This window comes from Excalfactoria chinensis, chromosome 30, assembly GCF_039878825.1.
Source record: "Excalfactoria chinensis isolate bCotChi1 chromosome 30, bCotChi1.hap2, whole genome shotgun sequence".
Taxonomy (NCBI): Eukaryota; Metazoa; Chordata; class Aves; order Galliformes; family Phasianidae; genus Excalfactoria; species Excalfactoria chinensis.
The window spans coordinates 628,580-696,918 of NC_092854.1; the positions used below are offsets into that span (position 1 = coordinate 628,580).

The window sequence follows — 68,339 nt, forward strand, 5'->3', positions numbered from 1 at the left end:
CACCATCACCGGGCTCTGTTATCTGCCGGGTGGCAGATAAGAAGAAGAGGGGCAGCACCAAGCGGGCCAAGCGACCTGTGCCTGCTGGCACCCCCCAGAAAGGGGAGAGTTCCCAGCAGGAGCAGCCTACCAGCAGCGCTCCAGCCAAGAAAAGGAAGCTGCCTCCACGCAAGGAAACAAAAGAAAGAAAAGGCTGCAAACGTCCAAATCAAGTGAAGCTGCCTGGGGTCAGTGCAGGAGCCAGCAGCAGCGGGCAAGAGGGCACTGCCAGCGAGCTGCGCAAGCACCTGTGTGAGTCCATCCAGGCCGTGCACCCGCTGGGGCAGAGAGTGACTGCGGTGGGGCCAGTGCACCAGCCACCCTCTGTGCAGCCCCAACCCACACCCAGCGCCAGCCCTGCTGCCCTCCAGCCCCAAGACAAGGCAGTGCCGGCACCTCCAGTAGTGCCGGCACAGGAGGATGCAGCCAAGAAGATGGCACCGAGCTGCCTGCGCCGACCACCACGGAGGAGCTCACCGCTGCAGAGGGATCCACTGCCACAGCTGCACCAGCAGCAGCCTCGGCCACAGCGCCCCGCGGACTTTGTGCCCTGCGTGGGGCCCCGGGTGGGAGGTGGTGCAGTACCCACAGCGCTGGAGGAGTCGCTGCCCATCACAGCCGAGCAGCAGCCCGAGAGGGAGCGCATGAAGAGGCTGGCCCAGGAGGAGCGGCAGCGGGCGGCCCAGCAGATGAAGATCGGCCCCGTGCAGTTCCTGGTGCAGCGGGAGATAGACATGGCCATAGCTGACGAGTACGGCTACCCGTAACCCTGCGCTCCTCGCCGGCCCCGCAGCACCAGGCAGCAGCGGCAGCTTTCCTGGGGTACGAACAATGGCCCCATCCCTCCCCTCCAGAACAGAGCCGTCCTCCAAAGTCATCACTGGGGATGAGACACTGTCTGGGAACTCAATTGTTGTGGGATTGCAATTTTAGGAATATTGCTGTTTCCGTTACTCGTTGTTCTCTGTGATGTTTTATTAAATGATTTGTGTACCCTTTGCTGTATCCTTATGCCTGCAGTTATTTGTGCCGTGTCACAGCCCCTCAGACTCCGGCAGCGGCAGCAGGGGCAGCTCTCATGGAGGGGGGAAACAGGGGCAGCTGGGCCTGCTGTGCAGATGGACAGACAGGCATCAAGATACCTCACATGGCATCGTGGCTCCTCTGCCTTGTTTGGGTCCTGGCAGTTTTGTCTTCAGACAAACAACTTCAGACTCAGCCAAGCCTGGACACCCAGAGCAGCCTTTTCCAGCTTGCAGCAGATTACGAGTGGTGTTCCCCAGGGCTGAATACAGGGGAAATATGGGGGAGTATAGGGGGACCTCTATTGAACACCTTGATCAGGGATCTCAGCCAGGGCATTGAGTGCACCCTCAGTAAGTTCACAGACAGCACCGAGCTGGGAGGGAGTGCTGATCTGCTGGAGGGGAGAAAGGCGCTGCAGAGGGAGCTGGAGAGACTGCATTGATTCTATGGTTGGGCTGCAGTTGGACTGCAGGACCTCGAAGCTCTTCTCCAACCTGAGCAATTCTAGGATTCCACGATCCCATATGCATTCCAAGTCCATCCCATGTCCACAGCCCACCCCATATCTATCCCATTTCCCGATATCCCATCCCATATCATAGTATCATATCATAGTATCATAGTATTGTGCGAGTTGGAAGGGACCTTAAAGATCATCGAGTCCAACTCCCGGGATTCGAGCCCTCTGTGTAGCAGAGCGGCACTTCTACCCCCTGCTCCACAGGGGGGGATTCGAACCCGGGCCCCCTGGTGTTGCAAACGGGAATTCTACCGCTGCGCCACCGGAGGCACACCATCGCATATCCATATCCCCACAGCCCACATCCCAATCCCAAACCTCACAGCCCAATCCCACATCCAACGCCCCAATCCCGCATCCCAATCCCTCATCCTAAATCCCACATCCCAATCCCTATTCCAAATCTCGTTCCCAGTCCCTCATCCCAAACCCATCTCCCACCGGTCAATCCCAATCCCTCATCCCAATCCCAATCCCACATCCCAATTCCACATCCTAAATGTCGCTCCCAATGTGGGAGGTGATGGGGGAGTTGCAGGTGTGAGATAGGGAAGCTGTAGGGTAATATGGGGCTCTAGAGGGCTGTTGGAAGTGTATAGGGGTAAATATTGGGGGATGCGGAGTTATAGGGCTGTTGGGGGGGGTGTAGGGTAATCTGGGGCTATAGGGAGCTGTGGAGGGTGTATAGGAGTAGATATGGGGGGATCTGGGGCTATTGTGGTCTTTTGGGGGATATCAGGGGATATGAGAAAATGGGTAGCTGCGAGAGGAATATGGGGGCTGTCAGGGGCTCTAGGGGAATATGGGGATGCAGGTTGCTGCTGTGGGAATATAGGGGGATATGAGGCTGTGGGGGCTGTAGGGAAGGATGTGGGGCTATACAGGGCTTTAGGGGGGCTGTAGAGTGACTTACAGCTGTGTGGGGGTTATAGGAGGTTGTGGGGCTATAGGAGTGGCTATGGGCTAGAGGAGGCTTTATAGTGGCTATGGGGTTATAGAAAGCTGTGGGGGATTATAGACAGGGTATGAGGGGATATGGGACAAGAGGGGCTGTGCTGATGATATAGGTAGGGGACTATGGGGGAGTATAGGCAGTGGGGAGGAGTGGAGGGGATGGGGGAGTTGAAGGGGCTGTAGGTTAATGTGAGGCTGTGGAGGGACTACAGGGTAATATGGGGCTATGGGGGGTGGGGTATAGAATCATAGAATCATAGAATTACCCAGGTTGGAAAAGACCTTGAAGATCATCAAGTCCAACCGCAGCCCAACCAGTACCCCATCTCTAAAAAAAAAACAAAACCACTCTGCTAAATCATATCCCTGAGTACCACATCCAAACGGCTCTTAAACACATCCAGGGATGGCGATTCAACCACCTCCCTGGGGAGCCTATTCCAGTACCTAACCACCCTTTCTGTAAAGAAGTTCTTCCTAATATCCAACCTGAACTTGCCCTGGCGCAACTTGAGGCCATTTCCCCTTGTCCTGTCACTTGTCACTAGTGAGAAGAGACCTGCCCCACTCTCACTGTAAGAACCTTTCAGGTAACTGGAAGACGACAATAAGGTCTCCCCTCAGCCTCCTCTTCCTCAGACTAAACAGCCCCAGCTTCCTTAGCCTCTCCTCGTAGGGCTGATTCTCCAAGCCCTTCACAAGCCTCGTTGCCCTTATGATCCCTTATAGGATCATATGAGGCTGTGGGGGGCAGTGGGGTGGATGTAAGAGTGGATCTTGGGGTATATGGAGTTGTAGTGGGCTGTGGGGGGATGCCAAGGGATATGAGGAAATGGGTAGGTGTGCAGGGAATATGGGGGACTGTAGGGGACTGTAGGGGGATATGGAGATGTAGGTAGCTGATGTGGGGAATATAGGGGGATGTGGGAATCTAGAGGGCCTATTGGGAGAGATGTGGTGTACAGGGTGCTTTGGGGGGACTATAGAGGGTTCTAGAGCTGGGCAGGGCTTGTGGGAGGATATGTTGTTTTCAACTAATGAGAACACCAGGCTACAGGCCTGAGCTCTTGTTTGGACCACAGGGACGCGGTTAAATGGCTTCCAAAACTGCCCTGTAGCACAAGGGGGATGCAGAGTCTTTAGGGTGGATGGCTGAGAAGACAAGGAAGTGCGAGTGCCCTCTGTGAGAGTGCACTGAGCTCTGCCTGGGGATGGCAGAGCAGCCAGGTCAGAGCTAATGGAAATGGCAAACAGAGGAGACCAACATTGTCTGTTCCAGACTTCCTTATCAGGAAGAGCAAGTGGAAAGTGCCCTCTGCAGACAGATGGGATCCTGATGTTGTCAGGCCCTTGTCCCCTCTGTGGGCCTTATTCACTCCATTATCTGCTGCAGGGACAGCAAAGCAGGGCTTACTCCATCCAGAAGATCTCTGGAGAGCACAGATGGCAGCTTCTTGGCCAAGCTATAGAGGAAGCAAAGAGGAGAGGTGCTCTGCTGGATCTCATACTCACCGGCAAGGAATGGCTGGTGAGGAATGTGAAGGTCAAAGTGGCACCAGGCCATCTGCAAGACACAAGTGGATCTCTTTTTATTTATTTATTTATTCATTTAAAAAGAATTGAAGACAAAGAAAGAAATCAAAGAAAACGTGTAAACCCTTCTCAACATGTAAAATTCTCGTGAGTCCTGTTCCATATTAAGTTGCAAATATGAGTCTTTCAGGGGATTTTGTGACATGGGTTTTTTGTTTTTTGGTTTTTTTTTTGTTTGTTTGTTTGTTTGTTTTCTTCCTGTAATTGCAGTGTTTTCCAGAAATGTGTTTGCAGGACGCAGATGCCTTCAGGTACAGGGACACAGACAGCGGTGCCAGTGCCAATGCCTTGTGAGTAAAGCCTGGCACCTGTCTAACTCATTTCTAGAACAAATATTCCCTTTGAAAGACAAACCTCAATAGACGCAGCTTGGACATGGCATGCAGCAGATCACTGTGTTTTGCTGTTCATTCAATTGCATCACCTTTCCTTCCGTTTGACGGCAAAAAAAAAAAAAAAAAAAAAAAAAAAAAAAAAAAAAAAGAGAGAGAGAGAGAGAATTCTTCCCTTGCCCATGTGCAGCTGGTTCTCTGAGGAAAGCCAGTGGGAGATGGTGCAAAGCAGGTTTAACACTGAGCAGGTGACTGCAGAGAAGAGTGATGTGAGGAAAAGTGACACAAGTCCCATGGGACCAATGTGAGAAGAAATGGGGCGGGGGGGTTGAGGAGCACCTTTGTCCACACTGTAACAGAATAGAACTCACTGGGGGCATCCTGGATTGGTATCAGTTGCACAGTACTGATTTGATGTCTTCTTTAAACCCAACTATAAATAAATAGACAGTAATTGTATTTTGTGTATTTTGGACTCTTGCTCTTTAAGCTCTCGCCAGATACCTCTCCATTTTGCTGAACAAGCTCTGAAATCCTGAAGAAGATAACAGGAAGGCTCAAGGCACAGAAGGCTCTTTAGGTTATAATGGGCCCCAGGGCGCGTTTGATGCTGAGTCCATCAACCTCCAGTGCAGTGAGAAGTTTGCACAAAGTACTCAGTAAGGCAAAGTCAGAATTAACAGTGAAGTTTCTACGAGTATTAATGGGCCCACTGAGAGCCATTACCAAGCAAGCTTCCCAAGGGACTTGTTAGGGAAGATCATTAGAAGCCATGACTATAGGCAGGCAAAGGCACTGGCATGGTGGCTCTGATGCTAAGAAACCCTTCCTTTGCCTTACCAAGCTGACAGGCCAAGCCCTGATCCCCAGACCCTTGGCTGGGAGATCCCGTCCCTCTTGTTGGCTCAAGGCCCTTCCTGGGGCAGTGGGATGGAGATCTGTATGATGTTAAATGAAAGACACGGGAAGAGAAGATCCCAGGCTCTGCATGGGGTGCAAGGATGCTGTGAAGTGCATGTCCCATGTGTGCCCTGTGTCTCATCACAGGATGTGGGATGTGAGAAGGGCCCAGTCTGAACAAGCAGTCAAACCTAATGAAACGCTGAACTTCAGATCTCTCAGTTCCAGTGCCCTCTGCACACTCTCCTGTATTTTGATGTCCTTTCTGTTCTGCGGTGCCCAGAAGTTCACCCAGTGCTCCAGGTGAGGCTGTAGCAATGCAGAGCAGAGAGGGATAATCCTTTCCCTCACCCAGCTGGCAATAACTTGCTTCATGTGCTCCAGGGGACCGTTGGCCTTCCTGGCTTCCTGGGCACACTGCTGACTCACATTCATTTTGATGTTGACCACGACCCCCCCAATCCTTTTCAGTCAGACCTTTTTCCAGTGTCCTGTATCCAGTCATTGTGTATGTCCAGGGTTGCCCCTACCCAGGTGCTGAATCAGGCACTTGTTCATGTTATGGTTTATGCACTTGGTGCTTAGTGCCAACTGGTACCCACTTCTCTGACTTGTCCACATCTCTCTACAAGTCCTCTCCACCCTCAGTGGAGGCAACAGCACCTCCTCATCTGGTATCATCAGCAGCAAACTTGCTCAGAACGTCTTCTAGTTCTGCATGCAAGTCATCCACAAAAACATGAAACATTATTCCAGAGATTTAAGGCAGGTTTGAGTTCTCAAATACAAACTTCTGCTCCCTCCTAGACTCCCAACAGAGAAATGAAGACCACTGGTCCCTGTATCAAACTCCTTTTAGGTGTTTTTTTTTTCTCTGCCTGTTATCAGCATCTTTTCCACCTGAGGAGGCCAAGCAGGCACATGTGCTGTGCCACAGGGAATGCCTCTGAGCTGGCAGCAGGCACTGGGGACAAAACTTTAAGATACGCTATTGGAGCTGGAATTACCGCGGCTGCTGGCACCAGACTTGCCCTCCAATGGATCCTCGCTCAAGGATTTAAAGTGGACTCATTCCAATTACAGGGCCTTGAAAGAGTCCTGTATTGTTATTTTTCGTCACTACCTCCCCGGGTCGGGAGTGGGTAATTTGCACGCCTGCTGCCTTCCTTGGATGTGGTAGCCATTTCTCAGGCTCCCTCTCTGGAATCGAACCCTGATTCCCCATTACCCGTGGTCACCATGGTAGGCACAGACAGTACCATCGAAAGTTGATAGGGCAGACATTCGAATGGGTCGTTGCCGCCGCGGGGGCGTGCGATCGGCTCCAGGTTATCTAGAGTCACCAAAGCCACCGCGCGAGCCCGGGTTGGTTTTGGTCTGATAAATGCACATGTCCCCGGAGGTCGGCGCTCGTCGGCATGTATTAGCTCTAGAATTACCACAGTTATCCAAGGAACGGGAGGGGAGCGACCAAAGGAACCATAACTGATTTAATGAGCCATTCGCAGTTTCACTGTACCGCCCGTGTGTACTTAGACATGCATGGCTTAATCTTTGAGACAAGCATATGCTACTGGCAGGATCAACCAGGTAGCCGCGCCGCGGGGCAACGACCCGACCAGCCCGGACCGCCGATGACCGCTCGACCCTTCGCTTGCTTCCGCGCGCGAGCTCTCTCCATCTCTCTCGCTCTCTGTCCCGACTAGGCTTGGGGCTCGGCTTTAACGCCTCGCCCCCACGCGCTTCCTCTGCCCGGGTCGACGGCGGCGGCTGCCGGGGCGAACGCCTCTCGGCGGGGATGGAGGGCGGCCTTCCGTCGCTCGCTCGCTCGGACGGACCGGCGGCGGGAGAAGCGCGCCCAGATCCCCGAACGCGGCCCCGCGCGCCTCCCCCACGCGGGGAAGGAGCGGGCGCTGCTGCGCAGCTGACTTCGCTTCCGGCGGCGCAGCTCCGGGCTCCCCCCGCGGGAGCCAGACGCGCCGCGCGGCCTCGCGCGGCCGGGGCTGACCCGCCCTCCGGGACCGGCGCACGGACGAGCAGACGGGGCGAGAGGAGAGCCCCGCCGCCAGAGACGCGGACGCGCTAGAGGAGAAGGAGACCTCGAGGCGGGCGTCGCCCCGAGACCGGAGACCCTTGCCCGAGGCGGCACGCTCCGCAGCGGGCGGGGACACGCGGCAGGGAAACCCACGCGCGGGGCCGCGGCGTCCCCGAGGACGGCGGAGGCGAGACAGACCGGTGGACGCCCCCTGCTCTTCCTTCTCGCTTGCTCGCTCCTCGCCTCGCTTCCCGAAGCGGTTTCCCGACTTTGCCACCCCGCCGGCTTGCTGCTTGCAGCCGGCACTTGCCGGGTCCCGGACCGAGGCCGGCGCCGGCGCCTCACACGCGACTGACTGGCTACACCTGCGGCTCGCAGGGCCCCTCGGCCGTCACACAGCCGGATTCGGTCGGGCGAGCTCTCCGCCGCTCTCGGTGCGAGCCGGAGAGCGCCTCGCCTCGCCTGCGACGGGAAGCGAACCGGGGAGGAGGCCGCCCGCGCCTGAACACCGGACGCTGCCGCGGCTTCCCCAGGACGGGGAACGCGCGAGCGCCGGCCCGCCGGGGGCCCTCACTGACGCCACCCGAGTGGCCTCATCGATCGACGGAAGGGGGGAGCGGGGAGGGGCGGGGGTACGGGAAGGAGAAAGGAACGGAGGGGAAGGCACGAGCCCTTCCCCCCGGGCGCGGCGGAAAGACCGCACACATGCAGGTGGGTGTGAGTGGGCAACGTCTGCCGAGAGGTGCTCGCCCTTGCCTGAACACCGGCCCGCCCCACGCCGCCCCGAACGAGCCGGGGAGCGGGATTGAGCCGGCCCGCCGGGAAGCCTCTCCGACGCGCCCGAGGAGCGCCACAGGGGATCTATCAATTGAACGGGGCTCCCGCGTGCGAGTGAGAGTGCAGTGCACGTAAGGATGACGCGGCACCGCCGCCGCCACCAACAACCACCTCCGGGTCCCCCGATTCCTTCGCTCCTGGCGGGACCCCACCGGGGACTCCCCCGGCCCTCCTGCGTAAGACTGCCGGCAGACCGGCCCGTGCCCTTTTCTCTCTTGCCTTCTTTTCTCGGGGATCTTCCCTCCCCTGCGCAGGGAACCGACCGCTCCCGATCGTTCTCTCTTCCCTCTCTCGCTCTCTCTCGCCTTTCATCCCGAAATTTTACTTCTTTTTTTCCAACCTCAGTCCGGTGCCGAGCTGCGACACAGGCAGCGAAGACCCCAACGAGGCCACCGGACCCATCGACCCGAGAGGCGTACGAAAAAGTCGCCGCCGACAACCTCGAGACTCGGCTGGTCAACCGTGCTCGCCTGCACCCGCTCGTTGCCTCCTACCGGAGACGAGTAAGCACTCGCTCCTGCCGACGAAAACCTAAGGCACCCGAAAAAAGTGCTCCAAAAACAATGGCGGAGACTACCGGCGGAGGCGCCGACAGAAATCGAACTTTACCTCGACGTAACTGGAGGTAAAGAATTACAGCGACCCCTTTGGAAGCTCCAGAGCAATAGCGCAGCCCAACAGGACGAGCGGCGAAGGCCCGCCTAAAGCAGGCAGACCTAGCAACTACAATAGAGCCGCACGGACAGCGACCCCTAGCCGCCACCGCCGAGCCCAAGTGCTGCTCGTAGCCGGGTAGACAGTGCCGACTGACTCGAGCCGCATGGGCAGCGACCCCTAGCCGCCTAGAGCAGAGCTGGGGTAGGTGGTCTCAGAGCTGTCCCCTCCTGAGCACAGCTGGTGTCCCTGAGGGGTTGAGGTGCTTCTGCCCACTCAGATCCCGGTGGCACTGAGGTGACCCCAGGATGTGGGGTTACGACTTCCCAGGTAAAGGCTGAGCCCTGGTGGCTTTCAGATGCTCCCACGGTGTATGTACCCCCAGAGCATCGCTTCTCCTCACTCCCCTGAGCCTTTCCCTCGAGCCCCCTCCCTCTGCACTCCCCTTCCCCAGCCCCGTTCTGCCCGGAGGCGTGCAGAGGCGCTGTCGGGATCCTCTGCTTCCAGAGCTGGAATCGTTCAAGGGCACGGATGGGTTCCTCCCACGGCTGAAATCGGGGTGCTGCCCCCATCGCCGGGGAGCACGTCGCCCCCACAGCACGGTTATACCCACAAAGGGGGATTTCCGCACAAGCTGGGTAACCTGTGGGTCAAATTATCTGGTTATTCCATGCTCCATTCGCTTCAAACCTGCCTGGTCTCACTCAAACCCGCATCTCCGTGCTGAGCACGGCAATGTTTGAGCATCTCTTTGGGAGCACAGCGGAGCTCAGCGCTGCTCAGCTCTTCCAGCGCCGTCGGTGGGTGTCGCTGGAGGGAGGGTCTGGGTACAAATATCTCCGGAAGAGGGTTAATAAAGGCGGTGGTTGGGCGATAAAATGCAGAAGGTGCCGACGGGAGGTCACAGCTCGCTGCTCTTGGGCAGGTGGGTACTTTTATTAGGGCTGGGGGAGCTGCCACGAGCAGTGGGGGGGCTCTCACACAGTTCAGCTCTGAGAAGAGCTCAGATGTGCCCCCTCCCCTCACCTGCCGTTCCGCTGCCGCAGCCCCCGTATTGCCCTGCGGTGGTCCCGCTCCGCGTTGCGCTCCGGCGCTCCGCCAGTGGGACGCTGCGCTCCTCGTCCACCCGCTGCCGCTTCCTACAACGAGAGTGGGTGCTGCGGGGAGGGTCGGGGGGGCTCTGAAAGGAGCGGCGGGGCAGGAGGTGGTCTCACCTGTATCTCCGTACCAACAGTGCGGCAATGGTGGCCGCGACCAGCAGCAGGACGACCCCAATCCCCGCACTCAGTTCCCTCTTGGAGTGCTCTGAGAACAAACAGCCCGTCAGCTCTCCTGCTCCTCATGCCGAGGGAACAAGGCTCGGGAGCCGCATTCCCGAGGGGGACAACCTACCCCAGGGAACGAGGAGGCTGTGGTCACCCAGCCTGCGGTGCTGCACGCGGCAGCGTAGCTGTGCCCGTCCCGGGGTGACACCAGCAGGGTGCTGCGGAGCTGGTAGGTGAGGTCAGCATTGGGTAACACCGTGCTGGTGCTCAGCGCCGGGCTCGGGAGCAGCTCCTGACCATCCTGCAGCCAGGTGACAGTGATGAGCCGTGGGTAGAAGCTGGTGACACGGCAAACCAGCAGGAGCTGCTCTGGGCCGGCCGTGTGGGCAAAGACCACGGCGGTGGGGGGCACTGAGGGATGGATATGAGGGGTCTGCAGTGTGGCACCACTCAGCCTCCCCCCCAAAATCGGGAGCTGATGTGGCAATGTTGGGGTCAGCTCACCTTGTCTTTCCAGATCTGCTTTCCCAGCCTGGATGAAAAGCCTCAGAATATCCACACAGGTGTAATTGAGGAGCAATTGGATCACCTCATTGAGAGTGCTGGCATTGGCCAGCAGCTGCACAGCTCTGGCTGACAACTGGTTATGTTGCATCGGCTCCCAAGTGCCTGTATCCAGGCAGAAGTGGATGAAATTCTGGCCCTCGTAAGCAATGTCAAAGAAGGTCCTGATGGTCCTGTTGGACTGGAGCTCACAGCCTATGGAGGACTGGACGACAAAAGGGTCTGGGGGCAAGGGGTAGAGTGGTAGAGTTGATATGTATCACCTTTATGATACGTATCATATGAGCAGGCACTCGGCTTCGTGGCTGCTTAAGGTCTGACTGAGTGCTGTCCCCATGCAAAAAAAACCCTCTAGCTCTCGTATCCAGTGTCAAAAAAAGGGGTCCTGGTGGTCCAAAATGAATGTTTGTGTCCTCCCTCCATGCAGGATGAAGGCATGTTGTCCCAGCACTGTCATCCCCTCAGTGCCATGGGGAAAATCTATGAGTCCCCAAGGGGCTGCTGGGCTCTGGGGAATGCACCCGGTGCTGCTCCAATGTCACCCTGCCCCTCATCCCCCCTCCAAGCCCAACATGTTCCTTCTGGGCTGTTCCCTGCCATGGTGGTGACACAGGGACAGCCCATGCAGGGATGCTGGGGCTGAGCCCTGGCACCCAGTGACACTGAGTCAGCCCCAGGGGAATGAGCACAGAGCATCACTTCCCTTCTCTGGAACTACTCCACAGAGAAGTGGTGATGGCAAAGTGTCCCTGATAGCCCAAATCTGGCACCTGTGGTCTGATTTCCTGCAAGGCCCATCGAGGTGGTGTCCAGCCCTGGAACTGTCCCTCTGTCCCTCCCATCAAGGCCACTAATGTCAGGAAGGACAGTAGAGTGCAGCCAGTGGGCTGGCAAGGGATTTGAGGGTGCCCAAAGTTGCCTCAGGTGACCACAGGTCCCCAGTCTGCCCAGCAGACACACACCATTTATCACAGTCAGCCACAATGTGACCATTTGTCCTTATTATATCAAAGCTTGATCCCCAGCATCCCAGAGGGGACCTTGGAAATGGGGTGGAGAAGGGACACGTACAGGGCATCATGATGTACATCTGCACCAGCCTGCTGAAATCCCTCACGTATGACTTGATGCAGCTTTCAATGAAATCCCAGTCTCCTTTTGGCAAGGATGAGCACAGCCAGGGTCGGTAGTAGTGGATATTCCCAGTGTTGCTGTCCAGAGATCCCATTTCCACGTCCCCCAAGAGCCCCACTGCTCCCACAAGCACGGAGGTGCTGTTTTGGAAGGTGGCAAAATGGAGAAGTTTGAGTGTATAGGAGCCTGCAGGAGATAGGAAGAGAGATGCATGGAAGAGCTGCATGGTGTCTGTATGGTGCAGCTCCACACGGATGCAGTAGGATGATGAAGGGGCTGCTCACTTCTCAAGGCAGCTCTTGCCTCGCTGGTTGGCACTGGTTGGCCCCAGCAGCCAATAGGGTCGGTGTTGAGGTTTTGGGGAGGTCCCTGAGGTGCCCTCTGCAAGGAGTTGGGCTGAGGCTTTCAGGCTATGGGTCTGGAAGGATTCTTTCTGGCCTGTGGTTGAACTTGGGGGGGTTACCACATAGGGACGGCACAAGGGGGTCACTTCCTCTTCTAAGTCTGTCCCTGGAGCCATCCTGCCTGAGGTGACCTTGAGGTCAGCCTCCAAGGAGTCACTTGACTCCCCCCGACCCCATCCTTGTTTTAATTAACCAACGGAACACCCAAGAGTTGCGCCGACCCCGCTGGAGAAGCCGTTTCCGAGGTCTCTACCGCCACCTTGTGGCCAAAGAGGGGAACAGCATCGTGCCGTGTCGGGGGGGGGGGGGGAGGGAAGGAGAAGGCTTGGGCCCCGTAGAGCCCCTTAAGGATCCCAAAGTGACCCATAAGGACACCATAGAGTCCCGTATCACGCGACAGAGTCCCACAGAGACCCCTTGTGACCACATAAAGCCCACAGGGACCCCATGTTGCCCCTTAGCGACCGCATTATGACCCATGCAGTTCCCATATCACCCCAAAGAGATCCATAAGGACCACATATCACCACACACAGCCACCCTAGTGACCTGATAGAGACCGATAGGGACCCCATAGAGACGCATAGGGATCCCAGAGATCCCCCATGACCTGGACAAGTATGTTCCAGCAGTTCTCTAGCACCGATGAATTAAAGATCTTGTGTATACCCAGTCTTCTCCATGAGCCTTACTTTGTCATCCATAATGTCTGTAAGTTCCTGTATGAAGCAGGGAGAAGAAATGGGGAATGAATGGGAGAAGGAATGGGGTTGGAACTGTGTGATCTTTGAGGCCTCTTCCAACCCAAACCATTCTCTGCTCCCAGCTTCACACCTACTGCCTGCCCTTCTCTGTTCCCTGCTCATGCCCTCCAGGCTTTTCCTCCCCTTGCTGAGCAAGGCCATGCCCGGTAGCTACCCTGGATCCTCCTCCGCTCTTTGCCTTCCTCCACACGGATGCTTGCTTCTGGCCAGCACTTCAGCCAATGCCAAGCCTATGCACCTCATCTCTTGGGGAGACAGTAAGGTGGCCTGGAGAGGCCCACAGCTCCTCCCAGGCATGGCTTCTCAGCTTTGCTTCAAACCCAGAACCCAAAGGAGTTCCTTTTACATTCTGGCCCAGATTCTTTTCCTCCCATGCAGCTCCTGTGGCAAGCAGGGGCACAGCTCTTCCCACATTCCTCCATTCCTGCAAGTTTGCTTTTTTCCATTCTTTGCCTTGCTTTGCTTTGCTGTGCTATGGTTAGCTTTCCTACTTGCTTTCTCTATCTTTGTTGCCATCCATTGCTTTTTCTTCCCTTTTTGCCTCCGTGTTTCATTATTTTCCCTTCAACCTTTGTTCCAGGAATGTCCTTATGGCCAAGCCAGGTGTTGTCATGGGTACAGGAAATGCTGCCGGCCATCCTGTAAGCTGGCAGATGATCACCAGCAGGTGTTTAAGTCACCCAGCCCCAGGCATCTCACTGACATCTACCTGATGGCGCTGGAAGGGCTGCACTGCCCACACTGGCCTCCCTTTGCTATTTGCTGCATTGATTCCTTACTTCAGCACATGGCAGACCTCAGTAATGCAAGTGACTGATAAAGCAAGCATCAGCGGTTTGCAATGCGCTGATGTTAGAAAGGCTTCAGGGAGCGGCAGCGCATTCCTGTGTGCAGTGGTGAGGAAAACAGAGCAACAAGAAGATATACATAAAGGTACTAAATTAATTTATTAATGACTTACTCCTAACACTAACATCTAACAGTATAATGGCAAAAGCCCAACTGGATGAAGGGAAATGGAATCAGAAGGAAACCGGCAGTTGGCTGCTCTTTCTTCTCCTCCCCTCCCGTTCCAGGAAAGCAACCACGGCCTTCCAGACTTTGTGTCTTATTCCACGATGAGAGGGGTTGTGTAGAGGGAATGCCGGATCCCAAAAGTGGAGGCAGGCGCCTGGGGCTTGATCAGCGTCACCTGGGAGGGCAGAAAGGAAAGGCAGATCAGCAAGGGCCCTTCTTTGCTGCCCTTGCTCATGCTGTCCTGCACCCCTCCCAATCCCAGACAGTCCCTGGTGCCTCACTGGGAAGGGCTGAGCGCCAGTGCAGAGCTGGTGTGGCTCCCTGCTAGAGCAGAGCTGGCTCAGGGAGGTGTGCTGGCCTTACATGTGCTCTTATGGGCCCCTCATATGCACCTGGGACCTCACAGCTAATTCTCCTATGCTGGAGGTGTGCTGCTTGGAGCCCCTGTGAGCTGCATCCCCCAGAAGAGCTTGTGAAGGACCAGGCGACCCATTGAAGGGAAATGGAGCAGAGGGAGGAAAAGTTGTGTGCTGTGCTGTTCCTCCCTTCTTCTGCTAGAAGGTGGCACGAAGGCAGAGAGCAGGCCTGCTGTCCTGCACTTGGTCCCTGCAGCTATAAGCTGTTTGGCTGGCGGAAGCCGCAGGGGAAGGGGAAGAGGCATGAAGGCTGTGCTTGTGAAGCAGAGGGGAAGAGCTGAGCTGAGGCCTTACCCGGCCTACACTGTAGTCTGCTGGCCCGGGCTTCACTGCTTTGCCCTCTCCATGTTTTGGTCGGGCTGCAATGGTGTATGCAGGTGCCCTGGTCTTGTAGGCATCCACAGCCACTTTGGGGAGCGCCGCAGGACCTGGAGTCTGCAAGAGAGGCATGGCCACACGGGGCTGGGGTCACATTCAAGGCTCTCTCTTTCCCTGGAAGGCTGCATTAAGCAAAGTTGCAGCAGGGTTGGAAGCCCCTGTGGCTCAGGGAGAGCAGCCCAGGTTCGGATGCTAACATGGAAAAGAGGAGCAGCAGAGCTCACCTTGGCAAGGTCCTCATCAAAGCGACCGCGCTGGCTCCTTCCCCTCATGGAGTAGCAGGGGCTGGCCGATGTGTAGGCTGTGTTGGGCCCCATCAGCCTGGGCAGTGTGTAAGTGCCAGGACCTGCAGGAGGAGCAGCAGAGAGTGTGTGCGTGAGGGGATGGAGGAAATGGAAGCAGCAGCGAGGGGCAGCCTGTCCAGCCCACTGGTGGGAAGTGGAGGGACATCTTGCCCCTCTGCCAGTTCCTCCCTCTCCTCTGACACAGGGCCAGTGCCAGCAGCTTCGAGCATGAGCAGCTGGAGACGCTGCTGGCCGAGAGGTGGTGGTCATGTAAGAAAGCTTGTGGCCCGGCACCACATCTTGCAGCGCAGGCCATGCAGCAGGCCCTCTGCTGGTGCTGAGCAGCAGCCCATCCCTGGAGGATGCTCAGGCTGAAGGGTCTGCCTTTGACAGGGTCACGTACCTGGAGGGCGGTCTGTCCGGAGGGGCTCCCGCCGGAAGGCCATGGACTGCACCGGTGGGCACTTGAAGACGTGCCTGTTGGCAGCTTCGGTGCGGTAGTCACCTGGGACAGAGGAGAGGAGGAAGAAAGCTGTGAAGGGCTGGTCTCCTTCTGCAGCCAGAAGGGGTCCTCTGAAGAGCTGCAGAATTGCTGGGGGACACAGGCAGCACGCAGGGACACTTCTCTGTGCCCCGCCACTATGTCCTGCCTTGCTGTCCCTCCTGTCAGCTCCCTGCTCCTTGTACTTTTCAGACATAGTGCCTTGTGCCCTGGGCCCATGGTGCTGGGCAGCTGTCCTTCTCCGAGGGCATTTATCGCTGCTCAGAGCAGCTCATGCTCTCTCAAAAAAGACCTACAGCTCCATCAGGGCATGAGCTGACCCCGGGCAAATGTGCTGCGTGCTCATGTTGTCTGGGAGAAGTGCTGCAGCAGTGCTACTCACTCGGTCCAGGGGTGACGGTGGTCTTTGTCATGGGTCGTCCCCGGAGGTGGGTGCCTGGAACCACGTGCTTGCCATTCCTAGTGATGGCTGGCTCCACAAAGTAGCAGGGACCTGGCCCACAGCTCTCTGCCGCAGGCCGTTTGGTCCCTCTAAACGTGTACGCGGGGGCACGGTTTTTGGTGGGGCTGTGGCCCACGTAACCTAGGAGGAAAAGCAGAAGAGAGCACACCCCTGTGCAGCTGCATGTTTTGAGCTCCTTTGGACCCAGACCAGAAGCAGGCCCCTTTGTCCTCGGGTCACAAGGAGCAGCGCCAGCAGCATTGGCCTTCCTCGGCCAGGCCTGGCTTGCAGCTGTGCCAGAGCCAGGAGGCTCTGACAGAACAGGGCAAGGCTGGGGAGCTGCTTTGCCCCGTGATGTCCCCAATGCGCCTCACAGGGACGGTCGCTGTACCTGTTGTCCCCGGGATGGAGTACTGGGGCCCAGGGCTGGGGAACTGGGCCGAGATGAGGCCACGTGGACGATGAGGTCTCCAGGTCCCCACCCAAGCTCCGTCCATGCTGGCAGGCATGTGCCTCCAAACCTAAAGGCAAGAGCACAGCAGTTACTGATGGGAGTTCCTGAGCAGGAAGGTGTTCACTGCCAGTCCTGCCAGTCTCGTGCTACACGCCCCTCACACACACTGCAGCCAAGCCCGCATCCTGCAGCTGGGCTCTGCAGCCTGAAGTGTGCAGGAGCTCTCCCTCACCTCTCTGAGCCTTGGAGGACGAGCACGATGAGGCTGAGCTGCTCTGCTGCTGGGGCTGCTCTCAGGCACAGGGCACGGCGAGCGGCTGCGGGCAGCACAGCTCACAAATGAGGTGCCTGGAGCCAGTGGCCGGCTGTCCTTGGGGAGGGCCCGGCGTCGTCATGGCAGCGCACTGTGACAGCACACAGGCTCCAGGTGATGCCATCCGTGCTGTGACATCTCCTGGCTGGCCTGGAGCCGCGCCCTCCACGCCTTCTCGGCCTCGCACCCCAACCAGTAAGAAGTCGTAGCTCACACTGCTGACACCTGCAGATGGACCGAGCTCTTAGTTAGATCACACAGCAGAGCTCAGCTTGGTCCTGCTGGCTGTTCAGATTGGTAGTTTTTCTCTTGTTTTGTTTTTAATTGTTGGATTAACACGTGTGAATGGGAACTGCTGTGCAGTCAGGATTGGTCAGTTATGGAAATGTCACATGCCCAGAAGTGTTATGAAAACGTTTGCCCAGGCAGTGAGAGGTCCTGGTGGGACAGAAGGTGCAGCAGAGATGAGAATTTCCTTTAGTGAGGCTGGAAAGGAGGAAAAGAGGAAAGAATGCAGCAAAAAGGGGGATAGATTTATCTCCAAAAAATTCAGTAATCTATGCATAACCTGTCACGTGTGATGTCTGCATATTCCCCTAGAACATGCAACAATTTTCTGCTGCTTGTTGTTTGGAGCTCTCCTATGGCTTGATCAAGTTAGTCTTGATGCCAGCCATGGGTGCACCTTTAGCCATTCTCAGCAGAATGGTAACAGAGGTTGCTGAAAGGGAGAGAGGAAAGGAGGAGCTAAACTGAAGCCAACACTTAGTTGCAAAGAGCTCTGCCTGCATTCCATGTCAGCACCCAGACATGAGCCGTACAGCCCTTGCTCTCAGCACACACACCTCTTCTCTTACCAGCTGCTTGCATCCCTGCGCAGTGCTGCTCAAAGCCCTCCTCCAGCTCTCCCTTCACAAAGCAATACGCAGTCTCTCCCCAGCCATGAGCTCTGGGCTGTTTGATGCCTGTTCCATCAGCGGGACCTGCAGAACAAACCTTGGCTTCAGAGCTTGGAGGGGACAAGCGCTCTGTCCAGGAACATTCACCATCTGAAGCACTTGAAAGCAGCGGCTTCTTGAAAGCCCTGGATCTGTGTGACACACCAGGAGATGCTCAACTCAAGCCGCAGCCCTCTCCACAATGGAAGGGCTCTTCACAACCAGCTGGAGGGGGAGCAAAGACGCACAGAGGTCTGACAGCTCTGAACCAAAGCAGGGCAGCTGCTGCTGCTGCAGGCAGGGCTTCCCGTGCCTGCCCAGCCTGCAGTCAGCAGACAACGTTGGCGGCCGCCTGCTGCTCAGATAGAAGCACAAGTGCTGCTGGAGGAGCAGCGCAAAGCACAGCCTGAATCGCTGCTACCTTGCGCTGAGGAAAGGCTGAGATGCACCACGGCCTCACCTGCTGCCTTCTTGGAAGGGGAGGTTCAGCAGCAGCTCCACTAGTCAGCAAGTTCTCCAGAAACTTCCTTCTTTCTTCCTGAGCAGGAGATTGGATGCTGAAACCTTCTCCACAGTCATTATTAAACAGTACCTGGACCTGAAGCCCCAGGAGAAAACGCAGTTCAGATCCAAGACCACAAAACAGTCATATTCTAGTCCAATACAATTCCAATTCTGATTTAAATTTCGGGACTAGCATTTCACCCACCCTGCTATGGAAGGGGGAAGGGAGGGGGAAAGGGAAAGGGGAAGCGAGGGAGAGCCTTCTAGCCCCACATGCCCCTATAACCCACTCTGTAGCCCCATATCACCCTATAGCCCCATACATCCCCTATAGCCCTGTATCCCACTAGAATCCTCCTACTGCCCACCCACAGCTCCCTAGAGACACATATCCCCCATAATCCTCCTATAACCCACCCAGAGCACCCTACAGGCCCCTTTTAGAACCTTATAGCTCTCCCACAGCCCTATATAATGTCGCAGCCCCCCAGCTCCCTATAACCCCATGATCCCTTGTAGCCCCCCACAGCCCAGCATCAGCCCTGTATCCCCTCCACAGTCCCCTATATCCTCCCCAGAGCCCCTGCTGTCCCATATCCTCCTATACCACGTCAAAAGTTCCAGACAACTTTCTATAACCCCATAACCCTCCTATGGCCACTGTGAAGCGCCCCATAGCCCCATATACTCCTACATCTACCCCTGCAGTCCCCCTAGCTCCCTACAGCCCCATATCCTCCTATAAACCCCGCACTGCTCTATATCCCTCTATAGCCCCCCAAAAGCTCCCTATAGCCCCAGATCTCTCCCAATAGCCCCTCCATACCTCCACACCCCCCTACATTCCCACAACAGCTACCTACATCCCCACATCCCCCAACAGCCCTCATATTCCTCTCAGAGCAACCCAATTCCTCATATCCCCCCACAGCCCACTACAACCACATATCCCCCACTATTCACCCCTAGATCCCTCCCACTGCCCCCCACAGCCCCGTATTACCCTATTCCCCCCCCCCCCCCGTACGTGCATATTACTCTATACCCTCCCTATAGCCCCACGTTACCCCACAGCCCCCTCAGCTCCCCCATCCCCCCCACTGCCCCCTACACCCACAGCCCACCTCAGCCCCGGGAGGCACCGGGAGCAGTTCTGGACGGCTCGGGGGGGACGGCCCGGATGCGGGCAGCGGCGCTGCGGCGGTGGGGGCCCCGAGTCCTTCAGCCGCCCCAAATCCCCGCATCCCACGCCGGAGGGCAGGGCGGGCCGCTTCGGGCCGCGCACGGTTCCTCTCCCCGGCCCCGGCCCGGAGCCGTTCTCCCGCACACCTCCGGCGCCGCCGTGCTCAGCAGCGCTCCCGTCGTGCCGCGGTTCCGCCTCGGGGCTGCCCGGGCAGCCTCAGCCAATCGGAGCCGGCGGTGCTGCCGCTGACCAATGAGAAGTACGATCGGGACGGAACTGCCTCTGACCAAAGAGTGGCCGGGGGCGGGCCGGAGCTGCCCATGACCAATGAGAGAGCGGGGGCGGGGCGGAGCGGCGGCAGGGGCGGGGCTTGGGATGCGTTCGGATTTGACCGGGGACGGGATGGGGGATTGGGATGGGAATCGGGATTGGGATTAGGAATGAGGGATTGGGATTGACAGGTGGGAGGTGGGTTGGAGATGAGGGACTGGGAATGAGATTGGGAATTGGGATTGGGCTGTGAGATTTGGGATTGGCACGTGGGCTGTGGGGATGTGGATATGCGATGGATACGGGATGGGATATCGGAAATGGGATAGATATGGGCTGGGCTCTGGATATGGGATGGACTTGGGATGCATTTGGGATCATGGAATCCTAGAATTGCTCCAGCTGGGGAAGAGCTTCGAGGTCCTGCAGTCCAACTGCAGCCCAACCATCGAATCAATGCGGTCTCTCCAGCTCCTTTCTCCCCTCCAGCAGATCAGCACTCCGTCCCAGCTCGGTGCTGTCTGTGAACTTACTGAGGGTGCACTCGATGCCCTGGCCGAGATCCCTGATCAAGGTGCTCAATAGGAGCGGCCCCGGTGCCGAGCCCTGGGGGACACCACTGGTGACCGGCCGCCAGCTGGAAAAGGCTGCTCTGGGTGTCCAGGCTTGTCTGAGTGCCTGTCTGAAGACAGACCTGCCAGGCCCCGAACGAGGCAGAGGAGCCACGATGCCATGTGAGGTATCTTTATGCCTGTCTGTGTATCTGCACGGCAGGCCCAGCTGCCCCTGCTTCCCCCCTCCATGGGAGCTGCCCCTACTGCTGCTCCTGGAGCCTCTTCTGGCCACAGTGACCCGATGCGATTCCCCTCAGCTGCCAGTGCCCTGCCTGGTGCCCATCCCCACAGCAGTTCCTGGTTGAATTTCCTTGTAGCTTGCCTGTGCAGTCTGCATGGTAGTGGTCGGGCTGCCGGTAGAGGAGAGGAATTGCAGCTGCTTCCTCACCTCCTTCCAGGCCTTCTGTGTCAGATCAGGAAGGTGCTGGGGGAGGAGATGCTGCTGCCTGCCCTGAGATGTCAGACAGTTCTGCCACAGTGTGCCAAGGAGCGCAGCCAGACCACGCAGGTGAGGACCCAGAATGGAGAGGGAAGTTGGGGGGGCTGTCCTTCCCCAGCCAGGTCTCTTCATTTATGATGAGATGAGGGCTACAGTCTTCCCATTTTCCCCATGCATAGGCACAGGTTGCCCACATTTGTTTGGCCTGGCAGTGCATCACTCCAAAAGCACAGCTGTTTGTGCCATATTGAGGTGGAACAAACTGGTCTCCTTTCTTTGGCAGCTCGATTCTCATCTCTTTAGGTGCCCAACCCCCTGTGTTTAATTTTCCCCCATTCTCCTCCCTTTGAGATCCCCCTTCCTCTATATTTGGCACCCCCAAGGCTCTGGGCACCCCTAATCCCCTCTGGGCCCCCCAAACTCCTGTCATGTCCCTATGTCCAACTCCAGCCTCGGGCTCCTCCATGGGCAGAGGTGCACACAGACCTTGGCAGCTGTGGGGATGGGGGCAGCCCTGGGACAAACCAGGAGACTTGGATGGAGTCACCCTTTGATCCTCCAGTCTCACAGTTCCCTCATGGCTGCCCCATGGCTCTTCTTCCCCAGGTGCCACCACCTGTTGTTGTTGCCCTTCCTGGACCCGTGAGTTGAGGGGTGACCCTGGGACGAGGATGGGGCTGGGATGTGTTGCTGTTCTCTCAGTTCCCCTGGGCCTTGGGGACACCCCTGGTGTTCCAAAGCCTCTGTTGGGCACCCTCTTGCTATGGGTGGGCAACGGGAAGGGGAAGGAGGCAATGGGGGGCAGTTGGGGCTGAGCAGGCTACATGACCGTGACTTGGCCACGTTGTTCTAGTGCTCACAATGGGTCGCTGCACTACAGGGCACTTGGGGGACCCTGGGTGTCTTCGCAGCCCTGAAGACCAGGAATCAGGGGCTGCGAACTAATTGATGGCATGGAGGGGACTGTCCGTGGCCTGTTCCAGGGGGACCTGGGCACTGTCACCTCCAGCCCTTCCTTTGTGCTCTATGGGGCTGTGCAGAGAAATGGATCTGGAGGGGGCAGGCTCAGGGTGCCCTATTGGATGGCCCAGTCACCATGCAGGTGGGACAGGGGATGTGGCTTCTGTCCCCAGGGGACTCAACATCCTGCCCTGGGTCTCTTGGCTGCTGCCAGTCCTTCTCCTGCCCTGAGTCCTTGGGACAAGGCTCCTCCTTGCCAGTGCTGCACTCTGACATCCTCGGATGACCAGTGAAGACCCCGATGATCAGTGACACCTTCTGATGATCAATACATCCCTCAGCAAACCTAAACTCTCTGTGTCTGTGTCCTTGTTGTCATGCTCAGCAGGGACTGCTGGGATCTGTTCCTGCCTGGCTGTGGCCACCTCCAAGTAGTCGGTAACTCTGTGTATATATATGTATACAGACCCGTGTGCATATGGTGTTTTGATTATTGTTTATTTATAGGTAGATGTTTATATTGAGTATGATGTTGTGATGTAGAATAGCAAGAGCAAATATTACTAATATTATACTAATATTACATAAGACTATATGACAGTCTTTATCCCTTGTCTCAAACACTTCCAGCAGTAGGGTTTTGCTCCTAATGAGGAAGGGGTCTTGGAAGAATCCTCACTCTCTCTCCTTGTTCCTTTGCTTTTCTTCAAGGAGGTGGTGTGCAGTAATGACACAAATGGGTCTCAATGACCCAAATGGGACTCAGCAGCTGTTAAGCAGCCTCCGGTGGAGCTCTGTCTGTCCTGGGCACCCCATACCCGCATCAGCGTGTGTTGGGTGGGCTCTTCCTGCGGGGTGGGGCTTTGGTCTTTGGAGACTGACGTCTGGGAGACCCCGTTTCTTTCCTTATGGGAGGCAGAAATCCAGATCTGATGGTTGAGGACTCCTTGGGTAGGCTGGACTCAGCACGAGATGCTGCTGCTGCCATCTCTTGCATGGGAGACCCTGCTTCTTCCTTTATGGGTGGCAGCAACCCAGATGGGACAACAGAGGGTTCCTTGGGCAAACTGGGCTCACCATGAGATGTTGCTGCCGCCATCTTTTTAGTGGGAGACCCCGTTTTTTCCCTTATGGGAGGCAGCAATACAGATCTGTCACAAGACTCCTCGGGCAGGCTGGTCTCGCCACGGGATGTTGCTGCTGCCATTTCCTTGGCTTGTTCCCACTCTTCCCTGCTCTTCTCAACCCTCTTCCTCAGAAGTGTCACCGAGTCACATGCCCGAAGCGCCAGCTTGGATGGTTTGTCTGGGGTCTCATCTTCCTGCAGTTCGGGCAGCGCACCCTCATGCTGGGCTTCCTCTGCTTCTCCTTCTTCATCGAGGAACTTGACCCGTCTTGTTCGGCCCAGCCCTTCTTGGTTATCCGTTTCCTCATGGTCCTGCAGCTGGCAGCTCATCGGCTGCTCTGGGGCTGCATGCACTGCCCGGATGGGTGGCAGAACACTGAAAGGACAGAGCGGGAGGGGTCCACCTGAGTGGCTGATGGCTTTGGGGCCACATCCCTCAAGACTGAGCCAGGACCCTGGGCTGTAATGCAGCCTTCCCCACAGACAGCTGACCGGCTGCCCCGGGGCTCTCCGGAGATGTGGAGAGGGGCCAGCCCTGTGAGCTGGGGGGATCCTGGCATCCCCATCCCAGCACTCTTGGGTGACCACAAACAAGCAGCGACCCTTTGGTGTTAGGGAATGGGCTCTCGTTGGGTCACCTCCACGCACAACCCATCCCACAGCCTCCAGCCTCACCTGCAGGCGATGCTCTCCCTCCGCAGTCTGTTCTTTATCTTTCGCAACTGCCCTCCATCAACACTTGCAGTGCTCAGGCGTCTGATGAAGGTTGGAGTCTTGTCAAATCTTACTGCAGTTGGGAAGGAAGAGGAGATTCGCCATCAAGCCTTTGGCTCGCTCACAAGCAGCACTCAGGCCTGTTCCCAGAACCTGCCCTGAAACCATCTCTGTCCCCACTCCTCCTCTCTGCAGTTCAGCTCTGCTTTGGGGCTGCAGGAGGGATGCTGGGTTTGGGAAAGAGGAGTTGTCTGGTGACAGTAAGGCGGCAGGGTGACTTTTGGGGTCCCTGCCCTCCCAGTGGGGGAGGGCAGGGCCTGAGATCCCCACATCCTCCTGCCATAGCCAGGGATGGGGGTACGTCACACCCTGCACCTTCCTTTTGGACTGGCCAACCATAACCTAAGGGGAAGAGGCCGTGCTGAGCCGGCACAAAGGTTTGATGCACATCAGAGCCCTGGGCTGATGGTCAGCAAGGGACTGCCCACCTCCAGTTGGTTGTCCATGCTGTGGAAAGGAGCTGGAAGCCACTTTACCTTTCTTGCCCCCAGTAAGAGGTGGCAAAGTCTCTACTTTGGTTGCTTTCCCTGACCCAGAGAAGCTCCCGGAGGACTGGCGGCGTATCAGGGGCGGCAGTTTGGGGACCAACTCCATTTGAAACCTGGAAGCGAGGAAAAGGCAGTGAGCGGTGTGACAGTGCAACAGCAATCCTTGCCGCTCGCTCTGCTTGTCTGCTCACAGGCACGTTTTCGTGCTGCATGAAGGCTTTCTAAAGCCGTTAGCAGGGTCACTTGGGATAGGAGGAGGGGAAACAGTTTCAGGCGGAAAGAGGGAAGACTGGCTTTGGATGGGAGGAAGGTTTTGGCTGGAGGGTGGTGAGGCACTGGGATGTCTTGCCCAGAGAGCTGCTGGGTGCCTGGACAGGCATTCAAGGCCTGGCTGGACCAGGCTCAGAGCAACCTCATTTGGAGCTAGGTGTCCCTGTTCCCCACAGGGCAGTGGGACCGGGTGCTCTTTTTTTCCCTTCCTGCTCCAATCGTTCTGTGATTCTCTGGCACATCCTCCTGGGCAGGACACTGACGGACACAAGGCACAAGTGCTACAGAATGAGAGCTGAGCAGCTGCATCAAGCAGCAGAAAATACTCACTTGGGAAAGACAACAAGGCATCCAGAGAACACCAGGGAAGCCACCGGTGTCACACGGGACACCCCCATGTCCAGCAGCGAGGGGGCCTGCAGGGGAGGAACAGGGAGGTTGTGAGATGTCCTGGTCATGGCTGAGGCACTGGGGACACGAGGAGCCCGAGGCAGGGAGAGCTGACAGCACCGCAGCACCTGCACGGCTCGAGCAGCTGCCCAGGTCCTGCTGGGCCGTGTGCGGGCTGAGTGAGGCTCACGGCACTGCCCGGGCTATGGAGAAACCTACGGCTCACCTTGCGGACGGCTCTCCTGAAGTTCTCTTTCCCCGACAGCTTCTCGAGGAAGTCGTAATAGAACTTCATTTGGAAGGTCAGCCCGTCAATGAGCAGCACTCCAACATCCTTCAGAACCACAGCCACGTTCTCCCCATTCTGCAGGCAGCTGGAGAGCAGTGACACGGTGCTTTGGATGCACTTCTGTGCTGTCTTCCAGCTCACAGAGGCGGCTGCGGCCACCTGGCTGCTCTTCAGGGCCTCCACCTTCCTGTCAACTGAGAAAATACCAGGGATGGGGTTGATGATAAGGTTGCTCTTCCACCTAGAACTGCTTCTCAGGGACATCATCCAGAACGGCCCCGCGTTTGGACGGGCTCCTCAGAGGGGGAGGTCTGCTTCTGAGAAGGGAGGTGGTGGCCCTGTTTGCCCCATCCATGAAGCCAGCAAGGGTTTCATCCCCCCTCCTACCTGGCAGGGACCCCCTGCGGGACCTGAGGTGGTGCACTGCAATGAGGTTGCTGGCCAGTTGAAACACGGGCCAGCACAGGGTCACGGTCTTGTTCTCCATCCTGATCTCCTTGGAGATGATGTCAAAGGAGCCGAAGGTGGGAATCCAGACCCCCTGCGAGTAGAGGAGGAAGAAAGGGCGGAAGAGTTAAGGACTGTCTGGAGGAAGAGCTGGAGGTGGTTCTGTGTGGGGACAGTGCTCAGGAGCCCCCTCCTGCTGTTCAGAGGCACAAGCCAGGGCAGCGGGGATGGCTTTGGGGCTGCACAGCCCGCTCCTTCCCCTCGCCCTTCCTCCAAAACACAGCTCAGCAGGGAAACACGGGGTGAGTTTCCTGCTGTGTGTGCAGGGGAAGGCTCAGAGGAAGTCCAGGCTGAGCCAGACAGGGCGAGGAGGAACCCGACAGCCAACAAACACACCTTGTGCACCAGGAGCTGATCTCGGATGAAGGCGGCCACCGCATCCCAGACGGCAACTCGCTCTGGAGGGCAAAGGAAAAGCAGGTCACACTCTGCATCTGCCTCTTCCTGGCACCCCTCCCACTGCTGGGCAGGATGGAGGTGGCAGATGGAAAAGTGTCATCTCCATCCCAAGACTGGCTGCAGCACTGCTCCCATGGTGGCTGTGGGCCCGTGTACCTTCAGTTTCACTGCATGTTCGTCCAGAGGCATGGCCCACCATGGGGCCGTCCTCGCTCATTCCAGGTTGCTCCTTGTCGGCGTCAGCCATGCTGGAGCTCATCCTTCAGATGCGTCTGCTCTGTACCAGATGCTCCTTCAGGATGCAGGACCCACCTCTGTGCTCTGCCTTCACCCCCCTCCCGGGTGGCCGTGTCACAAACGCCACCACGGCAACGCGGTGACATCATGGCCAGCTGCCCATTATGATGCTGGCACTGCTGACCCATCTTTGCTTTCTCCCTCTCCCGGGCCTGTGAGTTGAGGGGAGAGGATGGGGCTGGGATGTGTTGCTGTTCTCTCAGTTCCCCTGGGCCTTGGGGACACCCCTGGTGTTCCAAAGCCTCTGTTGGGCTCCCTCTTGCCATGGGTGGGCAGTGGGAAGGGGAAGGAGGCAATGGGGGCAGTTGGGGCTGAGCAGGCTACATGACCGTGACTTGGCCACGTTGTTCTAGTGCTCACAATGGGTCCCTGCACCACAGGGCACTTTGGGGACCCTGGGTGTCTCCGCAGCCCTGAGGACCAGGCATCAGGGGCTGGGAATTAATTGATGGCATGGAGGGGACTGTCCGTGGCCTGTTCCAGGGGGACCTGGGCACTGTCACTTCCAGCCCTTCCTTTGTGCTCTATGGGGCTGTGAAGAGGAATGAATCTGGAGGGGCAGGCTCAGGGTGCCCTATTGGATGGCCAGAGACACCATGCAGGTGGGACAGGGGCTGTGGCTTCCGTCCCCAGGGGACCCATGTCCTGCCCCGGGTCTCTTGGCTGCTGCCAGTCCTTCTCCTGCCCCGAGTCCTTGGGGACAAACCCTGCAGGGACAAGGCTCCTCCTTGCCACTGCTGCCCTCTGGTGCCCAGTGAGGACCCCGATGATCAGTGACACCCTCTGATGATCAATAAATCCCTCAGCAAACCTACACTCTCTGTGTCCGTGTCCTTGTTCTCATGCTCAGCAGGGACTGGCCACCTCACAGTTCTGGGAGGCCTCCCCAGCTCCATGCCATGCACACCATGTCCTGCACCCCTGTGGGCTTCCCCTCCCTCACTCATCATCCGCTCCAAAGTCCTAAAGGATGGAGCTCCTCATGCTGCCATCAACCCCAGTACCCTCCCTCTGCTCTCTCTCAGTTCCTCCGTACATTTTCTCCCAAAGCCTTCGCCCTTTGATCCACCTCTGCATGGACACAGTGTGACCACAACACCCTACTTTTAGCCCCTCTCTTATTGCAGCCACTTGTCACTCCTTTGGGTCTGCTTTAGGCCGCGTGCCTCAGTGCCCCAACCCCCTACCCATCACCCAGAACAAGGGCTGCATATCCCCTCCCATGGACACCTCCCATCTTCCACTGACCAATGAAGCCCTCTGATGACCGGTGACATCCCAACTCAATCAACGAAGCCTTCTGATGGTCAGTGAACATCTCTGACAACCAGTGGAGCCCTCTGACAACCAGAAAAGCCTTCAGATGACCGCAGCCACCTTCTGATGTCACTGCAAGCCCTCTGATGGCCTGCAGCTTGCTGCTTCGTGTGCAGGGAAGAAAAGGGTGGGAAAGGAAGATGTTGACATCAGTAATGGTCTGTAATGTTTGTGTCACCACTCCTGCAGAACCACGAGCTAGTGTCTGTGACAAGTTGGTGATGTGTGCTGTTGTAACTCAGACGTTTGTACTTTGTGTGATCCTGTGTTTTATTCAGCTTACACAACGCGATGTATCCTCCGTGTGCTTTGTAACCACTGCAGCTGGTGACAGACAAGGCCAACAGGTCAGGGCAACATTTGTAACCGAGCCCCAAAACTCCTTCGGAGCAATTGTGTCCCACTGAAGTCCCTCTTCCCACGCCAAGCGGGAATGAGATGCACAGTCAGCCAGGGTTGGCCTTGCCGTGTCTGCACCCCATCATGTGGGTACCTGCAGTGCCCAGGCCAGATGATGTGCCCGGCAGTGCAAAGCCGGCCCACGTGTGTGCAGATGGCAAGGAGCGTGCCTGCAGCATCGTGCACCGACAGGGCCGTGTGTGGAGGGCATTCCCCATTGCAGCTCCGTGCTACCTGTTGTGGTTTGGGGATGTTTTGTAGATATCCCACATCAGAACATCATGCAGAGCGGTGGCAGTTCAAGAGTTCACCTTCTGGTCCTGTGGCCTGCCTTCTTTGGGCACTGTGGCTCTCAGAAGGGAGGGGAGGAGTGGCATTTCCCCAGAGGACTTTGAGCCCAGAGGAAGAAAGATGGAGCTCCCGGAAGGATGCCAGTATTTGACTTACGGAGATATTGTTACAGTTACCTGAGTCTTGGAAATTACAATACAAGGAAATTTCGACAATGAATTTCATTACAGTATTTTACCATCCAGTGCTGCTTATCCAAGCTCATGGCCTTGTTCAATAGAGCATATAAACACAAACAGTCTGGAATCCATGTACAAACGTTCAAATCCTCCGAGAACTGATAATGCTAATATTGCATCATCAGTTCATCACCAAAAATGATAAGTACCATCATTTTCAATACCCAGAGTTTTTGTACCTCTTCCCGAGACAGCAAAGAAGTCTTCAGAGAAAGCTCACAGCATCGTGGAAGAATAACACTGAGGAAAACGTCCATTAACACTCCCGACAGGAAACATCAGTCTGCAAACGGGAATCTAAGTTGAATCAGTGCAATCCCAGGTGGTCTTGTCTTCTGCAAAACAAGTGAAGAACCACAGTGTGAACATAGTTTGAAAAGTTAGAGGTGTTACACAGAAGAAGATCAGAACTCCTCAGAGGGCACAAGCAAATCTCCAGCAACTTTGGGCAGACGGTTCTTTTGCTGAAATTAGCAAGACTGTGAGGAAAACAAAGCAAAGCTACGCCCTGGATTGGTGCCACAGTTTGACATCCCCTGAACAGCAGTCTGAGTCCCACTGGCACGTGAGCAGACTCCAGGCAAGGAAAAACAGTCCAGCCACACCTGAGTTAGAAGAATAGCTTAAGTGATGGATTTGCTCACAGTAGGCAGAGGACGGTTACAAGCCGGCTCTAATAACACTGCTGTCAAGAGGTGATGATGTTGCTGCAGCACTGCAGCTACTACTGAACTTCCCAGTACATCAGTAGCCAAATATGCTACTGAATAGGAAAGACAAAACTATTTTAAAAAAATCTCTCAGTCCTTAGGGACGCATTCTAAGTGACGAAAGGTAAAACAAAGCAGAGCCCAGAGCTGTATTAAATCTCTACTCGGGTCACAATTCCTTTGTCGCCATATCTGATTGCTCTTTTGGTTTCTGAAAGTGCTCGGCAGAAATCCAAGAGTTTACGTGGATAAAACCTCAGGATAACATCCATTTACTTACACGCTACTATTGTCAAATAATCCAAGTCAAGTCTACTTTACAAGCAAGTGTGCAACAAGCAGAAGAAGCGAAGAAGAACGTCACATTGAGTTCACATTCTTCAAGGTGCAAATCGCAGCTATTCCTGCCCCAAACGTTCTGTTTCTTCAATTGCAAATAACAGCTTTTCCTTCAGCTGCTCCTAATTCTTCTAGGGTGGAAGGTGCAAGCGACTGAAAATGAAAAGAAAGAGAAACCTTAAGTATTGAAGAACAGCTTAGACCACCAAAAAAATCCACTAGGAACACAGGCATGTGAACTGTCCTGTTCAGAGGGATAACTGCATTTGTACCCTCCAAAACAGCTGTATCTTGACGTGCGTTTGTCTGTGAGAGTTAAAGCACAACAAGCACTTGAGCAGCGATAACTTTCCAGAACTGGCAACGTGTTTAGTAACAACTCTCACCTTATCTCTCTTCTGTATCTGAAATTTGAAATCTGAGCATCTTCACAAAGCACCAGCAGAACTGAGAAACTGAGCAGAAGCTACATTTCCTCCAGCCAAGAGGGAGCACGAATGCGGCTATTTGTTTTCATTGCCAAGATCAGGTCTGGTGATAATGAAAGATCGATCCCAGACTCTTTAGAAGAAAGTACTACCTTCAGTACTAAAAGTAACTTGATGTTTTTAGTGGTGTGCAAATCCACGGCATTTACAATGGAATCAGCTCCACAACAAAACTGCTCTTCAGAAGTTCAGCTATTACTCAGCAGAGCTTACTGCCATCACCCAGTGTTTTGCTTTCACACAATCTCAGCCACTTCCATATCACACCCACTTCCTACAATGTGAAAGGAGATTGTCATTCCTAAGAACAGAACCACGGCAGAGTTTGACCCTTCGTACTTACCAGGAGTGACTTCTAGGAACCAGTTTTCCTTCCCAACTTTCTCAACGCAAAATTTTTGGGGTCCGTTGCTCCCTGTACAAAAATCAAGCAATGAATTCTTAGGTCTAACTGCCTGTGTCTACCAGTAGTTAATACATGACAACAGCGCGAGAAAGGCTCAAAAACAAGATTAGAACTACTTGCAGAGCACAAAGACATCTGTCTCTCACTACATCCCTCTGAAGAAATCCACGTAGTGAAATGCAAAACTATCAAGCGGTTTTCAAAGAAACTCAACCACTGCATCACATCGTTGGTTTGCTACTGGAAGGAATCCCTGGAGTTTACCTAGTCCTTCTACTCTGAGCAAGCAGGGATACCCAGAGCAGGCTGCCCTGCCAGGACCACGTCCAAACCATCTACCGAGTCACTGATGCAAGGCATGTTCACATTCCCTCCGTCCCTTTTTCTGTCACAGCTCTACCCACATGGAAGACTCGGAAAAAAGATTCCAAATAAACTCATTAGAAAATACCCTTAAACACACAGCTTGGTCCTTATTAGGAAAAAAGGAATTAACACAAGCATAAAATGCATTAAAGAGGGCTCGTTACCTGTGAAGTCAGCAAATCCTCCCACTGGTAATCCACACGTTCCAGTAACAAACGGTAGAAGTCTCATTCTCTTCTCGTTATCTATTTCTTTCACAAACTGAAAAATAACAATTAACACTGATGTTAAGTTTAATATTGAGACGTTCACTTCCCCATCACCCCTCGGACAGCTGGATCAGCAGTTATCATTTATATTTACACGCTATGTATCTGTTGAGTAATTCTGACTGCTGCTCACTAAGCTGTTGCTGTGTTCTTATGAGGAAAAAAAGATGTCTACAAACCTGACAGAACCACAGCATCTGTCTGCTGGTTCTGGTATAACGCCGGTAGATGGTATGCCTCTGCCAGTCATTCGGATCCATTTCTTGCATTCCACACAGGAGCACCTTTAAGGGAGAAAAAGGGTCATAAACATGGAAACTACAAGCTAGTTGCTTCTACAGCAAGACTATTGTACTTAAATACTACTGTATCATGAAGTACATACTACTGTACTTCAAAGCACCTGCTCGTTTTTAATATTAAACTCTCAGACTTCCACAGCAAATAACAACATCCGCTCACAAAGAAAATGTGGAGAGGCCACAAAAGAGAAAACCCAGTCACGAAAACGTTTGTATTTAGACATTCAAACTAGGAACGTATACTTTGCCATTGCCTAACCGTACCATTCTGTGCTAGAAATACGATGTTCTGCTGCAGAGTATAATTTGGAGAGAACAAAAGCAGCTAAAACCTGGTCCACTCAGTAATTTAACCATCCACTGATATCTGGTTCTTATCTCCCTTGCTTTCCAATTGCTCACTCTATAAACACACGCAAATCACATTGTCAAGGATGACAAAAACACCATTAGCCAAAAAAAATTATGCTGGCAGAATCTTAACATTAGAAATGTGTCTAAGTTGGTTGCAAAGAAGAAAGCGAAGAACAACACACTAACCAAATACTCACTGATACAGAAGGCTTCTCTCACGTGAGCATCCTGGAAACAGAACCACCAGCCTTAATGAACTCTGCTCTTCAGACACTGACTGAAATTGAAGGATTACGTGGAGCAGCCTGGATCTGGCAATAGTCAAAGAATCCTTTACCTCCAGCTCCTTAGCATCAAAGTACCGCAGACACTGCTGTGGCAGAATTGCGTTGAAGCCTTCAAAAAAAGCTTGTGTCTGTTCCTCAGCGCTTCGGGAAAGTCTCCATTCTGCTACCTGCTACATTCAGCCTGGAAAAGACACAGAAGGATCATTTAAAATGGGCTACGCCAACCCAAGTTCATCTTTGTTAGTTTCTTTTATAATGAACCGTAAGCTGTGTTAAGAAAAATGATGGAAAGCTCTGGGGATAGAGCACTGTATAACTGTATTCTAACTGTATTCGCAACCTTCACTCTGCGCAAACAATTTTAAGTTTCCAATGTTTCCAACCACTCAACTATGGAAAGTAGTTTAGGCTCAAACAGGAGGCACCATCTACTCACTGATGATATTAATGAGAGCACAGCAGTCCCTTGCTATTCGGAGGAAGAAAAAAATGCAGAGCTGAAATCATCTGATATCTAATATCCTCCCCAGAAAGCTCAGTCATTATCCACGACAAGGTAAAATGGAGGTCAAGTGGTACTGGTGAGGATAAGGAGGACTGCTAGCTTACCAAGAAACAACTACGTCCATTTGGAAAGCTCCATATTTGTTTCTGTTAATCATGAAACTTTGCTCTGAGGTAGAAACTCCACTCTCCATTCATAAAAGGGTGAAAAGCAGGCAGGAGACCTGAAGAACCTGAACCCAGGGAGAAGCAGATATGATGCTGAATTCAAGCCTATGCAAATGTCACCATTTGTGTGAAACCTTTCCAGATGACTCGTGACAAAAGCAATTTCTACTCCCTCATCCCTCAAAACCTTCCCACAAAAAGCCTTCGCAGATCTGATGGTAAGAAAGAGGGAAATTCTACGGCCACAGAAATAAAGCGCGCAGAAAGCCCATCTGCTGAAGACAGAGGAGTGAGCCGTGCTCAACCAACACTGCTTCAGCGCACGCTTACAGTAAGGCACACCTACCTTGTGCTGGCCACGCAGGAAGCTCGTGACGCAGCTCCAGACTGCTCTCCTGAGGCCCAGCTTCATTTCACGGCCACTCACGCTCTGCTGCTGGACATTCTGCAACGGAAAAGCCACCGGATGCAAATCCCATCCCTCGCAGATGGCATCAGACCTCCGCTCTCACGGCAGTCGCACTCACGGCTCCGCGGGAGAAAGCAGACGTGTGCTTACCGAGCGAGCGCTGTTTGCTGCCAGCTGCTGGTAGGAACCCAATCCTAACTCGACAGTACCAACTATGCCTAACTCTGCAATGGGAACAACCAACTACTCCTAACACTACAGCATGAAGAGGAACAAACTCCTAACAAGAAAACACCAACTCCTAACACTAAACCTACTCCTAAACCTACTGCTAACACTAAAACATGAACAATAACCTATGCCTAACTCGAAAACACCAACAATAACCTACGCCTAACTCTAAAAATAAACTTAACCCAAAAACCAACAAGAGAAACAGGGACTGGGACATACAGCGTAAAGATGGGACTGGGGGCCCACAGAACTTGGCTGCAGAAGAGGCCCGAAGGAGGAGCAGATGTTACAAAAATACCACCCAGCTAATGCCGGGGGCAGGGGCTGCGCAGCAGGTAAGGAGCTCAGCGCCTGGACCAGCAACGGTGGAGCTGCGATGGTGCCAATGCGGGGCCTGGCACGGTGGTGTGGTGCCAGGCCAGCTGAGCCGCGGGTGGATCCACCTCCATGGGCTCCGCATGGTTGCTGGTCATCAGGCTGGTGCAGGCGCGATGGAAATGGGCTCTCTTAACCCTCCTCTGCCTGATGGTCATGGCGGGCCCCCTCCTCATTTTCGCTTCCAGGGCCCCCAGCTCCATCCTCCCTCCTGAAACTGGGCAAACTTCAACCCTCGCCCTCTTCACTGCTGACATGGCTGTTATCTGCCACAGCTCTCAGATGCGAGTGCGTTGCGCGCGGCAGCGGTGACCAAGGTGACCAAGGTGGGGAGGGTTCTAAACTGGCAGCCGCACTGATGGTGCTGGCGTTCCACATAGGATGAGGAGGGGGCTGGAGGCGCCAACACAGCAGCAGAAACGCGACGTGCTCCCGACTGCTCGCACTGTTCAAAGCTCCCTCTCCCTCCCTCCGGCCTATGAAGGCGGCCCTTCAAAGCAACAAACACCTCCACGCCAAACCGCAGCCCGGACTCGTCCCGCTCCCTGCAATCCAGACCGAGTCCGTCCGTACCGACCTTCATCCATGCCCACCGCCCCAGCCAAATACGGCACCGAGGCGGATCCATTCCTCACCCGCGCTTTGCTCGGCACCAATTCCGGCGGGGAGTCCTCATTCGGACACCTGAAACAACAAGGCACACTGAAAGTAAGAATTAGGTAAATAGGGGCCTTTCATGAAGATTAAGCATCGTAGGCTTTGGGGAATGTTAGAAGAAAAGGACTAGTGGGACATGTCGACACTGCTATAGTTATAATACAGTTGGGATAACACAGCTGGGTCTATAGTTAAGACAATACCGTTGGGGGTATGCATAAGGGAAAGGTAGCCAAAGAAATTGGCTTTGACTGATTGAGTAGAGGAACTGGGTCAAAGGAACCTGAGGAAGACTACTGACTTCATCCCAACGACCACCGGAGCGAGACCCCCACTACGGACTGCGCACGCGTCAGTAGGAGGGACAGCATGTGCATGAGTTCCCGGAAAAACAATGGATATGTTAGGAATATGGATACGCTTGCTCTATAACTTGCTAACGCTTCTGTCCATCAGTGCACATGCTAGGAGGAGCCATCCCCCATGTGCCCAGCGCTGAATAAACACGTACCTGCTTTATAACCTGATCCTGGTTATAGAGTCTGATTCCGCACGTCAACACCGACACGTCGCACAACAGCGGACCGAAGCACGCCGGGGAGTCGCGGCTCGGCACCCGGCGCCACCCGGATCTTACAGCCAGCGAGCGACCGGCAAACAAACGGACGTCTTCCTGCCGCGCGGCCCAGCACGGCCGGAGCCGCACCGCACGATCCGGGCCGGCTCAGGCTCTGCCTCCAGGCTTTTGGGGCCGGCCGGCTGACTCCGCAGCGAGACCGGGGAGCCGCCTCTGGGTGCCGGCAGCGCCGCGAGCTCCTCCCCCGGCAGCCCCTCCGTGCCCCGGCACCGAGGCCCGACCCCGTCCGCAGCGCACAGCCCGCTCCTCCCGGCCCCGCCGGGCCGCCATGTTGCATCGCCCCGGAAGTGCTCTCCGCCGCCGCCAAGCACTTCCTGTCACGTGGCTCAGGCCGGGCTGGGGGCGGCCCGGGGCCTGTTGGGGGGGGGGCGGCTGCCGGAAAAGGACCCGGTCACGAACGGCTCATGTCGTGTCTTTCCTCTCGCTTTCTTTCCTTTCCCTCCCCCTTTCCTTCCTCTCCTCACACGGTCTGTGCTCCAGACCCCTCACCAGCTTCATAACCCTCCTCTGAACGTGTCTCTCTTGCAGTGAGGGGCCCAAAACTGAACACAGTACTCGAGGTGCGGCCTCACCAGTGCCGAGTGCAGGGGGACAATCACCGCCCTGTTCCTGCTGGTAACACTGTTTGTGATACACACCAGGATGCCGTTGGCCTTCATGGCCACCTGGGCACACTGTGGGCTCATGTTTAGCCGAGCATCAATCAGTTCCCCCAGCTCCGTTTCCTCCACACAGTCCTCCAGCCACTCCGCCCCAAGCCTATAGCGCTGCCTGGGCTTGTTAAGGCCAAAGTGCAGGACCCGGCATTTGCTCTTGTTGAACCTCATCCCATTGCCTTCAGCCCGGCTCTCCAGCCTGTCCAGATCCCTCTGTAGGGCCTCGCTACCCCCAGGCAGATCCACACTCCCAGCCAATTGAAACGTGGGACAAGCAGCTCCATTTCCAGGGAGGGACGTGAAGCCGACCGCTTCGTGGCCCTGCGATTGCCAGCCCGAGCCAGGCACCTTTTGAGCAGCTACTGAAAGAGGCAGCACCACTATTCAAATGTTTGTTTGGCTTTTATTTGCAAGAAAGAGATGCTAAATGCAACCAAAATGCATTTCAATGGGAAATCAAATAGGCGGGATACTGGTAATGACTAAAGACACAGCTTCCTTAGTTCCTCTCCGCAGTCCACAAAAGGGAAAGCACGTCCATGCCTGAAAACAGGACCACGCAGTCTGTGTCCTTTGGTGCACCTCTGAGGAAGCATTCCAAGCGATTCTGCTGTCCTTTGCGCCTCACTGCTCAAGCCCTTATCGTTTCTTTTTGCTTTCCTTCTTGGCTTTCTTGCTCAGCTGTGCAGCACTCGCCTTGGGTTTCTTCACCGTCTCCCAAGTCTTAGACTCAAAACCCTCCGAGTCCTACAAGAAGCAATTGGGACACAGTCAGGGAGCTCCCTAACAACTGGCTGACAGCTGGCTTTGGGAGCTCAAGTCACCTGACCGAGCAGCTTTGGGGACCAGCACTGGAAATCGCCTTCCTGACCTCAGGGCACATTAGAAACTCCCCCTCTGTCTAGTTGCCAAAAATCCCATGCAAACCAGAGCCTAAAGTCCTCTATAGCAAGGCGGTCCTTGGCTAGTGGACCCCCTGCCTGGCAGCTCATAGGGCGCAGCAGCAGCTGCAGGATAGGACAAGCTGGCACCTCAAGGCTGCTGGAGTGCGGAAGGAAGGACAGAAGCAAGTGCGGCACTCTCAGCAGTGCCGGGGCACTCTGCCGTAGGCAACAGCTACAGACGGTTCCCTCCCAGCCCACTGCCTGAGCATTGCTATCAGTCTCACACAGCGCTACTTACTGCCTTTGGGGACTTGGAAACTGGCAGGATGATGGCCAGAACACACGGGAGCTGGAAAAGGGCTCCAAACAAGAGTCCGCAGCGCAGCACGTTCTCCATTAGTGTGGGCTCAGGGATCTCAGGTGGCGAGAAATGCAGTTCAGCAGCCATAGTGCAGACAGCCTGCTGCTCCACTGCTCTCACGGAGGCTGCCTGCTGAGAGGGGGAAAAAGGCACCGTTAGTCTCAGGCACTGCGACGGGGTCACTTCCTGCTAGCAAACATTTCCAGGCTAACTTAGAGAGCTGCTCGGAAGAGATCCAGGGCCTACTGACCCGAGAACAAAGAGGGACATCAAACTTGCATTCCAGTTCCCTTTGCCAGCCTGCCTAGGACAAGAGCCCTCAGCCTTCAGTACTGCTGCACTTGCAGGTGGGGGAAGAGAAGCAGAGGGGACGGGTGGACGTCAAATAAGGGAAGAGCTTACCAGGCAAGATTAAACCTATCCCTGAGCTCCATCACACACACGTAACCACTGCCCTATTACTATCACAGCAATGTTATTCTTACCATTAAAGTTACCCATGTTCACGTACCTGGTTGTGGACGTGTTCGCGGCCTTGCAGCTGCTGTGCTCTGCAATGCCAGCCACGGAAATAAAGCGAGCAGAAAGCTGATCTGTTGAAGACAGAGGAGTGAGCCGTGCTTAACCAGCACTGCTTCAGAGCACGCTTACAGTAAGGCACACCTACCTTACAACGGCAGCTCCAGACGCAGCTCCAGACTGCTCTCCTGAAGCCCAATTGCATTTCACAGCCACTCACGCGCTGCCCCTCGACAACCTGCAACAGAAGAGTCACAAGCTGCAAATCCCATCCCTGGGAGATGTCAGCACATCTCTGCACTCGTGGAGCAGCGCTCACGTCTTCGGGTGAGAAAGCAGGCGTGTGCTTACCGAGTGAGCGCTGTTTGCTGCCAGCTGCTGGTAGGAACCCACCCAACTCTAAGTACGAACAGTAACCTAAGCCTAACTCTAAAACAGGAACAAAAACCTACACCTAACAATAAAACACCAACAGTAACCTAAGCCTAACTCTAAAACAGGAACAATCCTCTACTCCTAACACTAAAACATGAACAGTAACACCTACTCCTAATCAAAAACATGAACAATAACCTACTCCTAACTCAAAAACACGAACAATAAACTACTCCTAACACTACAACTAAACTTAATGTGAAAAACAACAATAGAAACAGGGCTAAGATGGGACATAGGAGGGTTAAGATGGGACCGGGGACCCGCAGTGGAGGAGCAGATGTTAAATGAAGTCTCCCGGCTAATGCCGGGGGCCGCGCAGATGGGAAGGAGCCCTGCGCCTGGACCAGCGATGCTGCAGCCCTGGTGGTACTGATGCGGGGCCTGGCACGGTGGTGTGGTGCCAGGCCAGCTGTGCCGCGGGCGGATCCACCTCCATGGGCTCATCCAGAGGTGGATCCACCTCCATGGGCTCATCCAGAGGTGGATCCACCTCCATGGGCTCCACGGAGGTGGTCACGGGGCTGGTCCAGGCGCGATGGGAACGGGCTCTCTTGCCTGTCTGCTGCCCGATGGTCATGGCGGGCCCCCTCTTCCTCTTGGATCCTGCGGTCCCCGGCTCCATCTTCCCACCTCCATCCTGCCCATCGTCCAGCCTCGCTCTCTTGGCTGCCCACATGGCTGTTGACGGCCAGAGCTCGGAGAGGCGAGTGCGTTGCGTGGGGCAGCGGTGACCAAGGCGACGGCTGTGACATGGCCAGGGTTCTAAAATGGCGGCCGCGCTGCTGGCACTGCTGGCACTGGCGTTCCACATGGCATGAGGAGGGGGCTGGAGGGCAGGGCACGGCACGGCAGCCAGAAGGCACTCGCTGTGCCCAGCGGGCAGCCCTGCTCTCCGGCCAGCAAGAGGGCACAGAGGAGCCGGCCCTGAGCAAAGGGCCCTCGGCCTCCTTCGGCCTCCCCCTTCCACCACAAGGGAATCTCTTCGGGCTGCCATACGCAGCACGCAGCACCACGCTGATGGGGCTCCTGAGCTCAGCGCCAACAACAGCAGGCTCCAAAGCGGACCTGACTACGCCTGCCTCCTGGGACACACAAGCTCTGCTCTCCATGTTGGCATCCAGCGCCTCTCCTTGGGCGGCCTCTTGGGGGATTCAACCACGACCCACCATTAATACCTCCAGCTTCCACATCCAACAGACTCACAACGGCAGCAACAAGGCGGGCAGGAACGGGCCGTGCTGCTGACTGCGGGCGCTTGTCAAGCCTCCCTCTCGCTGCCCCCATTCTGCTCGGGCAGCCGGTCCCAGCAACAAACACCATCACACACAACTGCAGCCCTGACTCGTCCCGCTCGCCGACAGCCAGAGGAAGGACATGGATTCACCTTCCTTCAGCTCCGCACTCGCTGGCACCGCACGCATCGCCTCTGCGTGCCGCCAGCACCGCGAGCTGCTCCGCCGACATCCCTCCGTGCCCCGCACCGCGGCCCGGCCCCGCTGGCAGCACACAGCCCGCTCCTACCGGCCCCATTCAAACTGCCGCCACGCCGCGCTGCCCCGGAAGCGCTCTCGGCCGGCAGGAAGCACTTCCTGCCCCGGCCCTAGCAACCGCCTGCGCCGTCCCGTTGCTAAGGGCGGCCTGGGGCCGGCCCGGGCCTGTGGGGGGGGTTCGCTCCCGGATTCCTGGCGGGTGGCGCCGGCGGCACGGAGCTTTCCTTCTCCTTTCCTGCTCTGGCCTTTTGGACTCCTCTTTTCCTTTCCTTTCTTTGCCTTCCTTCCCCTCCTCTCCTCCTTTCCCTTCACGTTCCGCCCACACTCAGTACGCAGATCTCCAACGGAGGTGCCTGCAGAAGCTCGTCTGTGCAGGCAGTCAATGGCTCGTGCTGTGCTTCGCTGCTTTGTGCTCTTCAATGGCCGCTCAGTCGTGCCCTTTCCTAACCCCTTGTGCACTATCAGGATGGCCCGGCTGGCTTTGCTGCAGAGCCTCATCGGAGAGTCTGCAGACGTGGGGGAAAAGCTCAGCAGCTCAGCAGCTGCCGAGGGAAGGTTTCATGCCCTGGCCTGCACACAGCCCGGCCCTCCCTGCTCTGCGTTCCTGGCGTCCCCTGCGGCCCCTGTGCTGTGACCAACACGAGCGGGGCTCAGGCCCAACGCCCTCCCTGCTGCCGGCCCTCCCCCATGCCCATGTGCTGCACCCACACCGGCTGCCCCAGCCCCGCAGCCCTCCTGCAGGCAGCACAGCCCCAGGCACCGGGCTCGGCCCCAGCCCCGAGGTGCTGCTGCACGGGCTGAGCCCAGACCTAAGATGCAATGACCATTCACAAGTATTTGGGTTTCCCTCATTTTCCCCCTTTGCTGCACCCAACCCGACAATCCTGTCTCCCATCTCCAGCAGCGCTTCTTGCTGCCAGGCAGGCAGGCAGGCAGCAGGAGGCAGTGCCTCGTGGCTCGCTGGACCGAGTCCACCGTGCAGGCTGGAGGAAGGAGGAAGAAGCCAACAAACCAATTGAAAATGGCCACCAGACACTCTTGTCCTCCAGCCTCTCCTCTTTTGGCTCTCGCTCAGCAATGTGCCCTTGCTGCCCCCTGGCACTAAACACGCGGCGCTGCCCATCATGAAGCCATTGGACTGAAGCAGCGCAGCACGGTGTAAATGGGTTACCTAGATTTACCTGTGATAGAGGCTGCTGCCCCTGGAAGGAGGGAAATGGACAAAAACAGTGGCAGCAGTCTAAGGAGAAAACTTACTTTACCAAATACGATATTGGAATACAAGATAACACAATATGATACAATATAATTGCGGCTAATAAATCGAACAAGACAGAGAGAGAGAGAGAGAGAGAAAAAGTGTCCCCGAGAACCGGGAGGCCTACAGTGATCTCTAGGCAACGGGCTGGAACGTTTTGAGAGAGAGAGACGACAGGGCCAGAGCGCTCCGAGAGAGACAGAGCGAGAGAGAGAGCGTTCCAGGCTGGGAGCGAGATTATATATGTGTCCTCCTCCGGTGATTCGTCTCTGGCTGCGTCATCCCCTGGGATATGATGTTCTCCTCCAAGAGCTGAGTACTCGGGATGCTGCCATTCCACAGAACGGGAGCATGAGCCTTCCACACTTCCGCATACCCTCTGTTACACTTCCACATACCCTCTGTTACACTTCCACATACCCTCTGTTACACTTACGCATACCCTCTGTTACACTTCCGCATACCTTCTATTACATGATGATGTATCTATTACATGATACCCTCTACACTATGATGCAAGATTGTTCCGGAATGTAAGCCAGTTCCAGAATGCAAGCCAGTTCCAAAATGCAAGCGAGTTCCAGAATGCAAGCCTGTTCTATGATGCAACCCTGTTCTAGAATGCAAGCCTGCATTATGATTCAAGGCTGTTCTAGAATGCGAGCCTGCACTATGATGCAAACATGTTCCAGAATGCAAGACTTCTCTATGATGCAAGTGTGTTCTAGAATGCAAGCGTGTTCTAGAATGCAAGTCTGCACCCTGATGCAAATATGTTCTAGAATGCAAGCCTTCTCTATGATGCGAGCGTGTTCTGGAATGCAAGCATGTACTAGAATGCAAGCCTGCACTATGATGCAGACATGTTCTAGAATGCAAGACTTCTCTATGATGCAACCCTGTTCTAGAATGCAAGCCTGTATTATGATGCAAGCATGTTCTAGAATGCAAGCCTGCACTATGATGGAAAGCTGTTGTGGAATGCAAGCCTGTATTACGATGCAAGCTTGATCTAGAATGCAAGCCTGCACTATGATGCAACCCTGTTCTAGAATGCAAGCCTGTATTATGATGCAAGCATGTTCTAGAATGCAAGCCTGCACTATGATGGAAAGCTGTTGTGGAATGCAAGCCTCTTCTAGAATGCAGGCATTTTCTAGAATGCATGCCTGCACCCTGATGCAACCCTGTTCTAGAATGCAAGCATGCTCTATGATGCAACCCTGTTCTAGAATGCAGGCATTTTCTAGAATGCATGCCTGCACCCTGATGCAACCCTGTTCTAGAATGCAAGCCTGCACTATGATGCAACCCTGTTCTAGAATGCAAGCCTGCACTATGATTCAAACATGTTCTAGAATGCAAGACTTCTCTATGATGCAAGCGTGTTCTAGAATGCAAGCATGTTGTAGAATGCAAGCCTGCACTATGATTCAAACATGTTCTAGAATGCACTATGATGCAACCCTGTTCTAGAATGCAAGCCTGCACTATGATGCAAACATGTTCTAGAATGCAAGTCTTCTCTATGATGCAAGTGTGTTCTAGAATGCAAGCCTGTTCTAGAATGCAAGCCTGCAATATGATGGAAAGCTGTTCTAGAATGCAAGCCTGCACTATGATGCAACCCTGTTCTAGAATGCAAGTCTGTATTATGATGCAAGCTTGAACTAGAATGCAAGACTTCTCTATGATGCAACCCTGTTCTAGAATGCAAGCCTGTATTATGATGCAAGCATGTTCTAGGATGCAAACCTGCACTATGATGGAAAGCTGTTCTAGAATGCAAGCCTGCACTATGATGCAAGCTTGTTCTAGAATGCGAGCCTGTACTATGATGCAACCCAGTTCTAGAATGCAAGAATGCTCTATGATGGAAACACGTTCTGGAGTGCAAGCCTGCACTATGATGCAAACATGTTCTAGAATGCACTAAGATGCACGCCTGTTCTAGAATGCAAGCCTGCACTATGATGCAAACATGTTCTAGAAGGCAAGCATATTCTAGAATGCAAGCCTGCACTATGATGGAAAGCTGTTCTAGAATGCAAGCCTGCACTATGAGGCAACCCTGTTCTAGAATGCAAGCCTGTATTATGATGCAAGCTTGATCTAGAATGCAAGGCTGCACTATGATGCAACCCTGTTCTTGAATGCAAGCCTGCACTATGATGCAAGCTTGTTCTAGAATGCAAGCATGTCCTAGAATGCAAGCCTGCACTATGATGCAAATATATTCTAGAATGCAAGTCTTCTCTATGATGAAAACGTGTTCTAGAATTCAAGCATGTTCTAGAATGCATGCCAGCACTATGATGGAAAGCTGTTCTAGAATGCAAGCCTGCACTATGAGGCAACCCTGTTATAGAATGCAAGCCTGTATTATGATGTAAGCTTGATCTAGAATGCAAGCCTGCACTATGATGCAACCCTGTTCTAGAATGCAAGCCTGCACTATGATGCAACCCTTTGCTAGAATGCACTAAGATGCAAGCATGTTCTAGAATGGAAGCCTGCAGTATGATGCAAACATGTTCCAGAATGCAAGACTTCTCTATGATGCAAGCTTGTTCTAGAATGCAAGCTTGTTCTGGAATGCAAGCCTGCGCTATAATGCAAACGTTCTAGAATGCAAGCCTTCTCTATGATGCGAGCGTGTTCAAGAATGCAAGCATGTACTAGAATGCGAGCCTGCACTATGATGCAAACATGTTCTGGAATGCACTAAGATGCACGCCTGTTCTAGAATGCAAGCCTGCACTATGATGCAAACATGTTCTAGAATGCAAGACTTCTCTCTGATGCAAGCGTATTCTAGAATGCAAGCATATTCTAGAATGCAAGCCTGCACTATGATGGAAAGCTTTTCTAGAATGCAAGCCTGCACTATGATGCAACCCTGTTCTAGAATGCAAGCCTGTATTATGATGCAAACATGTTCTAGAATGCAAGCCTGCACTATGATGGAAAGCTGTTGTGGAATGCAAGCCTGTGCTATGATGCATGCTTCTTCTAGAATACAAGCCTGCACTATGATGCACACCTGTTCTAGAATGCAAGAATGCTCTATGTTGCAAGCCTGTTCTAGAATGCAAGCCAGAACTATGATGCAACCCTGTTCTAGAATGCAAGCCTGCACTATGATTCAAACATGATCTAGAATGCACTAAGACGCACGCCTGTTCTAGAATGCAAGCCTGCACTATGATGCAAACATGTTCTAGAATACAAGTCTTCTCTATGATGCAAGTGTGTTCTAGAATGCAAGCATGTTCTAGAATTCAAGCCTGCACTATGATGGAAAGCTGTTCTAGAATGCAAGCCTGCACTATGATGCAACCCTGTTCTAGAATGCAAGCCTGTATTATGATGCAAGCATGTTCTAGGATGTAAGCCTGCACTATGATGGAAAGCTGTTCTAGAATGTAAGCCTGCACTATGATGCAAGAGTGTTCTAGAATGCAAGCCTGTATTATGATGCAAGCATGTTCTAGAATGCAAGCCTGCAATATGATGCAACCCTGTTCTAGAATGCAAGCCTGCACTATGAGGCAACCCTGTTCTAGAATGCAAGCCTGTATTATGATGCAAGCATGTTCTAGAATGCAAGCCTGCAATATGATGGAAAGCTGTTCAAGAATGCAAGCCTGCATTATGATGAAAGCTTGTTCTAGAATGCAAGCCTGCACTATGATGCAACCCTGTTCTAGAATGCAAGTCTGTATTATGATGCAAGCTTGAACTAGAATGCAAGACTTCTCTATGATGCAACCCTGTTCTAGAATGCAAGCCTGTATTATGATGCAAGCATGTTCTAGGATGCAAACCTGCACTATGATGGAAAGCTGTTCTAGAATGCAAGCCTGCACTATGATGCAAGCTTGTTCTAGAATGCGAGCCTGTACTATGATGCAACCCAGTTCTAGAATGCAAGAATGCTCTATGATGGAAACACGTTCTGGAGTGCAAGCCTGCACTATGATGCAAACATGTTCTAGAATGCACTAAGATGCACGCCTGTTCTAGAATGCAAGCCTGCACTATGATGCAAACATGTTCTAGAAGGCAAGCATATTCTAGAATGCAAGCCTGCACTATGATGGAAAGCTGTTCTAGAATGCAAGCCTGCACTATGAGGCAACCCTGTTCTAGAATGCAAGCCTGTATTATGATGCAAGCTTGATCTAGAATGCAAGGCTGCACTATGATGCAACCCTGTTCTTGAATGCAAGCCTGCACTATGATGCAAGCTTGTTCTAGAATGCAAGCATGTCCTAGAATGCAAGCCTGCACTATGATGCAAATATATTCTAGAATGCAAGTCTTCTCTATGATGAAAACGTGTTCTAGAATTCAAGCATGTTCTAGAATGCATGCCAGCACTATGATGGAAAGCTGTTCTAGAATGCAAGCCTGCACTATGAGGCAACCCTGTTATAGAATGCAAGCCTGTATTATGATGTAAGCTTGATCTAGAATGCAAGCCTGCACTATGATGCAACCCTGTTCTAGAATGCAAGCCTGCACTATGATGCAACCCTTTGCTAGAATGCACTAAGATGCAAGCATGTTCTAGAATGGAAGCCTGCAGTATGATGCAAACATGTTCCAGAATGCAAGACTTCTCTATGATGCAAGCTTGTTCTAGAATGCAAGCTTGTTCTGGAATGCAAGCCTGCGCTATAATGCAAACGTTCTAGAATGCAAGCCTTCTCTATGATGCGAGCGTGTTCAAGAATGCAAGCATGTACTAGAATGCGAGCCTGCACTATGATGCAAACATGTTCTGGAATGCACTAAGATGCACGCCTGTTCTAGAATGCAAGCCTGCACTATGATGCAAACATGTTCTAGAATGCAAGACTTCTCTCTGATGCAAGCGTATTCTAGAATGCAAGCATATTCTAGAATGCAAGCCTGCACTATGATGGAAAGCTTTTCTAGAATGCAAGCCTGCACTATGATGCAACCCTGTTCTAGAATGCAAGCCTGTATTATGATGCAAACATGTTCTAGAATGCAAGCCTGCACTATGATGGAAAGCTGTTGTGGAATGCAAGCCTGTGCTATGATGCATGCTTCTTCTAGAATACAAGCCTGCACTATGATGCACACCTGTTCTAGAATGCAAGAATGCTCTATGTTGCAAGCCTGTTCTAGAATGCAAGCCAGAACTATGATGCAACCCTGTTCTAGAATGCAAGCCTGCACTATGATTCAAACATGATCTAGAATGCACTAAGACGCACGCCTGTTCTAGAATGCAAGCCTGCACTATGATGCAAACATGTTCTAGAATACAAGTCTTCTCTATGATGCAAGTGTGTTCTAGAATGCAAGCATGTTCTAGAATTCAAGCCTGCACTATGATGGAAAGCTGTTCTAGAATGCAAGCCTGCACTATGATGCAACCCTGTTCTAGAATGCAAGCCTGTATTATGATGCAAGCATGTTCTAGGATGTAAGCCTGCACTATGATGGAAAGCTGTTCTAGAATGTAAGCCTGCACTATGATGCAAGAGTGTTCTAGAATGCAAGCCTGTATTATGATGCAAGCATGTTCTAGAATGCAAGCCTGCAATATGATGCAACCCTGTTCTAGAATGCAAGCCTGCACTATGAGGCAACCCTGTTCTAGAATGCAAGCCTGTATTATGATGCAAGCATGTTCTAGAATGCAAGCCTGCAATATGATGGAAAGCTGTTCAAGAATGCAAGCCTGCATTATGATGAAAGCTTGTTCTAGAATGCAAGCCTGCACTATGATGCAACCCTGTTCTAGAATGCAAGTCTGTATTATGATGCAAGCTTGAACTAGAATGCAAGACTTCTCTATGATGCAACCCTGTTCTAGAATGCAAGCCTGTATTATGATGCAAGCATGTTCTAGGATGCAAACCTGCACTATGATGGAAAGCTGTTCTAGAATGCAAGCCTGCACTATGATGCAAGCTTGTTCTAGAATGCGAGCCTGTACTATGATGCAACCCAGTTCTAGAATGCAAGAATGCTCTATGATGGAAACACGTTCTGGAGTGCAAGCCTGCACTATGATGCAAACATGTTCTAGAATGCACTAAGATGCACGCCTGTTCTAGAATGCAAGCCTGCACTATGATGCAAACATGTTCTAGAAGGCAAGCATATTCTAGAATGCAAGCCTGCACTATGATGGAAAGCTGTTCTAGAATGCAAGCCTGCACTATGAGGCAACCCTGTTCTAGAATGCAAGCCTGTATTATGATGCAAGCTTGATCTAGAATGCAAGGCTGCACTATGATGCAACCCTGTTCTTGAATGCAAGCCTGCACTATGATGCAAGCTTGTTCTAGAATGCAAGCATGTCCTAGAATGCAAGCCTGCACTATGATGCAAATATATTCTAGAATGCAAGTCTTCTCTATGATGAAAACGTGTTCTAGAATTCAAGCATGTTCTAGAATGCATGCCAGCACTATGATGGAAAGCTGTTCTAGAATGCAAGCCTGCACTATGAGGCAACCCTGTTATAGAATGCAAGCCTGTATTATGATGTAAGCTTGATCTAGAATGCAAGCCTGCACTATGATGCAACCCTGTTCTAGAATGCAAGCCTGCACTATGATGCAACCCTTTGCTAGAATGCACTAAGATGCAAGCATGTTCTAGAATGGAAGCCTGCAGTATGATGCAAACATGTTCCAGAATGCAAGACTTCTCTATGATGCAAGCTTGTTCTAGAATGCAAGCTTGTTCTGGAATGCAAGCCTGCGCTATAATGCAAACGTTCTAGAATGCAAGCCTTCTCTATGATGCGAGCGTGTTCAAGAATGCAAGCATGTACTAGAATGCGAGCCTGCACTATGATGCAAACATGTTCTGGAATGCACTAAGATGCACGCCTGTTCTAGAATGCAAGCCTGCACTATGATGCAAACATGTTCTAGAATGCAAGACTTCTCTCTGATGCAAGCGTATTCTAGAATGCAAGCATATTCTAGAATGCAAGCCTGCACTATGATGGAAAGCTTTTCTAGAATACAAGCCTGCACTATGATGCAACCCTGTTCTAGAATGCAAGCCTGTATTATGATGCAAACATGTTCTAGAATGCAAGCCTGCACTATGATGGAAAGCTGTTGTGGAATGCAAGCCTGTGCTATGATGCATGCTTCTTCTAGAATGAAAGCCTGCACTATGATGCACACCTGTTCTAGAATGCAAGAATGCTCTACGTTGCAAGCCTGTTCTAGAATGCAAGCCAGAACTATGATGCAACCCTGTTCTAGAATGCAAGCCTGCACTATGATTCAAACATGATCTAGAATGCACTAAGACGCACGCCTGTTCTAGAATGCAAGCCTGCACTATGATGCAAACATGTTCTAGAATACAAGTCTTCTCTATGATGCAAGTGTGTTCTAGAATGCAAGCATGTTCTAGAATTCAAGCCTGCACTATGATGGAAAGCTGTTCTAGAATGCAAGCCTGCACTATGATGCAACCCTGTTCTAGAATGCAAGCCTGTATTATGATGCAAGCATGTTCTAGGATGTAAGCCTGCACTATGATGGAAAGCTGTTCTAGAATGTAAGCCTGCACTATGATGCAAGAGTGTTCTAGAATGCAAGCCTGTATTATGATGCAAGCATGTTCTAGAATGCAAGCCTGCAATATGATGCAACCCTGTTCTAGAATGCAAGCCTGCACTATGATGCAACCCTGTTCTAGAATGCAAGCCTGTATTATGATGCAAGCATGTTCTAGAATGCAAGCCTGCAATATGATGGAAAGCTGTTCAAGAATGCAAGCCTGCATTATGATGAAAGCTTGTTCTAGAATGCAAGCCTGCACTATGATGCAATCCTGTTCTAGAATGCAAGCCTGCACTATGATGCAAGCGTGTTCTAGAATGCAAGCATATTCTAGAATGCATGACTGCACTATGATGGAAAGCTGTTCTGGAATGCAAGCCTGCACTATGATGCAAGCTTGTTCTAGAATGCAAGCCTATATTATGATGCAAGCTTGATCTAGAATGCAAACATGTTCTAGAATGCAAGCCTGCGCTATAATGCAAGCATGTTCTAGAATGCAATAATTCTCTATGATGCGAGCGTGTTCTAGAATGCAAACATGTTCTAGAAGGCAAGACTGCACCCTGAGGCAACCCTGTTCTTGAATGCAAGACTTCTCTATGATGAGAGCATGCTCTAGAATGCAAGCATGTACTAGAATGCAAACCTGCACTATGATGCAACCCTGTTCTAGAATGCACTATGATGCACGCCTGTTCTAGAATGCAAGCCTGCACTATGATGCAAACAAGTTCTAGAATGCAAGACTTCTCTATGATGGAAGCGTATACTAGAATGCAAGCATATTCTAGAAGGCAAGACTGCGCCCTGTAGAAACCTTGTTCTAAAATGCAAGACTCCTCTATGATGCAAGTGTGTTCTTGAATGCAAGCATGTTGTAGAATGCAAGCCTGCACTATGATTCAAACATGTTCTAGAATGCACTAAGATGCACGCCTGTTCTAGAATGCAAGCCTGCACTATGATGCAAACATGTTCTAGAATGCAAGTCTTCTCTATGATGCAAGTGTGTTCTAGAATGCAAGCCTGTTCTAGAATGCAAGCCTGCACTATGATGGAAAGCTGTTCTAGAATGCAAGCCTGCACTATGATGCAACCCTGTTCTAGAATGCAAGTTTGTATTATGATGCAAACATGTTCTAGAATGCAAGCCTGCACTATGATGGAAAGCTGTTCTAGAATGCAAGCCTGCACTATGAAGCAAGCTTGTTCTAGAATGAAAGCCTGCACTATGATGCAACCCTGTTCTAGAATGCAAGAATGCTCTATGATGCAAACATGTTCTAGAATGCAAGCCTGCACTATGATGCAACTCTGTTCTAGAATGCACTAAGATGCAAGCATGTTCTAGAATTCAAGCCTGCACTATGATGAAATCATGTTCTAGAATGCAAGACTTCTCTAAGATGCAAGTGTATTCTAGAATGCAAGCATATTCTAGAATGCAAGCCTGCACTATGATGGAAAGCTGTTCTAGAATGCAAACCTGTATGATGATGCAAGCTTGATCTAGAATACAATCCTGCACTATGATGCAACCCTGTTCAGGAATGCAAGCCTGTATTATGATGCAAGCATGTTCTAGAATGCAAGACTTCTCTATGATGCAAGTGTTTTCTAGAATGCAAGCATATTCTAGAATGCATGCCTGCACTATGATGGAAAGCTGTTCTAGAATGCAAGCCTGCACTATGAGGCAACGCTGTTCTAGAATGCAAGCTTGTATTATGATGCAAGCTTGATCTAGAATGCAAGGCTGCTGTATGATGCAACCCTGTTCTTGAATGCAAGCCTGCACTATGATGCAAGCTTGTTCTAGAATGCAAGCATGTCCTAGAATGCAAGCCTGCACTATGATGCAGACATGTTCTAGAATGCAAGTCTTCTCTATGATGCAAGTGTGTTCTAGAATGCAACCCTGTTCTAGAATGCAAGCCTGTATTATGATGCAAGCTTGATCTAGAATGCAAGCCTGCACTATGATGCAACCCTGTTCTAGAATGGAAGCCTGTATTACGATGCAAGCATGTTCTAGAATGCAAGCCTGCAATATGATGGAAAGCTGTTCTAGAATGCAAGCCTGCTCTATGATGCAACCCTGTTCTTGAATGCAAGCCTGTATTATGATGCAAGAGTTTTCTAGAATGCAAGCCTGCACTATGATGCAAAAATGTTCTAGAAAATAAGCCTGCATTATGATTCAAGGCTGTTCTAGAATGCAAGATTGCACTATGATGCAACCCTGTTCTAGAATGGAAGCATGTTCTTGAATGCAAGCCTGCACCCTGATGCAACCCTGTTCTAGAATGCTAGACTTCACTATGATGCAAGCGTGTTCTAGAATGCAAGCATGTTCTAGAAGGCAAGCCTGCACTATGATGCAAACATTTTCTAGAATGGAAGACTTCTCTATGATGCAACCCTGTTCTAGAATGAAAGCCTGCATTATGATTCAAGGCTGTTCTAGAATGCAAGCCTGCACTATGATGCAAACGTTCTAGAATGCAAGACTTCTCTATGATGCAAGCGTATTCTGGAATGCAAGCATATTCTAGAATGCAAGCCTGCACTATGATGGAAAGCTGTTCTAGAATGCAAGCCTGCACTATGATGCAAACCTGTTCTAGAATGCAAGCCTGTATTATGATGCAAGCATGTTCTAGAATGCAAGCCTGCACTATGATGGAAAGCTGTTGTGGAATGCAAGCCTGTGCTATGATGCATGCTTCTTCTAGAATACAAGCCTGCACTATGATGCAACCCTGTTTAGAATGCAAGCCTGTGCTATGATGCATGCTTGTTCTAGAATGCAAGCCTGCACCATGATGCACACCTGTTCTAGAATGCAAGAATGCTCTATGTTGCAAGCCCGTTTTAGAATGCAAGCCTGCACTATGAGGCAACCCTGTTCTAGAATGCAAGCCTGTATTATGATGCAAGCATGTTCTAGAATGCAAGCCTGCACTATGATGCAACCCTGTTCTAGAATGCAAGCCTGCACTATGATGCAACCCTGTTCTAGAATGCAATAAGATGCACGCCTGTTCTAGAATGGAAGCCTGCAGTATGATGCAAACATGTTCCAGAATGCAAGACTTCTCTATGATGCAAGCTTGTTCTAGAATGCAAGCTTGTTCTGGAATGCAAGCCTGCGCTATAATGCAAACGTTCTAGAATGCAAGCCTTCTCTATGATGCGAGCGTGTTCAAGAATGCAAGCATGTACTAGAATGCGAGCCTGCACTATGATGCAAACATGTTCTGGAATGCACTAAGATGCACGCCTGTTCTAGAATGCAAGCCTGCACTATGATGCAAGCTTGTTCTTGAATGCAAGACTTCTCTATGATGCAAGCATATTCTAGAATGCAAGCATATTCTAGAATGCAAGCCTGCACTATGATGGAAAGCTGTTCTAGAATGCAAGCCTGCACTATGAGGCAACCCTGTTCTAGAATGCAAACCGGTATTATGATGCAAGCTTGATCTAGAATACAAGCCTGCACTATGATGCAACCGTGTTCTGGAATGCAAGCCTGCACTATGATACAAGCTTGTTCTAGAATGCAAGCCTGCACTATGATGCAAGAGTTTTCTAGAATGCAAGCTTGCACTATGATCCAAAATTTTCTAGTACATAAGCCTGCATTATGATTCAAGGCGGTTCTAGAATGCAAGATTGCACTATGATGCAACCCTGTTCTAGAATGCAAGCATGCTCTTGAATGCAAGCCTGCACCCTGATGCAACCCTGTTCTAGAATGCTAGACTTCACTATGATGCAAGCGTGTTCTAGAATGCAAGCATGTTCTAGAAGGCAAGCCTGCACTATGATGCAAACATTTCTAGAATGGAAGACTTCTCTATGATGCAAACCTGTTCTAGAACGAAAGCCTGCATTATGATTCAAGGCTGTTCTAGAATGGAAGCCTGCACTATGATGCAAACGTTCTAGAATGAAAGACTTCTCTATGATGCAAGCGTATTCTAGAATGCAAGCATATTCTAGAATACAAGCCTGCACTATGATGGAAAGCTGTTCTAGAATGCAAGCCTGCACTATGATGCAACCCTGTTCTAGAATGCAAGCCTGTATTATGATGCAAGCATGTTCTAGAATGCAAGCCTGCAATATAATGGAAAGCTGTTCTAGAATGCAAGCCTGCATTATGATGCAACCCTGTTCTAGAATGGAATAATGCTCTTTGATGCAAACATGTTCTAGAATGGAAGCCTGCACTATGATGCAATCATGTTCTAGAATGCAAGACTTCTCTATGATGCAAGCGTATTCTATAATGCAAGCATATTCTAGAATGCAAGCCTGCACAATGAGGCAACCCTGTTCTAGAATGCAAGCCAGTATTATGATGCAAGCTTGATCTAGAATGCAAGGCTGCACTATGATGCAACCCTGTTCTTGATTGCAAGCCTGCACTATGATGCAAGCTTGTTCTAGAATGCAAGCGTGTCCTAGAATGCAAGCCTGCACTATGATGCAAACATGTTCTAGAATGCAAGTCTTCTCTATGATACAAGTGTGTTCTAGAATGCAAGCATGTTCTAGAATGCAAGCCTGCACTATGATGGAAAGCTGTTCTAGAATGCAAGCCTGCGCTATGATGCAACCCTGTTCTAGAATGCAAGCCTGTATTATGATGCAAGCTTGATCTAGAATGCAAGCCTGCACTATGATGCAACCCTGTTCTAGAATGCAAGCCTGTATTATGATGCAAGCATGTTCTAGAATGCAAGCCTGCAATATGATGGAAAGCTGTTCTAGAATGCAAGCCTGCACTATGATGCAAGCTTCTTCTAGAATGCAAGCCTGCACTATGATGCAACCCTGTTCTAGAATGCAAGAATGCTCTATGATGCAAACATGTTCTAGAATGCAAGCCTGCACTATGATTCAACCCTGTTCTAGAATGCACTAAGATGCACGCCTGTTCTAGAATGCAAGCCTGCACTATGATGCAACCCTGTTCTTGAATGCAAGCCTGTATTATGATGCAAGCTTGTTCTAGAATGCAATCCTTCACTATGATGCAAACATGTTCCAGAATGCAAGACTTCTCTATGATGCAAGTGTGTTCTAGAATGCAAGCGTGTTCTAGAATGCAAGCCTGCGCTATAATGCAAACATGTTCTAGAATGCAGGCCTTCTCTATGATGCGAGCATGTTCTAGAATGCAAGCATGTTCCAGAATGCAAGCCTGCACTATGATGCAACCCTGTTCTAGAATGCAATAATTCTCTATGATGCGAGCGTGTTCTAGAATGCAAGCATGTACTGGAATGCAAGCCTGCACTATGATGCAAACTTTTTCTACAATGCAAGACTGCACCCTGATGCAACCGTTTTCTAGGATGCAAGACTTCTCTATGATGCAAGTGTGTTATAGAATGCAAGCATGTTCTAGAATGCAAGCCTGCAGTATGATGCAACACTTTTCTAGAATGCAAGACTTCTCTATGATGCAAGCCTGTTCTAGAATGCAAGCCTGCACTATGATGCAACCCTGTTCTACAATGCAAGACTGCACTATGATGCAACCCTGTTCTAGAATGCTAGCCTGCACTATGATAAAAAGCTGTTCTAGAATGCAAGCCTGCACTATGATGGAAAGCTGTTCTAGAATGCAAGCCTGCACTATGATGCAACCCTGTTCTAGAATGCAAGCCTGCAGTATGATGCAAGCCTGTTCTAGAATGCAAGCCTGTATTATGATGCAAGCTTGTTCTAGAATGCAAGCCTGCACTGTGATGCACGCCTGTACTAGAATGCAAGCATGCTCCATGATGCAAGCCCGTTTTAGAATGCAAGCCTGCACTATGATGCAAGATTGTTCTAGAATGCAAGTGTGTACCCTGATGCAACCCTGTTCTCGAATGCAAGACTTCTCTATGATGCAAGCGTATTCTAGAATGCAAGCATGTTCTAGAATGCAAGCCTGCAATATGATGCAACCCTGTTCTAGAATGCAAGCCTGCACTATGATGCAACCCTGTTCTAGAATGCAAGCCTGTATTATGATGCAAGCATGTTCTAGAATGCAAGCCTGCAATATGATGGAAAGCTGTTCAAGAATGCAAGCCTGCATTATGATGAAAGCTTGTTCTAGAATGCAAGCCTGCACTATGATGCAATCCTGTTCTAGAATGCAAGCCTGCACTATGATGCAAGCGTGTTCTAGAATGCAAGCATATTCTAGAATGCATGACTGCACTATGATGGAAAGCTGTTCTAGAATGCAAGCCTGCACTATGATGCAAGCTTGTTCTAGAATGCAAGCCTATATTATGATGCAAGCTTGATCTAGAATGCAAACATGTTCTAGAATGCAAGCCTGCGCTATAATGCAAGCATGTTCTAGAATGCAATAATTCTCTATGATGCGAGCGTGTTCTAGAATGCAAACATGTTCTAGAAGGCAAGACTGCACCCTGAGGCAACCCTGTTCTTGAATGCAAGACTTCTCTATGATGAGAGCATGCTCTAGAATGCAAGCATGTACTAGAATGCAAACCTGCACTATGATGCAACCCTGTTCTAGAATGCACTATGATGCACGCCTGTTCTAGAATGCAAGCCTGCACTATGATGCAAACAAGTTCTAGAATGCAAGACTTCTCTATGATGGAAGCGTATACTAGAATGCAAGCATATTCTAGAAGGCAAGACTGCGCCCTGTAGAAACCTTGTTCTAAAATGCAAGACTCCTCTATGATGCAAGTGTGTTCTTGAATGCAAGCATGTTGTAGAATGCAAGCCTGCACTATGATTCAAACATGTTCTAGAATGCACTAAGATGCACGCCTGTTCTAGAATGCAAGCCTGCACTATGATGCAAACATGTTCTAGAATGCAAGTCTTCTCTATGATGCAAGTGTGTTCTAGAATGCAAGCCTGTTCTAGAATGCAAGCCTGCACTATGATGGAAAGCTGTTCTAGAATGCAAGCCTGCACTATGATGCAACCCTGTTCTAGAATGCAAGTTTGTATTATGATGCAAACATGTTCTAGAATGCAAGCCTGCACTATGATGGAAAGCTGTTCTAGAATGCAAGCCTGCACTATGAAGCAAGCTTGTTCTAGAATGAAAGCCTGCACTATGATGCAACCCTGTTCTAGAATGCAAGAATGCTCTATGATGCAAACATGTTCTAGAATGCAAGCCTGCACTATGATGCAACTCTGTTCTAGAATGCACTAAGATGCAAGCATGTTCTAGAATTCAAGCCTGCACTATGATGAAATCATGTTCTAGAATGCAAGACTTCTCTAAGATGCAAGTGTATTCTAGAATGCAAGCATATTCTAGAATGCAAGCCTGCACTATGATGGAAAGCTGTTCTAGAATGCAAACCTGTATGATGATGCAAGCTTGATCTAGAATACAATCCTGCACTATGATGCAACCCTGTTCAGGAATGCAAGCCTGTATTATGATGCAAGCATGTTCTAGAATGCAAGACTTCTCTATGATGCAAGTGTTTTCTAGAATGCAAGCATATTCTAGAATGCATGCCTGCACTATGATGGAAAGCTGTTCTAGAATGCAAGCCTGCACTATGAGGCAACGCTGTTCTAGAATGCAAGCTTGTATTATGATGCAAGCTTGATCTAGAATGCAAGGCTGCTGTATGATGCAACCCTGTTCTTGAATGCAAGCCTGCACTATGATGCAAGCTTGTTCTAGAATGCAAGCATGTCCTAGAATGCAAGCCTGCACTATGATGCAGACATGTTCTAGAATGCAAGTCTTCTCTATGATGCAAGTGTGTTCTAGAATGCAACCCTGTTCTAGAATGCAAGCCTGTATTATGATGCAAGCTTGATCTAGAATGCAAGCCTGCACTATGATGCAACCCTGTTCTAGAATGGAAGCCTGTATTACGATGCAAGCATGTTCTAGAATGCAAGCCTGCAATATGATGGAAAGCTGTTCTAGAATGCAAGCCTGCTCTATGATGCAACCCTGTTCTTGAATGCAAGCCTGTATTATGATGCAAGAGTTTTCTAGAATGCAAGCCTGCACTATGATGCAAAAATGTTCTAGAAAATAAGCCTGCATTATGATTCAAGGCTGTTCTAGAATGCAAGATTGCACTATGATGCAACCCTGTTCTAGAATGGAAGCATGTTCTTGAATGCAAGCCTGCACCCTGATGCAACCCTGTTCTAGAATGCTAGACTTCACTATGATGCAAGCGTGTTCTAGAATGCAAGCATGTTCTAGAAGGCAAGCCTGCACTATGATGCAAACATTTTCTAGAATGGAAGACTTCTCTATGATGCAACCCTGTTCTAGAATGAAAGCCTGCATTATGATTCAAGGCTGTTCTAGAATGCAAGCCTGCACTATGATGCAAACGTTCTAGAATGCAAGACTTCTCTATGATGCAAGCGTATTCTGGAATGCAAGCATATTCTAGAATGCAAGCCTGCACTATGATGGAAAGCTGTTCTAGAATGCAAGCCTGCACTATGATGCAAACCTGTTCTAGAATGCAAGCCTGTATTATGATGCAAGCATGTTCTAGAATGCAAGCCTGCACTATGATGGAAAGCTGTTGTGGAATGCAAGCCTGTGCTATGATGCATGCTTCTTCTAGAATACAAGCCTGCACTATGATGCAACCCTGTTTAGAATGCAAGCCTGTGCTATGATGCATGCTTGTTCTAGAATGCAAGCCTGCACCATGATGCACACCTGTTCTAGAATGCAAGAATGCTCTATGTTGCAAGCCCGTTTTAGAATGCAAGCCTGCACTATGAGGCAACCCTGTTCTAGAATGCAAGCCTGTATTATGATGCAAGCATGTTCTAGAATGCAAGCCTGCACTATGATGCAACCCTGTTCTAGAATGCAAGCCTGCACTATGATGCAACCCTGTTCTAGAATGCAATAAGATGCACGCCTGTTCTAGAATGCAAGCCTGCACTATGATGCAAGCTTGTTCTTGAATGCAAGACTTCTCTATGATGCAAGCGTATTCTAGAATGCAAGCATATTCTAGAATGCAAGCCTGCACTATGATGGAAAGCTGTTCTAGAATGCAAGCCTGCACTATGAGGCAACCCTGTTCTAGAATGCAAACCGGTATTATGATGCAAGCTTGATCTAGAATACAAGCCTGCACTATGATGCAACCGTGTTCTGGAATGCAAGCCTGCACTATGATACAAGCTTGTTCTAGAATGCAAGCCTGCACTATGATGCAAGAGTTTTCTAGAAGGCAAGCTTGCACTATGATCCAAAATTTTCTAGTACATAAGCCTGCATTATGATTCAAGGCGGTTCTAGAATGCAAGATTGCACTATGATGCAACCCTGTTCTAGAATGCAAGCATGCTCTTGAATGCAAGCCTGCACCCTGATGCAACCCTGTTCTAGAATGCTAGACTTCACTATGATGCAAGCGTGTTCTAGAATGCAAGCATGTTCTAGAAGGCAAGCCTGCACTATGATGCAAACATTTCTAGAATGGAAGACTTCTCTATGATGCAAACCTGTTCTAGAACGAAAGCCTGCATTATGATTCAAGGCTGTTCTAGAATGGAAGCCTGCACTATGATGCAAACGTTCTAGAATGAAAGACTTCTCTATGATGCAAGCGTATTCTAGAATGCAAGCATATTCTAGAATACAAGCCTGCACTATGATGGAAAGCTGTTCTAGAATGCAAGCCTGCACTATGATGCAACCCTGTTCTAGAATGCAAGCCTGTATTATGATGCAAGCATGTTCTAGAATGCAAGCCTGCAATATAATGGAAAGCTGTTCTAGAATGCAAGCCTGCATTATGATGCAACCCTGTTCTAGAATGGAATAATGCTCTTTGATGCAAACATGTTCTAGAATGGAAGCCTGCACTATGATGCAATCATGTTCTAGAATGCAAGACTTCTCTATGATGCAAGCGTATTCTATAATGCAAGCATATTCTAGAATGCAAGCCTGCACAATGAGGCAACCCTGTTCTAGAATGCAAGCCAGTATTATGATGCAAGCTTGATCTAGAATGCAAGGCTGCACTATGATGCAACCCTGTTCTTGATTGCAAGCCTGCACTATGATGCAAGCTTGTTCTAGAATGCAAGCGTGTCCTAGAATGCAAGCCTGCACTATGATGCAAACATGTTCTAGAATGCAAGTCTTCTCTATGATACAAGTGTGTTCTAGAATGCAAGCATGTTCTAGAATGCAAGCCTGCACTATGATGGAAAGCTGTTCTAGAATGCAAGCCTGCGCTATGATGCAACCCTGTTCTAGAATGCAAGCCTGTATTATGATGCAAGCTTGATCTAGAATGCAAGCCTGCACTATGATGCAACCCTGTTCTAGAATGCAAGCCTGTATTATGATGCAAGCATGTTCTAGAATGCAAGCCTGCAATATGATGGAAAGCTGTTCTAGAATGCAAGCCTGCACTATGATGCAAGCTTCTTCTAGAATGCAAGCCTGCACTATGATGCAACCCTGTTCTAGAATGCAAGAATGCTCTATGATGCAAACATGTTCTAGAATGCAAGCCTGCACTATGATTCAACCCTGTTCTAGAATGCACTAAGATGCACGCCTGTTCTAGAATGCAAGCCTGCACTATGATGCAACCCTGTTCTTGAATGCAAGCCTGTATTATGATGCAAGCTTGTTCTAGAATGCAATCCTTCACTATGATGCAAACATGTTCCAGAATGCAAGACTTCTCTATGATGCAAGTGTGTTCTAGAATGCAAGCGTGTTCTAGAATGCAAGCCTGCGCTATAATGCAAACATGTTCTAGAATGCAGGCCTTCTCTATGATGCGAGCATGTTCTAGAATGCAAGCATGTTCCAGAATGCAAGCCTGCACTATGATGCAACCCTGTTCTAGAATGCAATAATTCTCTATGATGCGAGCGTGTTCTAGAATGCAAGCATGTACTGGAATGCAAGCCTGCACTATGATGCAAACTTTTTCTACAATGCAAGACTGCACCCTGATGCAACCGTTTTCTAGGATGCAAGACTTCTCTATGATGCAAGTGTGTTATAGAATGCAAGCATGTTCTAGAATGCAAGCCTGCAGTATGATGCAACACTTTTCTAGAATGCAAGACTTCTCTATGATGCAAGCCTGTTCTAGAATGCAAGCCTGCACTATGATGCAACCCTGTTCTACAATGCAAGACTGCACTATGATGCAACCCTGTTCTAGAATGCTAGCCTGCACTATGATAAAAAGCTGTTCTAGAATGCAAGCCTGCACTATGATGGAAAGCTGTTCTAGAATGCAAGCCTGCACTATGATGCAACCCTGTTCTAGAATGCAAGCCTGCAGTATGATGCAAGCCTGTTCTAGAATGCAAGCCTGTATTATGATGCAAGCTTGTTCTAGAATGCAAGCCTGCACTGTGATGCACGCCTGTACTAGAATGCAAGCATGCTCCATGATGCAAGCCCGTTTTAGAATGCAAGCCTGCACTATGATGCAAGATTGTTCTAGAATGCAAGTGTGTACCCTGATGCAACCCTGTTCTCGAATGCAAGACTTCTCTATGATGCAAGCATGTTCTAGAATGCAAGCATGTTCTAGAAGGCAAGCCGGCACTATGATACAACCCTGTTCTAGAATGCAAACCTGCACTATGATTCAAGTCTGTTCTAGAATGCAAGCCTGCATTATGATGCCAGACAGTTCTAGAATGCAAGAATGCTCCATGATGCAAGCCTGACCTAGAATGTGAGCCTGCACTATGATGCACACCTGTTCTAGAACGCAAGCCTGCACTATGATGCAAACCTATTCTTGAATGCAATCCTGTACTATGATGCAAGCTTATTCTAGAATGGAAGCCTGCACTATGATGCAAACATGTTCTAGAATGCAAGACTTCTCTATGTTGATAGAATGTTCTAAAATGCAAGCATGTTCTAGAATGCAAGACTGCATTATGATTCAAGCCTGTTCTAGAATGCAAGTCTGCGCTATGATGCAAGCTTGTTCTAAAATGCAAGCCTGCACTATGATGCAACCCTTTTCTAGAATGTGAGCCTGCTCTATGATGCAACCCTGTTCTAGAATGCAAGCCTGCACTATGATGCAACCATGTTCAAGAATGCAAGCCTGCACTATGATGCACGCCTGCTCTAGAAAGCAAGAATGGCCTATGAAACAACCCTGTTCTAGAATGCGAGCCTGCACTATGATGCAACCCTGTTCTAGAATGCAAGCCTGCACTATGATGCAAGCTTGTTCAAGAATGCAAGACTGCACTATGATGCACACCTGTTCTAGAACGCAAGCCCTCATTATGAATCAAGCCTGTTCAAGAATGCAAGACAGCATTATGATTCAAGCTTGTTGTAGAATGCAAGCCTGCAATATGATGCAAGCTTCTTCTATAATGCAAGCCTGCACTATGATGGAAACATTTTCTAGAATGCAAGACTTCTCTATGATGCAAGCGTGTTGTAGAATGCAAGCATGTTCTAGAATGCGAGCCTGCACTATGATGCAAAGATGTTCTAGAATGCAAGACTTCTCTATGATGCAAGCGTGTTCTAGAATGCAAGCATGTTCTAGAATGCAAGCCTGCAGTATGATGCAAGACTGTTTCAAAAATGCAAGACTGCACTTTGATACAACCCTGTTCCAGAATGCAAGCCTGCGTTATGATTCAAGGCTGTTCTAGAATGCTAGCCTTCGCTATGATGCAAACATGTTCTAGAATGCAAGACTTCTCTATGATGCAAGACTGTTTCTAGAATGCAAGACTGCATTCTGATGCAACCCTGTTCTAGAATGCTAGCATGCACTATGATGCACGCCTGTTCTTGAATGCAAGCCTGTACTATGATGCAAGCATGCTCTAGAATGCAAGCCTGCACTATGATTCTAGTCTGTTCTAGAATGCAAGACTGCATTATGATTCAAGCCTGTTCTAGAATGCAAGCCTGCACTATGATGCACGCCTGTTCTAGAATGCAAGCCTGCACTATGATGCAAGACTGTTTCTAGAATGCAAGACTGCACCCTGATGCAACCCTGTTCTAGAATGCGAGCCTACACTATGAAGCACACTTGCTCTAGAACGCAAGCCTGCACTATGATGCAAACATGTTCTAGAATGCAAGCCTGTTCTATGATGCAAGCTTTTTCTAGAATGGAAGACTTCTCTATGATGCAAGCGTGTTCTAGAATGCAAGCATGTTCTAGAATGCAAGACTGCACTATGATGCAAACATGTTCTAGAATGCAAGACTTCTCTATGATGCAAACATGTTCTAGAATGGAAGACTTCTCTATGATGCAAGCGTGTTCTAGAATACAAGCATGTTCTAGAATGCAAGCCTGCATTATGTAGCAAAACTGCTCCGTAATGCTACTATGTTCTATGTTTCAGGAATGTTCTAGAAAGCAAGACTGCTCTATGTTGCAATTCTGTTCTAGAATGCAAGCCTGAACTATGAGGCTAGACAGTTCTAGAACGCAAGCATGCACTATGATGCAAACCTGTCCTAGAATGCAAGATTACACTATGACGCAAGACTGCTCCAGAATGCAAGCCTGCACTATGTTGCGAGCCTGTTTCAGAATGCAAGCCTGCACTATGTTGCAAGCCTGTTACAGAATGCAAGCCTGCGGTATGATGCAAACATGTTCTAGAATGCAAGACTTCTCTATGATGCAAGCGTGTTCTAGAATGCAAGTATGTTCTAGAATGCAAGCCTTCTCTATGATGCAACCCTGTTCTGGAATGGAAGCCTGCACTATGATGAAGCTTGTTCTAAAATGCAAGCCTGCAATTTGATACAACCCTGTTCTAGAAAGCAAGCCTGCGTTATGATTCAAGGCTGTCCTAGAATGCAAGCCTGTACTATGATGCAAACATGTTCTAGAATGCAAGCCTGCACTATGATTCAAGTCTGTTCTAGAATGCAAGCCTGCGCTATGATGCAAGCCTGTTCTTGAATCCAAGTCAGCTTTATGATGCAAGACTGTTCCAGAATGCAAACCTTTTCTATGATGCAACCTGTTTCTAGAATGGAAGACTGTACTATGATGCAAGACTTCACTATGGTGCAAGCCTGCTCTATGATACAACACTGTTCTAGAATGCTAGTCTGCTCTATGATGTAAGCCTGATCTAGAATGCAAGCCTGCATGGGGACGATGTGGTAGAATCCCTATGGGTAGAAATCAGGGGAAGGGCCGTTAAGGCTGACATCCTGGTGGGCATCTGTTATAGACCGCCAAACCAGGATGATGAGGCAGACGAGCTGTTCTATAAGCAGCTGGCAGGAAACGTTTGGATGTTGCGTTGAGGAATATGGTTTAGCTGGGAAGTATTGGTAATGGTTGGTTGCTGAGTGCTGTTATGGGGGCCATCAGGTCAACCCTTAGAGCATCATAGAATAGGTTTGCATCATAGTGCAGGCTTGCATTCTAGAACAGGTTTGCATCATGGTGCAGTCTTGCATTCTAGAAACAGGCTGCATCATAGAACAGGTTTGCATCATAGAGCAGGCTTGCATCATAGAGCAGGCTTGCATCATAGAGCAGACTTGGATTATAGAACAGGGTTGCATCGTAGAACAGGCTTGCATCGTAGAACAGGCTTGCATTCTGGATCAGGGTTGCATCATAGAATCACAGAATCACAGAAATTTTCAGGTTGGAAAAGACCTAGAAGATCATCCAGACCAACCATTACCATTAGGGATCAGGTTATGATTAGATTACAGATTGTTACATGGGTTACAGTTAGCACTAGGCACCAATTCCCAGCTTTCTTACATGGAGAAAAGCTACGTGAAAACACAGATGGATATAGTTAATGGACAGCAAAGGAAAGCAAGAGGCATAGTTCTGTAAAATTAGATTTTATCAAGTCCAGGTTCTATCCACTGAATCATAGAAATACTTGTGTTGGAAAGATCAGAAAAATGATCTAGTTCCAACCCCCCTGCTCTGGGCAGGGTTGCCAACCACAAGACCAGACAGCCCAGGAACACGTCAGGCCTGGCCTTGAATGCCTCCAGTGATAGGACATCCACACATTCTCAGGGCAGGCTATTTCAGTGCCTCAGCACACTGCGTGAAGGATCTCTTCATAACCTCCGACATAAACCTCCCCTCTTTCACTTTACATCCATTTCCCTATCACTATCTGTGTAACAAGTCAGTCTCTCTCCTGCCTTTCAAGTAAGCTCCTTTCAAGTATTGCAAGATTGCAGTGAGGTTTTTCTGGACCATACCTTCTCCAAGCTAAACAATCCCAACTTCAGCATCTTTCATCAGCCCTCTGATTATCTTTGCTGGCGCTCCAACAGGTCCATGTTTTCCCTGTGCTGGCTTTGCCAGGCCTGGGCACAGTGTACCAGATGGAGCCTTCAAAAGGCAGAGTAGGGGTGTGCAATCAGCTCCCTTTCATTGCTGGACACCCCTTTGTTGGTGCAGCCCAAGTTACCATTGGCCATCCAGGCTCCAAGAGCACGGTGCAGGCTCATGGCCGGCTCTTCATCCACCAGGGCCCTCAGTTGAATCCACTTTCCACAATGGAGAACCTCTGAGCAATGGAAAATATCTTCTCATTGTGTCAAACGCAGATTTCCAAACCCTCCAACACACTCACTGTCCACGTTCTTCTTGGCTGCTATTTCATCTTGGACATGATGAAGTTGTTGTGGTGTTGTGATTCCTGTTGTGGCTATTCCACATCAGAACATCATGCAGAGCAGTGGCAGTTAAACAGTTCATGTCCTGGTTCCGTGTTACCGCCACTGGGGGCAGTTTGGGTTCCCAGAAGGTCAAGGACTGACATCTTGGGGTAACCCCGTGACAGAAGCATATGCTGAAATCACAAGCTGCCTGGAAAGAAGGAGGGAAAGGAACACAGTGAAAGGATTTGAGGGAAACAGAAGAAGCACAAGGAGTTAGAAAACATTAAAGATGCACTGAAGAATAAAACATACTAAAGGAAAGCAACAGCACAAGCTTAGAGTGGGATACATTAGGAGTCAGCTGGGGAGAGAGATGGAATCAATGAATCTTTACTGCTGTGTAATCTGTGAATGCACTGATGACACGATTGAGAACAAACAGAAGAGTTAGGCTAAGTTGTGTGGTTTTAAGAGGAATAGATGGTGCCTACACTTATCCTGGGCTCACTAAAAGCCTCTACAAAGAGCATCCTCCCAAAGAAATCCTTTCCCAATGATAATCAGCTCTAAAATGGGATCTAGGAGAGGGGGAGCTGGGCTTCACCCCTTTTAGTAGCACAGGAGATTACCTTCACCTGTACTCCTAGGCTTATTGCTTGCCTCAGGTGGTTAATCAGAGGTTCAGGCCGTGATTCAGCAGTTCCCATGCTAGCAAAAAACATCCTTAATGACAGTTTCCAAATGGCATCCTTCAGTGCCTGGTTCCGCATGCTGTAGATGAGGGGGTTCACTGCTGGAGGCACCACTGAGTACAGAACCGCCACCAACACATCCACGGCTGGAGAGGAGGTGGACTGGGGCTTCAGATAGGTAAAGAAGCCAGTGCTGATACAGAGGGAGACCACAGCCAGGTGAGGGAGGCACGTGGAAAAGGCTTTGTGCTGTCCCTGCACAGAGGGCATCCTCAGCACGGCCCTGAAAATCTGCACATAAGAAAGCAGAATGAACACAAAACACCCAAAAAACAAAGATGCACTGAGTGTCATCAGGCTGAGATTCCTGAAATAGGGATATGAACAAGAGAGCTTGAGAATGTGCGGGATCTCGCAGAAGAACTGGTCCACAGCGTTGCCTCGGCAGAGTGGCAGAGAAAATGTATTGGCAGTGTGCAGCAGAGCATTGAGCAGCCCAGTGTCCCAGGCAGCAGCTGCCAGGGTGGCACAAGCTCTGCCATCCAGGAGGGTCCCGTAGTGCAGGGGCTTGCAGATGGCAACGTAGCGGTCATAGGACATGATGGTGAGAAGGTAAAATTCAGCCGACAGCAAGAATGGAAACAGAAAGAGCTGTGCAGCACATCCTGTGTAGGAGATGGCCCTGGTGTCCCAGAGGGCGTTGGCCATGGCTTTGGGGAGAGTGGTGGAGATGCTGCCCAGGTCGAGGAGGGCCAGGTTGAGGAGGAAGAAGTACATGGGGGTGTGCAGGAGGCGGTCGCAGGCTACGGCTGTGCTGATGAGGCCGTTGCCCAGGAGGGCAGCCAGGTAGATGCCCAGCAAGAGCCAGAAGTGCAGGAGCTGCAGCTGCCGTGTGTCTGCCAACGGCAGCAGGAGGAACTCGCTGATAGAGCTGCTGTTGGGCATCTGCTGTTCCTGGACATGGGGAATCACCCCAGGAGAAAAAAAAGGCAAGTTAGGTGAGAGTTCTCTTGGCACAAACCTGTACCGTTCCTTGGTGACCTTCCTCCTGCTGTATAATCCAATCCTTTTTCTTTCTCTGAAGGAAATGCTGGTTCAGATCCATGGCCTAAGATTGTTGTCATGAGTTGGAACATGGATGGAAGAGGAGAGGCCTCTACCCGTGGGCTCTGGGGAAGGTGATCCTGAGCCACCCAGGTGGGTACACTGTAAAGGGGCAGGAGTGCTCAGTTTTGCTTGTAGAATGTGACATCTTGCTTAGCATCTCTCCACATCATCTCCCTGGGCTGATGCTCATTCTGTCCATCGAGCCAGGAAAGGCTGATGGAACACGAGGATGCTGCTTACAAACCTACTCATCTCCAAAGCTACAACACAGCAGTCTCAGTGCTGTGTCAATATATACAGCTTGTCTCCCATTTCTGCAGTTATCACTACCCTACCGGTAGGAAAATGAACAAAAGGCAGGTATTCCCATGTTTGGTGCTCTTTCTTGTCAAGTCCCCTCTGCAGTGCCCCAGTCATGCAGCACAGCTCTGTGCCTCCAGCCTCTTGCAGTACCCCGAGAAGCAAAACGCCCCTGTGCTTCTGGGGGTCTCCTTCCCCCCCATCACATCTCCCTGCAGCTACCTGGGCAGCTCTCCGGGCAGGCTGAGTGCTGAGCCTGGCTGGCAGCTGAGTTCCTGCCCCAGTACACTGACCTGGGATGCAGGGATCCTGGCTCTGCAGGACACCTTTACACTTCCATAGGGACAGGATTCAGTTGAATCCATTCAGGCATCTTATCCTGAGGATGTAGTCCTGGCTCCTGGAGGGGACTCAACTCCCTCACATGCCTCCCACACACCCAGCCAGACCAGCACTGACCACACATCTGGCCACAAGCAACTGGCCCCCTGCATTCCCCTCCTGCACAACCTACCTTCTCTTCCATCGCCATTCATTCCCATCTTCGCCTGTTGCAGTCACTCTCCAGTTATCAGCTCTCACTTTCTGCATTTCCCTCTTGGATCCCCAGTGCTACCCCCATGCTGGCTGTACCTCTCTCTCCTTGACGGAGCTGCCATCTGTGTCACACGGGTTGTGCTGCACTCGGTGACATCTCGGTGTCTGCTGTAGGACAAAGTGCCCTTAAATAGGACATCTCCTTTTTTGTTTCAAGCGATCCTTGAAACCTTCATCTGCAACACTGAGACCTCCCTAAGGAGCAGTTCAGGCCTTGAAGACTTGAGGGAAATGGCTCGTTAGGTCTTTCTGCACTGTAATGAACCCCACAGTGTATGTGGTGCCTGTGAACTTTGGGGACCGAGAGAAGACTGCTGTAAGCAAATGATGGAGGTGCAGTCAAAATGCTGTCCAGAAATGTTAGAGAGTGTTGGAGCTGTAATTGGTCCCTGTGGGGCCATTACCAACAAAGCCTCCCCACAGCTGTGTTAGAGCAGATAACTGGAGGCTGTGATTACAGGCAGGCCTTCATCTATTTGCTTAGCACCACTACTATGGGGAAGTGGGCTACAAACTTCAGTTCAAGATGATCAGCGCAGCACCAATAGATGGTAGCCTGACAATCACACCTGGTTTGACTGTGATGTTGTTGGCTAGTCTCAGTCTTCTCAGTTGGCAAAGCACAAAGAGAAGTTTGTTACTGTCAGACTTTTGCTCTTTCTACTGCCACTATTGATGGAGGGTAGTAAAGGACACCAGACACTCCTGGAATAACTTCTCATTTTGCAGTTTTTCATATACAGCCAGTTGACCATGGAAACTACAGAGCCCATTGGCTGTGTGCTACACTGTGTCAATTTCTGGGAAGCCAGTGAAACATTAGGGCAAGTGAGGCTCTTCTTGAGATACTCCTTTAAAGAATTAAGAATAATTGGTATGGTTGTCCAGGCTGAGCGGCTTATAGTAGACTCCCACAGTGATATCCACTTTATTTCCTTGTCCCTTAATCCATACACAGAGGCTTTCAACCATGTCACTGCTAACTGTAAGCTCCATTCCATCCAGCCCACCACATACAGCACCCCTATTCTCTCTTGCCTGCCCTGCATCTCTGGCCTGGAGAGCCCAGAGCCACCCATCACACACAGCACACCCCTCACAGGACCATTCCCACCATGTCTCATGCTGAAGATGCTGAAGCACACAGGGCCTCTACCTTTGGGTGCCAACGTGAAAAACCAACAAGCCTTGCACATGGGCACCCGGGGGGCTGGTTGTTCCCTTGGGAGCTCTTTTCTGTGGCTGTGTGGACAAAGGGCCTTTCCTCATGGGAGGAGAATAGGAGTGTTGTCAGGGCCTGCAGAGAAGCAGTGAGGAAGGCTAAAGCTCACATGGAGCTGAAGCTGGTGAATGAGATAAAGGATAATAAGAAGGTGATCTTCCTACTGGTTTTAATTTCACTTTGGTTTTCCTCTTTTCCTCTGAAAGCTGTTAGTAACTCAAGCCTTATGTGATATTTGAACAAAGCGTACAGCTTAGACAGATACGATTGTGAGAGGGCCAACACATACAGGAGAACTATTTTGTAAAAATCTCCTAAATAAGCTCATCTTTTGCTTCACTTGTGTCTGAGGGTCATTTCACCTTAATGTAACTGGGGGGACTGTGAATCTGGTTGTCACTGACTCAGTTCATGGGCGGGACGTGACAGCGTTGAATGAACTAGAGAAGGAATGTAGCTGGCAAAGAACCCTAGAGACCTAAAGGCAAAGGACCCAAAGGACCTAAAAAGACTTTAGCAGATCCTTTCCTCTGTAGTTCTGATTTGTCTCTATTCAC

At 51.0% G+C, this 68,339-nt stretch overlaps 5 protein-coding genes and 1 pseudogene across 18 annotated transcripts; all 6 read right to left on the reverse strand.

Annotated features, from left to right (window-relative positions):
- Window positions 1-9,893: 9,893 nt before the first annotated feature.
- LOC140263413 (T-cell surface glycoprotein CD1b-3-like) lies at window positions 9,894-12,079 on the reverse strand (annotated as a pseudogene).
- Window positions 12,080-13,983: 1,904 nt separating this feature from the next.
- Window positions 13,984-19,639, reverse strand: LOC140263425 (ciliary microtubule associated protein 1A-like). 3 transcript variants are annotated; one of them, XM_072358308.1, is made up of 10 exons: window positions 19,394-19,639; window positions 18,226-18,363; window positions 17,685-17,810; window positions 16,747-17,052; window positions 16,452-16,581; window positions 16,001-16,201; window positions 15,520-15,621; window positions 15,057-15,178; window positions 14,749-14,889; window positions 13,984-14,213 (listed from the first exon to the last, which is right to left on the reverse strand). In XM_072358308.1, the coding sequence occupies exons 5-10, from the start codon at window positions 16,567-16,569 to the stop codon at window positions 14,130-14,132; spliced, it is 768 nt and encodes a 255-aa protein (XP_072214409.1). In that variant the 5' UTR covers window positions 16,570-16,581; window positions 16,747-17,052; window positions 17,685-17,810; window positions 18,226-18,363; window positions 19,394-19,639; the 3' UTR covers window positions 13,984-14,129. The 3 variants fall into 3 exon arrangements, with proteins under 3 accessions (XP_072214409.1, XP_072214410.1, XP_072214411.1); XM_072358309.1 differs by having other exon boundaries at window positions 17,673-17,810; XM_072358310.1 differs by lacking the exons at window positions 16,747-17,052; window positions 17,685-17,810; window positions 18,226-18,363; window positions 19,394-19,639 and adding an exon at window positions 17,673-17,684.
- A 2,777-nt stretch (window positions 19,640-22,416) lies between these two features.
- LOC140263423 (uncharacterized) lies at window positions 22,417-28,499 on the reverse strand. Its single transcript, XM_072358302.1, has 8 exons — window positions 27,524-28,499; window positions 25,916-25,977; window positions 25,460-25,613; window positions 25,010-25,266; window positions 24,724-24,809; window positions 24,112-24,236; window positions 23,537-23,648; window positions 22,417-23,237 (listed from the first exon to the last, which is right to left on the reverse strand). The coding sequence occupies exons 1-8, from the start codon at window positions 27,591-27,593 to the stop codon at window positions 22,559-22,561; spliced, it is 1,545 nt and encodes a 514-aa protein (XP_072214403.1). The 5' UTR covers window positions 27,594-28,499; the 3' UTR covers window positions 22,417-22,558.
- A 387-nt stretch (window positions 28,500-28,886) lies between these two features.
- LOC140263419 (E3 ubiquitin-protein ligase Itchy-like) lies at window positions 28,887-35,312 on the reverse strand. Of its 8 annotated transcripts, none has more exons than XR_011905907.1 (9): window positions 34,901-35,312; window positions 34,368-34,416; window positions 33,061-33,159; window positions 32,652-32,779; window positions 31,953-32,223; window positions 31,279-31,383; window positions 30,995-31,091; window positions 30,402-30,473; window positions 28,887-29,723 (listed from the first exon to the last, which is right to left on the reverse strand). XR_011905907.1 is itself a non-coding variant. In XM_072358298.1 (9 exons), the coding sequence occupies exons 6-9, from the start codon at window positions 31,366-31,368 to the stop codon at window positions 29,683-29,685; spliced, it is 300 nt and encodes a 99-aa protein (XP_072214399.1). In that variant the 5' UTR covers window positions 31,369-31,383; window positions 31,953-31,983; window positions 32,093-32,223; window positions 32,652-32,779; window positions 33,061-34,416; window positions 34,901-35,312; the 3' UTR covers window positions 28,887-29,682. The 8 variants fall into 8 exon arrangements, 3 of the variants coding, with proteins under 3 accessions (XP_072214399.1, XP_072214397.1, XP_072214398.1); XR_011905904.1 differs by having other exon boundaries at window positions 34,310-34,416; XR_011905908.1 differs by having other exon boundaries at window positions 34,306-34,416.
- Window positions 35,313-36,089: 777 nt separating this feature from the next.
- Window positions 36,090-39,443, reverse strand: LOC140263424 (protein MANBAL-like). 5 transcript variants are annotated; one of them, XM_072358306.1, is made up of 5 exons: window positions 39,406-39,443; window positions 37,595-37,684; window positions 37,439-37,520; window positions 36,865-37,059; window positions 36,090-36,429 (listed from the first exon to the last, which is right to left on the reverse strand). In XM_072358306.1, the coding sequence occupies exons 4-5, from the start codon at window positions 37,012-37,014 to the stop codon at window positions 36,322-36,324; spliced, it is 258 nt and encodes an 85-aa protein (XP_072214407.1). In that variant the 5' UTR covers window positions 37,015-37,059; window positions 37,439-37,520; window positions 37,595-37,684; window positions 39,406-39,443; the 3' UTR covers window positions 36,090-36,321. The 5 variants fall into 5 exon arrangements, with proteins under 5 accessions (XP_072214407.1, XP_072214405.1, XP_072214404.1 ...); XM_072358304.1 differs by having other exon boundaries at window positions 39,269-39,430; XM_072358303.1 differs by having other exon boundaries at window positions 39,088-39,430.
- A 24,999-nt stretch (window positions 39,444-64,442) lies between these two features.
- LOC140263414 (olfactory receptor 14A16-like) lies at window positions 64,443-65,501 on the reverse strand. Its single transcript, XM_072358291.1, has one exon. It carries the CDS (start codon window positions 65,499-65,501, stop codon window positions 64,443-64,445), a length of 1,059 nt encoding a protein of 352 aa, XP_072214392.1.
- Between the last annotated feature and the right edge of the window lie 2,838 nt (window positions 65,502-68,339).

Excerpts from the sequence above, each read along its gene's own strand:
- LOC140263425 (XM_072358308.1), bottom strand. The coding sequence starts at position 16,569 with ATGCCTGCCAGCATGGACGGAGCTTGGGTGGGGACCTGGAGACCTCAT. Across the intron at positions 15,622-16,000 it reads CACCGTCACCCCTGGACCGA|GTGACTACCGCACCGAAGCT; the intron begins GTGAGTAGCACT and ends CCTCTGTCCCAG. Across the intron at positions 14,214-14,748 it reads CAGACTACAGTGTAGGCCGG|GTGACGCTGATCAAGCCCCA; the intron begins GTAAGGCCTCAG and ends CTGCCCTCCCAG.
- LOC140263423 (XM_072358302.1), bottom strand. The coding sequence starts at position 27,593 with ATGTTCACTGACCATCAGAAGGCTTCGTTGATTGAGTTGGGATGTCAC. Across the intron at positions 25,267-25,459 it reads CCGCAGGGGGTCCCTGCCAG|TTGACAGGAAGGTGGAGGCC; the intron begins GTAGGAGGGGGG and ends GTATTTTCTCAG. Across the intron at positions 23,649-24,111 it reads TCTTACTGGGGGCAAGAAAG|TAAGATTTGACAAGACTCCA; the intron begins GTAAAGTGGCTT and ends TCCCAACTGCAG.
- LOC140263419 (XM_072358296.1), bottom strand. The coding sequence starts at position 31,368 with ATGCAAGAAATGGATCCGAATGACTGGCAGAGGCATACCATCTACCGG. Across the intron at positions 31,092-31,278 it reads AGATGCTGTGGTTCTGTCAG|TTTGTGAAAGAAATAGATAA; the intron begins GTTTGTAGACAT and ends GTTATTTTTCAG. Across the intron at positions 30,474-30,994 it reads AGGATTTGCTGACTTCACAG|GGAGCAACGGACCCCAAAAA; the intron begins GTAACGAGCCCT and ends ATTTTTGTACAG.
- LOC140263424 (XM_072358306.1), bottom strand. The coding sequence starts at position 37,014 with ATGGCTGCTGAACTGCATTTCTCGCCACCTGAGATCCCTGAGCCCACA. Across the intron at positions 36,430-36,864 it reads TTTCCAAGTCCCCAAAGGCA|GACTCGGAGGGTTTTGAGTC; the intron begins GTAAGTAGCGCT and ends TGCTTCTTGTAG.
- LOC140263414 (XM_072358291.1), bottom strand. The coding sequence starts at position 65,501 with ATGCCCAACAGCAGCTCTATCAGCGAGTTCCTCCTGCTGCCGTTGGCA.